This window comes from Macaca mulatta, chromosome 1 (genome assembly GCF_049350105.2).
Source record: "Macaca mulatta isolate MMU2019108-1 chromosome 1, T2T-MMU8v2.0, whole genome shotgun sequence".
NCBI lineage: Eukaryota > Metazoa > Chordata > Mammalia > Primates > Cercopithecidae > Macaca > Macaca mulatta.
Window position 1 is genome coordinate 231,493,273 of NC_133406.1, and position 64,515 is coordinate 231,557,787.

A 64,515-nucleotide genomic window follows, 5' to 3' on the forward strand; every position below is an offset into this window, starting at 1 on the left:
GTCAGGAGTGGGGGCCAGACCTTGCCCTACTTCTGAGTGGCCCTCCTATCCCATAGTGCCAACAAGAGTGGTGACCTGCCATGGCTGGACCACATCCATTGCACCCCTAGGCCCTGGCCCACTCTGGGCACAGGAGACCCATGTGCTCAGAACCTCCTTTCCCTAGAAAGGATGACACGTGCCAGGCTCACCGATAGCCCCACACCTGCTCAGGCCTCCACCCCTCCAGCCGCTCTGCTGACCACTCTCTTATGGAAGCCCTGAGCCCGACCCACCAGTTTTTCTTCTCCTCATCCACAGACACCGGGACTGGTGCTGTGCCACCTGCCTTGGGTCCCACTCGCAGATCCTGCCTGAGCCTTTCCTGGTGACTCACCCCTAGGTCGTGAGCACTGGCTGAGCAGCTGCTGGCACAGCTTCCCCAGGTGACCCAGGAAGCAGCCCCGCTCTGTCCTCCTTCAGAAGACGGCACAAGGTTTTGGCGTCCAGAGCATCAAACCCTACAAGTGTTTGCATGACCTGTGGACAATCACACCGGGACAATCCCAGACCTCTCCCAGCTGGAGATAACAGTTCTGGCCTTGCTTTCATTATTGCCATTCACTCACTCATTCACTCATACATTCACTGCAGGGTGGCATGTAAAGTATCAGAAACACGAAAATGAGAACATGTGGAGTCTCTGCCTTCGTGGTCCTCAGCCCGACAGGTGAGTGGGAAGATGGGGGTTACAGAGGGCACAGGTGGAATTGCATCCCCTCCCCTTCTGCTGGGAGCTGGCGGCGGGGAGGGCGGCTGGCTGACCCCACCCGGGCTCTGGCTGCCTCTAAAGAGCTTGTGAGACCCTGGAGAAGGTGGACTCAGGCCAGCAGCCCCTGAGCTTGTCTCCATCATGGCTTCTTTTATGATTTGCTCAACTCTTCCCCTCCTGCCCTTCCATCTGTCCCTGCATCTCCAAAACTATGGTCTCTCAGGAAAACTGTTCCAATTAAGCAAGAAGAAACCAAAGCTCCACAGCAGGGGCCACCCAACTGGTGTTGCCACACTGGCCTGATGAAACCCTGGCCCGAAACAGAAGGATCTGTCCTCTTGGTTCACGCGAATCACCTTCTTACTTAGGTCAGTGTAGGGTTTCTGCTGGGGTTCTGGAAATACGTAACAAAGCTCCTAGCTCCGGTATCTGTTAGGTTCTGCTGCTACAAGGTAGTTTAGGCACCCGGAAATGAGGTCTGCAGGCTGATTTCAGGAGACTGGAATCAGGTCCCAGAGATGGCCCCCGAAGTGGGATCCTGGGGCTCCCCTCTCCTCCATGCCGGCCTTGTCCTTAGGCCCCCGTGGTGCTGAGATGGCTGCTGCAGCTCACCAAGGCCTGAGTCCAGAGCAATGGTACCACTTCAGCCTGAGTCCTTGGGGTCACTCTGATTTGACCAGCTTGGGCCCTGAGTGCTCCCTGATCCCACTGCTGTGGCTGTGGGCATTGGATGTCCTGATCGGCCAGCACTGGGTCCCACGCCCCATGGCTGCCGTCAGAACTCCCCAGAACGCATGTGCAGGAGGGTCCCCAAACGGGGACTGGGCACCAGGTGATTCTCCAGTGTGCCCCTCACAGATGCTGGCTGGGACCCGCAGTCCTGCCCGCCATGCTTCTGTGAGGACTGCTGAACTAGTAGCCATCACCACACAGAAGCAGGGAGGGGCGCCCTGGGCTACCCCCAGGGAAGCAGCACATCCCCCACGCACTTCCCATCTGAGGGACAGGCGGGGACGGTCACTGCAGCTGTGGTTTCTGGCCTTCCTGACATCTTCCCTTGCAGGTTCTGGGCATGTTTCACCCCTGTCTCTGTCCCCTCTGCCGTGGGGTCCCTGCCCAGAGCTCACCTATTTCGAATGGGCGTGCTGCTCCTTTTGCCACCTTGTGCTGTCACCAAACCTGCGTGGCTCCTGCATGCCACTGGTGACAACCTGCAAACCTCTAACTCCTGTACCTCAAGTGGTCCTGAAATCCTATTTGACTTCCCCAAAACACTTAACATTCCTGGGAGTGTGACACAGCTTGGAGGGAGGACTCAGGCAGGGGACAGGAGAGAAGACAAATGAAGGCATCAGGCTCTGGTGTCCTCAAAGACCCTCCCCTCCTGATATCTCCCACGCAGGGGTGAGTTCCTTCCCCTCCAGTGGGCTGCGGGGAAGGTTGGGGGACTCTTCCCAGACTGCTTGGGAGTCTATGAAATGCGCTCATCCTGCCCACCGCCGTCTCTCCCATAAGGTCCGCAGACCCTCTTGCAAATGAAATGCATTGGCTTGCTCAGACACACTTATACTTGCAACAGGCATGCGGCTGTCCTCGGTTCAGGGCCCTCACTCACCCCAGCCCTCCCCTCCTCAAAGAAAACACACAGCACGATGCTGAGGCCCACAAACCCCTACACCCCATCCCCCAAATAAACAATTAAAGCATGGATTTTGGCAAATCAATTTTATTGTTTAAAAAAATAAATGTTACATTTGACATAGAAAAAGGCATTTTTAAAATGTTTTTAAAAGGTTTAAAAAGGCATTTGTTCTGGCCAGGCATGGTGGCTCACGCCTGTAATCCCAGCACTTTGGGAGGCTGAGGCAGGTGGATCACCTGAGGTCAGGAGGTCGAGACCAGCCTGGCCATGGTGAAACTCCATCTCTACTAAAAATATAAAAATCTGCTGGGCATGGTGGTGTAATCCCAGTTACTCAGGAGGCTGAGGTAGGAGAATCACTTGAACCTGGGAGGCAAAGGTTGCAGTGAGCCGAGATCACACCACTACACTGCAGCCTAGGCGTCAGAGAGAGACTCTGTCTCAAAAAAAAAAAGAAAAAAAAGCATTTGTTCTGAATGTGCCTCATCATCCCAGGCATCTGTAAGTTTCCATTGTTTCCATAAAAACCAGTGGGGTTCCCCTCTCTGAAAAAAAGCACCAACATTCTTCCTGCTTGGCAGTGGGTGGCTCTCATGCCCACGCCTCTCCACCCAAGGGAACAGTCTCTCTGCTCCTCACCTGGCAGGAGCCCAGACCCTGAGTCCCTAGCGCGGGGCAGAGCGCAGAAACATGATCCAGATGCGGCAGGCCCTGGCCCTGTCTAGTTCTCCTGCAACAGACTCTTAGCACTGCTCCAATCTGACCTGTCCGGCTGGAATCACAGTTCTCACTCGGGCACAGGTAAAGATGAGCTCCCAGGACCCAGCAGGGCCTCTGCCCCTAGGATCTGCTGCCAGCCGCCTCTTCCCAGTGGACAGAACTAGGAGGGGCAGGCTGTACCCAGCACATCTCAGAGAGATGGAGGCAAGCTGGGTTCCTGATGATTTCCAGCTAATACAGGTCCTTCCTCCTGCGTGTAGGCACCCCATTACGCTTTATAACAGACTCTCTAGACTTCTGTGGGGGTAAAGGACCCAAACTGACACAGGTAGTGTTTGTTCACACTTCCACTTTCAAAGCTAACTACTAGCTGTTCAAATATACTCCATACAGTTTTCAGCAAATCAAAGTGTTTACCTCTCCCACACCAAGGGAAGAAAAGATGCAGACTGCCTTAAAAGCACCTGACAGCAAGGCGAGGGTTTTAAAGATGAGCCTTGAGAATGAAAGCAGCAGCAGCAGTATAATTACCCCAGTGCTCCCCCTTCCCGCGCGTGGGTCACACAGACAGGCACGTCCCCAGTGCTTTGCAAACAGAAGCACTCCCAACAATTGGCTAGAGGGAACGCTTCAGCAAAGGGATCATTTTCTCCCTGGCTTGCTGGACTCTCGGAAATGCATCTGAAAGCCTTTGCCACCCTGTCTTGTGCTCATGACAGCATGAGCCCGGCTGCACCTGGCTCAGCAACAAGCTGCGAGATCCTCAGCTTCTCTCTCACACCCCACCTCGAGCTGCTGACGGCAGCCTGGAGAACTGTGTGTGTGGCTGTTCCTGGATGACATCTGCTGTCACTCGTCTTCCCAGAACATCCGCTGCCCAGGGTTCCTGCTGTCTTCCCCAGTGGACAGATTTTGCAGGGAAGACTGAGGAAATGGGAGGGGAGCTCTGCTCCAGAGCAGAAGGCACAGAAGGGAGGGTTTTTGTTTTATAGGTAGACTGCCCAGTGCATTGCAAAAGGAAAACCAAGAACAGGGAGTGTCCAACTCATCCCCTCTGCATGAGCAAATGAAGATGGACACTGGACTGGGCCAACTGACCCCGGGACTCACACTTGGTCAGTGGACAAGAGATAAAAGCAGGCCGAAGTATTACAGGAATCAATCTGCACTCCAGTGAGGCAGCTCCCATGACTGAGTTACAATGCTTGGAGCCCCTGAGGGCAGAGCGGCACCAGCTGGGAGGTTCGTACTGCATCATGGCTTCCCATGCCCTCGCAGGCTCTGATTCGCTGCTAGGTGCTGGTGAGGTTGGAAGAACTTCCTTCCTTCCTGTGTACAATGCAAACAGCGCCGCTTCAAGTGCCACCCACACGGGTGCAGCCTCATGGGAGAGCTGCACAGAGAGAGAATGCGTTCAGTTCAGCCAGCAGAAGTCCAGGGGTAAGTGGTCCCTAGTGGGTCACATGGCCTGTGACATCTGGAGGCTGCCAATCTTCGCCCTCTAGAGTCCCATTTGCAGGGTGGATGGGTGCTAGGGTGTCGTCTGGTCACTGTGGCCACCTAAGCCTCGTCACTACGGGCCTTTCCTGCACCGTGCTCACTCTCACACTGAGATGCTGCCAGGCAGCTTTTGTTTGTGTTTGTTTTTTTAAACCAGTGGAGTAAGTTCTAAGGGAGCCCCATGTGCTTAAGATAAAAATGTAGCTGGGGAAAGCGGGTGCAGAGGCTGCTTCTGTGAGGCTGCATATATCTTACAGGACAAAACGTTTTATACCTGAAAACCAAATTCTGGGAAACAGCCCTGCAGGTTTTTGGGAAGCTTCTCCCTCCCTGTCGTGAGTTCCACCTGGGCCCTCCGGGGGAACAGGGACAAGAGAAATGCAAGCAAAGCAGACAGGCCCAGAGTAGGGAGCCTGAGCCCTGCATATTTGAGAATCAAAACCCTCAAGGGAACAGTCGGCCAAATGGCAGGAAGCTTTGATGACTCTGCTAATTTGGGGGCCCAAGAGTAGGGTACGGCATTGTCTGCAGAGAAACAAACAACAGGGAAATTCAATCAGAAGGGCCTATCTTAACTTGCAGTTAGCAGAAAAATGTTCCCCCCGATTTTGACCTAGCAGAAATCTAGCTTAAAGTTCCGTGATTCCTTCCCCTTCCCCTCTACACACGGTAATCCTGCTTGCCCTAGAAATGCTGACTGACAAGGTCTCCAAAAGGAGGGGCCCTTCTGCCGTTTACGGGCCCCTGAGTGCACCCGTGGGCTTCCACGCGGATGGAATCACTGGTCCCCACCAGGGAACCTGGACTGTGGTAACTGCTGCCACCGTAGGACCCAAGGGCTCCCAGGCCAGGAAGAGGCAGGCGGCCGGCCTGGGAACACAGGCTGGAACCTGGAACCCTACAGACCTGGGTTCTGAGTGGGCTGCTCCCTGGGCTGTTGTCATCATTCTTTCTTCTCTTCTCTTTTTTTGAGACAGTGTCTCACTCTGTTTTCCAGGCTAGAGTGCAATAGTGTAATCACACCTTACTGCAGCCTCAGCCTCCTGGGCTCTGGTGATCCTCCCACCTCAGCCTCCCATAGTGCTGGGATTACACGCATGAACCACCACACCTAGCACAATTTGGTGAATTTTAAGAAGCATTTTTTAAAAATGAAAACTAAAAAATAGAGGATATCTGAAGTCCTAAGGGTTAAGAATTTCTTTATGAAACTTGCTTGGAACACGGTTGTAAACAAATGAACTGATTTATAATAGAAGGCACGTTTCTTGCTGCAGAGCATGGTCTGAAGTTCGAAAGCCACCAGCCTAGAGGGTTCTGAGAACTTCTTCCTAACACAGGGAAAGGGGTGGGCAGGGGCAGAGGCACACGGACATCCCCAGGTTTGGACTTTTCCAACATATCTGCGGAAGGCACTTGATTTTGGAAAGCAGACTTTTGGCATTTCGACCCTCACCCACGCTCCCACACCCACTCCGCACAGATCTGTGATGCATCCAAGGCAGGGCTGAGTTAGAACAGGATATCCTAGGCTCCATGGCAGTGACTATTATTCAGAAATGGTGACATCAAGGGCCGGCTTGCCCCTCATCCTTCAGGGATGAAGCAAAGCAGACAGGCCCGGAGTAGGGAGCCTGAGCCCTGCATATTTTGGAATGAAACCGCTCAAGGGAATAGTCTGGCATAGTAGGACAAATGGTAGGAAGCTTTGATTACTTTGCTAATTTGGGGGCCCAAGAGTAGGGCTACATCGTCAAGGAGGGACCCCACCTCCTTGGGCATGTGGAGGCCCCTTTCTCTCTGGTGTTGCAACCGGAGAGGAGTCGGTTCCTGAAGAACAGATGGGAGAGTGCTGGGGCCAGGCACCCGGGGAGAGAGGAAGGGAATGAAAAGAAATCCGGCCCAGGAGCTGCGCAGGCAGCGGCGCAGTCAGGCGGCGGCAGTACAGTGCAAGGGCTCCCCCACGCGGCCAGCTGTGGAACTTCCACCGCGACCCCCAGTTCTCTCCTGAGCCCGCCCATCACGGGTAGCAGCTCCGATGCTGGGCGCCAGGAGGATGGCTTCCCGGCTCTGGGCACTGTGGTTCTGTCCTAAGAGGGCGCTCTCTGGGTATAAAAATAGATGTTCTAGCTGGGTGTGGTGGCTCACGCCTGTAATCCCAGCACTTTGGGAGGCTGAGGTGGGTAGACTGCCTGAGTTCAGGAGTTCAAGACCAGCCTGGGCAACATGGTAAAACCCTGTCTCTACTAAAATACAAAAATTAGGCAGGCGTGGTGGCCGGCGCCTATAGTACCAGCTACTCGGGAGGCTGAGGCACGAGAATTGCTTGAACCCGGGAGGCGGAGGTTGTAGTGAGCCAAGATCTCGCCACTGTGCTCCAGCCTGGGCGACAGAGAGAGACCGTCTAAAAAAAAGAAAAAGAAAAAAAAAAGGCGAGATGCTCTGTCTGGCCTGGGTTGTTGGCGGCCAGAGTAAGTAGTCTGAACAAGAGCCCCAGCTTGGGAACCATGTCTCAGACTGGTATTGAAAATGAAAGCCAGGATTCCTTTAAATTCATAGCCTTGAAGTATAAACAGTCCAGAGCAGAGAAACTGACTTCGCCATGCTCCCTCACCCATGAAAGCCTTCTCTGAAAATGCGGTAGAAATTTTGTATCTGCCTGATCCAGAGAGCAAGTGTAAGGTGAGGGAGAAGCCAGACAGAAAAATCGACCTTAACCAAGAGTCCTATCTCCCAGCCTTGAGTTGTGGGATGTTGAACAAACAAAACTACATGTGTCCTGGGAATTTTGCTTTGTGTTGTTTTTTAAAAGAATGTCAGAGCCCTCCTTGGGGGTTTCAGAAAAGCACGTATGGCTGGCCCATGGCTTCTCAAGATCACAGTCCCCAACCTATGCTCACCGAGAAGATACCCAATCACTTCCCCAGTCTCAGGCTGAGAGTTAGTGGTGAAGTGAGAGGTGGCAGGAGAGACCGGCACACAGGAAGTCACGGGGGGGTCACCAAGGGGCAGGGAGAGAAGGCCTGGCTGTGGCCCTGTCACCCGCCAAGTGAGCCCCTGAAAAGGCTGTGGGCAGCCCCCTGCCAGAGAGACCTGGCTCCTGTCTGGTGGGAGCAGAGCCACCTGGATGGCCCAGTGTCACTTGATGCTGCATCTCTCTCCCCGCTAATGAGCTGTCACCTCAGTGGGTGATTTAACTGGATCTTTCCTGGTAAAACAAGAGGGGCTCCTGAGAGCAGAAACACCCACCTAGGAGTCCGCCGAGATTGAAATGACCCTCTTAAATAGGGGCTCCCCGGAATGGCCTGATTATCTGCACCCAGTGTGCTTCATGGAGGAAGGCCAGCAGGACAGAGGAGCCGCGGAGGGCAGGGGTCCTCCCTGAGGAAGCTGGGGGAATGAGACCCCACCTTCCCACGCAGAGCAGGTCATGGACTGAGAAAGGCAGCTCCGAACAGCACTGAGATTTCTGCGGCTGGGCGCAGCAGCTCACACCTGTAATCCCAGCACCCTGGGAGGCTCAGATGGGAGGATCGCTTGAGCCCAGGAGTTTGAGACCAGCTTGGGCAACAGAGCAAGAGCTCATCTCTGCAAATATTAAAAAAAAAAAAAAAAAAAAATTCTGGAACGCTTTTCACAGCCTAGTCTTTGCTGCTGTATTCCTGTTATCAGCCCTCATTCTCCATAAATGGCGTCTGAGAAACAGCAAAGACACAGGGAGGAGCCTGGCATTCCTACCGCACAGCCAGGATGGAGGAGAGAGGGATGGCAAGTGGGAGAGGTGGAGGCAGTGAAGAAGAGGGCCAGAGGCTAGATGTGCAGGGGTTCCAGAAGAACGGGCAGCTGGGGAAGGAGGGGCTTGACCCCCTCAGGGTCTCAAGACAGTCCCCAGTGCCCCTGCTTTGCACAGGGTAATGTACTCCCCTGGGCGCCTCTGCACCCTTCTGTCTACCAGTCATGCTCTGAATGTTCCCCAGGAGCCAGTTCAAGGATCACCTCCCCCAGGAAACCTTCCCTGATTAACCTCAGCCCACCACGTCTCCTCTTGTGAACACCGGAGTTTGGGCGCCATCCCGTGTTGTGCTGGTTGATGTGGATGTGTAACTGGCTAGAGGTCTTTTCTTAAGGCTTCTCTCCTGGCCCGGATTTGAAGCTTCTCATGAGCAGATTCCATGTCTTCCTTGTTTCTGCATCTACCCACCACTAGACAGAGCTGCCTGTCAAAGGCATCGGGACAAGGCCTTGTCCTGCCCTCTGGGGCCTGACTGTGGGGCAGCAGGTTCTGGAGAGCCAGGGCACGCTGGGCAGGTGGTGGAGCTGAGAAGGGAGGGAAGACACAGGTGAAGGAAAGCACAGGAGCAGAGTGGGCAAGGGGCACAGGCACCCTCATGCCAGGAAGGCGTCGTAGTCCATGTACCACACCAGTTGGCCAGAGTGCGGCAGGACACCCGAGATGGGCCACTTCTTGGGCTCATAGCCCACCCGGCTCACCAGCGCGGTGATCTCACGCTTCATCCTGCCCATGACTAGGACTGCCACCTTCTTGGCACGGTTGATGAGAGGCAGGCTAAGGCTCATGCGGCGGTGTGGCTGGGAGGGGCTCGTGGTCAGCACGACCAGCTGCTCGCCATCCAGGCCAGTGGGCGACTGTGGGAAAAGGGAGGCTGTGTGCCCGTCGGCACCCATGCCCAGCAGCACCAGGTCGAAGCTGCTATTGGCCACCAGGGCTGAGATCTCCCTGGCGTAGATCTGGGCGCCCTGGTCCTCCTCGGCGCAGAGCCGCTGCTGCAGGTGCACAGGCATGGGGTGGATGTTGTAGTAGGGGACCCGGACGTGCTGCAGCAGGTGGGCCTGCAGGCCCTGGAAGTTGGACTCCGGGTCCGAGAGCGGGACGCAGCGCTCGTCAACCAGCCACAGGTGCGTGTGGGCCCAGGGGAAGCCGTAGTGCGCCGTGGCCAGCTGCTGGAACAGGGCCACGGGGCTCGAGCCCCCTGACAGCGCCAGGTGGAACTGGCCAAAGCGCCGCACGGCCCGCACAGCAGTGGCCTCAATGTCGTTAGCCAGCTTAGAGATCAGCTCCTCGGACCAGGCGGAGACCAGCGGGCTCTCTCGGTACTTGGCCCTGAGGACCTGGAAGTCACTGGGCATTGGGGCCGGCCCTGGCCCTGGCACTAGCTGCTCCGGCTGCTGCTGGGAAAAGAACAACCGGCCGCTACTGAACTCAAAGTCCAACAGACGGCCGTTCTCAGCTCCTCCAGGATAGAGGCGTGGGGCCTTATGGGCCAGGCTCTCCAGCAGAGGGGTCCAGAAGCCCCAAGAGGCCAGCAAGTTCTCTGTGGTGATGAAGGAATCCTTCCGGCCATGGAAGATATGGGATAAGAGGACAGAGTGGGCGTCCCGCTCCTGCACGGGGCTGTAGGCATAGTAATCGGACAGAGGGCTGCCGAAAAGGCGGAGCCCAGGTGGGCCCTCCATTTCCTTCCAGCTGGAGGGCAGGGAGGGCCTGAACAGGTTCCTGCTGACCAGCACGGCGGGGCTGCCCAGGTCGCCGTGGCCGATGTGGAAGATGAGCTGCCGAGGCAGGCACTGGCTCTGTGCCGCAGCCCAGTGCTTTTCGCTCTGCACGCAGCAGGCCTGGTTCTTGAACAAGATCCGAGCGTAGCCCACTCTCTCGTCCAAGGCTTTGCCAGACATCAAGATGAAAGGCACGCCCTCCCAGCGAAGATTGTCGATGTGCACGAGAACGGCTGGGGCGAGGGAACAGCAGAGGGTGACTCTCTGGCACAGACCAGGACTCTCCGGCCAGCCCTCTCCTCTCCTCGCTGGGCCCTCTGGGCGTCCCCCTGCCTCAGGGAAGCCCCTCACCTTGCCATGCTCACCCCTCACCTGGCATCTCTTCCATGACCTTCTCTTCCCAGTCCATGCTTGAAAACCGGCCTCTGGAGCTATCTCTACGGCTTTGACACCTGCCTTCCTTGAGGCCCCTCTTAGAGTTATGGTCCGCCAGCAAAGGAGAACCGGGCTGAGAACATCCAACCTGGAGACTCTAAAGGACGCCCCACAGTGGGGGCAAGTGGGGTGGGGGACCCTGACTCTTAGGTGTGTGAGGGGGCAGGGGTCCTACAGAGAAACGTGCTCCCCTCCTGTTTGTGAAGCATTCAGGATGCACCCGACGCAGGGTCAGAGGTGCGGGGTGGGGAGACAGGCACCCCAGCAGAGGCCCGTGGGTGGAGTGTTGGCGAGGAGGGGCAAGGCCTGGTGGCAAGAGCCAGGGGCTGACAGTATTCCATGCCCAAGTTCCAAGCCTGGTTCATTTTGACGACTTCACCGAGCCTTACGTTTCCTCACCTATAAAACGGGGCTAATGGCCCTTGCCTCGTGGTTGGTGCGTGAGGCTTGTATGAGAGGCATCTATAAAGCACCTGGCACACGGCGCATGCTCAACAGGCAGCTGTGGCTCTCACTGCCTGGCTGCTACCTGGTGAGGAGCCAGCCCCTCCCAGAAAGCCCTGGGCCTCTGGAACCGCCCAGAGGACAGCCCTGGCATGGCACTTGGCCGCTGGAACTGTCTCTAGCTGCGGCCAGGCAAAAGGCATGCGGCCTCACTGGGGAGGCCCTATGAGGCAGGAACCAGGTCTGTCTGAGCCTCGCACGACAAACCCTTGGGAAGCATCTGGGACTGAACTGGGGCTGACGTGAGGCCGTGGCCATCAGGATGTCCTTTGCCCAGAGAGCACCACCAGCTGGCCTGCTGCTTCAGGCTGGTAGGAGGCCAGGGAGACAGGGGAATGCCATCCTTGCCTCTGAGCACCCTGGGGGAAATCCCACCTCAAGTCCCCTCCACCCCATCCAAGGGCATCTGCTTTGGAAAGCTGCCCCCGGCGAAGTGGGCAGCCCAGTGCCCCATGCCCGGCCCCAGGGCCCACCTGCGAAGGTCGGCGTCAGGCTGTGGAAGCTGTCTGGCTTCTGCAGCTCTCTGCGCACCTGCTCACTGTAAGACTGGTACTGGCCCACGACGGCACTGCCCCTCTGCAGGCCCCGCAGCGCCTGGAAGACCTGAAGCTTGTGCCGCAGCACAGCCTCCGCACTGCTGACATTGAGGGGCAGCTCCATGGCCACGAGGGTGAGGACCTCCGTCAGATGGTTCTGGAGGACGTCGCGAATGACACCATACTCCTCATAGAAGCTGGTGCGGCCTGGTGGAGGGAGGTGGAGAAGTGGGGAGGATGTAAAGAGAGGCCAGAGCATCCGATTTCCCCAAGGTGCACCAAAACCCCAGCCTGCACATTTGTCCTGCATCCTCTTCCCCCAGTCCACAGGGCCTATAAAAATGGTGCACACCGAAACCAACCTCACCACGAGAAGGGACGGAGGAAGTCTGGGAGCCACCTCTGTCAATGAGAACTATTGTAAGAGAAGGCGACAAATCGGTGAGCCTCTCCAGAAATCCACATGAAGAAAGCTCTATTCCCAGCAAAGGACAGATTGCCTCTGCAGATACTGGCCAGCCCCTCACCCTGCCCTGCCTGGCCACTGCCAGCAGCAGGCTCAGCACTGTGGGGGCTGCGGCACCACGGCGGGGGCTGAGGCACCATGGCAGGGGCTGGGGCCCCAGAGTTTGACTGCCGCTTACTAGCGTGTGATCTTGGGCAAGTTACTGGACTTTTGTTCCTGCGTCCTGCCCTTGGATGAGACTAACAAATGCCGCCTCACTACTGGGCGCACACCTGTGTCAGGCAATGTGCAGGGGAGTGGGAGGGAGGGAATGTGGGAAGAGAAAAGGAAGTAAACAAAATTACAGAGCAGTTGTGACAGAGGGTAATGAAAAGGCCCCTCCGAGACCTGAAGAGCCAGCCTCGCAAAAAGCCAGTGAGAAAGCATCTCAGATGCAGGGACCCTTAGGTGGCAAAACCCTGAGGCAGGAAGGAACTTGGTGTGCTGGGGGCCAGATGGAGGTGAGGAAAGAGTGGGGACAGCGGTGAGGCTGGAGAAGAGTTCAGGGGTCTTGCAGGACAAGGTGAAGAGGCTGGACTTTTTTCTAAGCTCAGTTGTAGGGAGGACACTGGAGGGTTTGAGGCAGGAGAAGATGAGACCTGACCTATCCTGGGGATCGACCCCTGGCCTTAGGGGGAGAATGGGTGCAGATGCAGGGAAGGCAAGGAAGAGGCTGCAGAGCTGCCCAGCAGAGACGACCGGGCCTGGACTAATGGGCAGTACAGGAGCTGGAGGGGAGGGAGAGGCACCTCAGAGTCAGGATTGACTGGACCTGCTGACAGATGGGGTGGGTGTGAGCAAAATGGAGGCCCCAAAGATGAGCCCTGGAAGTGGGGCCTGAGCGGAGGGATGGGCAGTGGAGGCACTCACAGACATGGGGAGGCGGGAGCAGAGGGGTTTGGTGGAGGGTTTAGGTGTGTTTTGGCTGAAGACTCCTAGGCGCAGATGTCCAGTTGTCAGGTGCACGGGGTAACTGTGAGGATAAAAGGGAAGGACACCTGGAGAACACGGAGCAGCACGCCCAGCGTAACAGCAGCAACATAACACCACCAGTGGAACAACATAACACCACCAGTGGAACAACATAACACCACCAGTGGAACAACATAACACCACCAGTGGAACAACATAACACCACCAGTGGAACAACATAACACCACCAGTGGAACAACATAACACCACCAGTGGAACAACATAACACCACCAGTGGAACAACATAACACCACCAGTGGAACAACATAACACCACCAGTGGAACAACGTAACACCAGCATAACAGCAGTGCAGCAACACCAGCGTAACAACAACATAACAACACCGACGTAACAACAGCAACGTAACACCACCAGTGTAACAAAACCAGCATAACAGCAGTGCAGCAACACCAGCGTAACAACAACAGAACACCGACGTAACAACAGCAATGTAACACCACCAGTATAACAGCAACACCAGCATAACAACATAACACCAACACAACAACAGTAACATAACACTGGCGTAACAACAACATAACACCACCAGACTAACAGCAGCAACGTAACACCGGTGTAACAACATAACACCAGCACAACAACAAAACAACAAAACAACACTGGCATAGCAACAACATACCACCGTAACAACAGCAGCATAACAACACTGCTGTAATAACAATGTAACACCAGTGTAACAACAGCAACATAACACCACCAGTAGAACAACATAACACCAGCATAACAGCAGTGCAGCAACACCACCATAACAACACCGACGTAACAACAGTAACGTACCACCACTAGTGTAACAACACCAGCATAACAGCAGTGCAGCAACACCAGCATAACAACAACATAACACCAACACAACAGTAACACAACACTGGCATAACAACAACATAACACCACCAGACTAACAGCAGCAACGTAACAACACCGGTGTAACAACATAACACCAGCACAACAACAAAACAACACCGGCATAGCTACAACATACCACCATAACATAACAACACTGGTGTAATAACAATGTAACACCAGTGTAACAATAGCAACATAACACCAGTGTAACAACAACATAACAACACCGGCCTAACAGCAGCAACATAACACCACTGGCATAACAGCAATGTAACACTGGCATAACAACATAACAACACTGGTATGACAATGATGTAACACCAGCGTAACAACAACATAACACCGGCATAACATTAGCAACACAACACTGGCGTAACAACAACATAACAACCCTGGCGTAACAATACCGGTATAACAACGTAACAACATGGGCATAACAGCAATGTAACAACACTGGCGTAACAACACCAACATAACAACACCGGTGTAACAACAGCAACGTCACACCAGCGTTAACAATACTGATGTAACACCACCACCATAACAACACTGGCATAACAACACTGGTGTAACAGCAGCAACATAACAACAGTGGTGTAACACCAACATAACACCACCACCATAACAACATTGGCACAACAACACTGGTGTAACAATAGCAACATAACAACAATGGTGTAACACCAACATAACACCACCACCATAACAACATCAATGCTGACAACAGCCCCAGCCCGCACTGGGCCCGTGCCGCTCCTCCCCATACTCACAAAGACCCTGCACACAGGCACCATGATCACTCCTGCTCCACGAGTGAGGAAGGAGACAGGTGACCAGGCTGGTGGGGCAGAAGCAGGCACTGCTTAACCACGAGCTCTACGCCACTCCCTCCTCCGAGGCTCAACCCCGGTGGGCACTGATTATCAGTGACTCAAATATACAGGACAGTCCCAGAGCTCAGGGTTCCAACGCATACCACCTCGCAGGAGAGTTCCAACACCCGAGTCTCCTCACAACCTCACCTCCAGAGAGAGCCTGGCCTCATGACACGAGCAGCCATCGTTTCTCAAAGGCTTCTGCATGCAGGACCCCTAACCTGGGATTCGTTTGTTCACCCAGCAAACTCCCACTCATCCTTAAGGGCTCGGCTTCTAGGAGCTTCGGCCTACCCCTTCTGAGGGGCCCTGTCTTTTCCTAGCCCAGCTGACTATAATTCAGGTCTGTTTCTCTTTCTTCCCCTCTACAAGGGAGGCTCCATCTGAGTTGCTTCCCGGCTATAAGGGAGGCTCCATCTGAGTGGTATCTCCCTCTGCTGCATCCCTAGCCCCTAACACAGCACTACGTTCAGAGAGTGGACAGCAGAGAAAATGAAGATCCACACATCACGGACAAACCTCCAAAACCTAATGTGGTGAGAAAGCAACATGATTACTTTGATAAAATAAAAATTAATTTGAAAATAGGATATAGGCCAGGCGGAGGGGCTCATGCTAGTAATCCCAGCACTTTGGGAGGCCAAGGCCAGAGGATCACTTGAGCCCAGAGTCCAGGAGTTTAAGACCATCTTGGGCAACAAAGTGAGACCCTGTTTCTACAAAAAATTAAAAAAAAAAAAGTTAACCAAGTGTGGTCCCAACTATTTGGGAGGCTGTGGTGGGAGGATTGCTTGAGCCCAGAAGGTCAAGGCTGCAGTGAGCTGTGATCGCGCCACTGCACTCCATCTGGACAACACAGAGTGAGACCCTGTCTCAAAAAAAAAAAAAAAGAAAGAAAAAGAAAACAGGATATAAAGTGACCAAAATAAACAGAACTTCAATCAATGAAAAACGTAATTGGAAATTAGAAATTCAGTAGATGGGCCTTACAGATGAGAAACAGCTGTACAGAGTCAGCTAGCAGAAGACAGAGCTGAAACAATTCTCCCAAACGGTGGACACAGAGACAAAAAGATCCATGCTTGGACACATACAGGATGACTCTTGTTCAAAATTAAACAACAGGTTGTTTAGGGAACGAGGTGTGCATGGAAACGTAAGGAGAAGTGAGGGGATAATCTATCTGCAACTCGGAAGCATAAGATGAGGAAATAGGTCAGAATGTGGGGAGGGACACACAGGAGAATCAAATTCTTTTTTTAAAAACGGTGGTAGGTGGATTGGTGTTTGTTATACCATAGTTCTGTATCTCTTCCATGCATTCTGTAAACTTCAGTTTTACCTAGGACCTAGTTAACATTTAATTCAAACAGACAAAAAGCAGCGGATTCTAAGTTCAGGCCTGCTGAGCCCAGCATGCTCCCTGCCAGCAGCCATTCTGGGTCCACGGCGCCAATCCTGAGCACCTGCCCTGACCGGGTTGTTGGTGTGCACTCTCGGGTCAACTAGACAGCAAGCATGCCCAGGTCACGGCTGGGGGAACAACCTGCCCTGAAGCCAGCCCGATACGCCATTTCTGACAGCAGCACCAGTGCTGGGGGCAAGAAATGAAGCCGGCAGCCACTCGTAGGAAGGCACCCTGTCCCCGGCCATAGCAACCGGAAGCTAGAGGGTGCAGCTCCGTCCAGGGATACCAAACCCTGAAATGAACAGGAAGTCCAGCCCAACTGTGCCAACCAAAATGCCAAGAGTGGTCCCCACTGGGAAAACAATGGCTGAAGTCCCCCAGCTCTGTAGTGTTATGGCCTTCAAAGTTCTTGTGCTATTGTTGAGAAGACATTCAGAAAAAGAGAATACTGATGACAGCAATGTCTGTGGATCAGTCCATTTATCCTCAGAATAACAACCTATAAGGAGGCCCTTCTATTTCCCCTATTTTAAAATATAAGGAACCTGAAGTTCAGAGAGGTTGATAACTTACTCAAGGTCACACACAGCTGGTGAAGAGGTAAAAATGAGATTCAAACCCAGGCAGTTGGCCCCAGAGCCTGCAAAAGATTTCCCTTTTAATTACCTACTACTCAACCCTACAACAGAATGGTGTGAAGTTAAGTGGCGTGGGCACCACTGGCCTTTAGAAACAGAGCACAATGAAGAAGCCGGCTGAGCTTCTGGAAGGAAGGGTCTAGGGCAAATGTCAGAGATTCCAATGCCTACCGGAGCCGGCAAAAGCAAAGAGGATGGAGTAAGGCTGGTGTCCCTCACAGGGACAGTTAAGTACCTCAGCTGCATTCAGGTGGTGCCTCACAGGAGTATGGGCCCAGGGTGACCAAACCTTCCAATTCTCCTTTTTGGGAGAATGTAAAAAGACAATTCTTCCCTTCCCCTGCAATAGTAGAACAGGAAAATTAGGAACATCTTATATTTGAAAGGGACCTAAGGCCTGGCACAGTGGCTTATGCCTGTAATCCCAGCATTTTGGGAGGCTGAGTCGGCCAGATCTCCTGAGTCCAGGAGTTCAAGACCAGCCTAGGCAACATGGCAAAACCCCATGTCTACAAAAAATACAAAAATTAGCCGGGCATGGTGGCATACATCTGTGGTCCCAGCTACTTGGGAGGCTGAGGTGTGAGGATCACTTAAGCCTAGGAGGTCGAGGCTGCAGTGAGCTATGATTGCACCACTGCACTCCAGCCAGGGCAACAGATCAAGACCCTGTCTCCAAAAATAATAAATAAATAAATAAATAAATAAATAAATAAATAAGAGTTCTTGGCCTCAAACAGTTAAACAGAGTCATGATCCAGCAACCCCACTCCTGGGTTTACACTCAAGGGAAATAAAAATGCAGGTCCACACAAAAGCTTGTACATGAATGCTCATTGCAGCATTATTCATAATTGCCAAAAAGTAGAGACAACCCAAATGTCCACCAACTGGTGACTGGATAAATTATAGTATACCTATACAATAAGATAATATTCAGCAGTAGAAAGGAATAAAGTGCTGGTACCTGCTAGAACATGGATGAACTCTGAACACAGGATGCTAAGTGACAGAAACCACACACCGTATGATCCTATATGTACGAGATATCCAGAATAGGCAACCCCACAGAGAATGCAGTTCCGTGGTTGCCAGGAGCTGGGGGGAGGGGGAAGTTAGTGGATGACAACTAAGGGGTACAGAGTTTCCTTTCCCGTGATGAACATGTTCCAAAATTGATTGCGGTACTGACACACAACTCTGTGAATACACTAAAGCCCACTGGCCTGTCCACCTTAACTGAGTAAAGTGTAGCAGGATTTGTGAGTTATGGCTCAATAAAACTTTTGTAAAAAGGTTTTAGAATAGGGAAGCAGAACCACGAAAGAGGTACTTAAGGCAGATGAAGCTGTCTGCGACCCGCAAGACGAACAGGATGGGACTGGTGGTAGTGAAATCAACGAGGCAGCCTTTGCTGCAATCAAAGGAAGTAACAAAGGTAGGAGGGAACAAAGTCACAGTGAACTGCAAAGAAGTTATTATAGACGAATACAAACTACTTGGTGGCTGGCTGGATCTGTGAATGGTGGTGCACAGCTGTGATCTGGAGTGTGGTCTCTGGAGTTAGGCTGCTCCAGTATTTTATTTTATTTTATTTTATTTTATTTTATTTTATTTTATTTTATTTGAGATGGAGCTTCCCTCTGTTACCCAGGTTGGAGTGCAGTGGCGCGATCTTGGCTCACTGCAACCTTCGCCTCCCGGGTTCCAGCAATTCTCCTGCCTCAGCCTCCCGAGTAGCTGGGATTATAGGCACATGCTACCACACGTGGCTAATTTTTGTATTTTTAGTGGAGATGGGGTTTCACCATGTTGGCCAGGCCGGTCTTGAACTCCTGACCTCAAGTGATCCACCTGTCTCGGCCTCCCAAAGTGCTGGGATTACAGGTGTGAGCCACCATGCCCAGTCGGTCCTGGTTTAAATACGGGCTCTACCATCTTTCAGGCCTGTGATCTCCAGTAACTGACATCACCTCACGTGGGAACAAGCAACAATCCCCGCGCCTCCCTTGCAGGGCTTCTGGGGGCCTTCAGGAGTGAATAACCACACAGGGCTTTGAACAGTGGGTAGCACATAGGAAACACTGATAAATATGGGTTGGAATTTTTCTTATGACAGATGCTATAAGAGAGGGGCTACCGGCCTGGTCACTCAGAGAGCACTGTTACCATCTGAAATAAAGAGGTTAGAAAAAGTAGTTGGTATTTCATGAGAAAAATGCAGTGGTGGTTTTCATTCTAAATCTGCTGCATCTGAAGTGATGGTGCAGCTCCCCATGGAGCTCTCTAAAAGGCGGCTGGAGGCATAAACTAGGGCCTGGGGAGACAACAGACACTGGAGAGAAACTGGATTTCATCAAACCCGAAATGCCATCAGTGGTGGAGGCATCGCTGTTTTATAACCCCTAAGAAAGAAAAGGGTTTCCAGTTCCACTTTGTCAACCCGTTAAGGATAAACCCAACTTCAGAGACATCCAAATATGAAAAATATGTGTCTTTTGATCAATGAATTACAGATTTATATGTCAACAACATAGTTAAAGTTTTAAAAACAGATGAATTTTTGATGAAGGGAACACAACAGAGTCCCTAAAAGCCCTGTTATCTGCTTGCTATTCATTAATGTAGCAAATCCCTAAGCGGCCCCTTTCCTATTTTTATCCTCTCTCAATTCTCAGAAAGAATGCATTCCACGGGTTTACTACCTGCTGGGTAAAAGAGAGCTTCCTTTATTCCTTAATTTCAAGCTTCAGGGGGTGCGCCTGTGTTTAACACGGCCTGTAGATTTATGGACTTTGCTCCTCTCCTGGTTGGCTCTGTCTTTTCAGAGTTTAATGCAGTGACCGGGACCGTGGCCTGGCACCTCCCCGGGAAGAGGCCATGCAGCTGAGTGCAAGGACAGGAGGTGAGGGGCTGGCCCTCCTGCTGATGCTGATCTTTTCTAGTTACCGCCAGTTATTGTGGACTGATTTCTCCTAAAAATGATCTATATTGGCTCCTAGTATCTTTTCCTGGGTTGAAAGTTGAGGGTTGAAACCCATCAGTATATGAAAAGGATAGAGAAAAGCACAACCAGGGTGGATATTGGGAAGAAAGACCCCCTGTAAACTTGGCTCCTGCCTGTGCACATCCAGAGCTCGTCCAAGGTCAGAGGATGACAAAGTAGGGGGGCCATGACTGCGCCCGCCGGCCCTGCTGCTCAGTCTCGTAACAGAGAGCAACAGCTGGAAAGCACTTCTTCCCCTTGGCCCAGTCGTTCCACTGCAGAAGCATATACTTACAGGGAAGATGTTTCTTTAAAATGCTCATAAATGTTCTCGAATTAGATAGTAGTTGCATAACTTTGTAAATATACTGAAAACCACTTAATTTTATATTTAAAAAACGTAAATTTTGTGGTATGTGCATTGTATCTCAATTTTTTTAAAAGCTCATAAAGTAATATCTAAGATAGAAGCCAGGGGAGGCGGGGCACTCCTGTAGTCTCAGCTACTTGGGAGGTTAAAGCAAGAGAGGATCACTTGAGACCAGGCATTCAAGAGCAGCCTGGGCAACATAACAAGACTCCATCTCTAAGATTATAATAATAAAATGGCAAAACACCAGAAACAACCAAAAAGCTTAATAAAAGAGTTTATAACACATGTTCTGTGGTATGAACAGAACTGAACAGAAATACAAGTATTAAAAGGTATATATTGTGCAGACTGCTAATACATAGAGATTTAAATACATATACAACTGTGTGTGTATATGTGAGAGAGAAATATGACATAAAGAATGGACATAAAAGAGTATGACAGATCAATTTACAGGATTTATATAATAATCCAATATAAGTCATGTGGAACTCAGACACACTGCCGCTGCCTCTCCTTGCAAACTTGGAAGAAGAACAACACTTCCATTTGTAACGTATTTCCGTGTGCATTATCTGATTTAATCCTTAAAACTACCCGAGAGAGAGAGGTACCGGGGCTATCAGCATTGTATAGAGGTGTGCTGAAGGTCACAGCCTTCAGAACCAGGACCAGAAACCCCCTCCTCATTGCTTCCACATTGTGGGAAATCCAGGTTTCCCCAACAAAAATAGATTAAAAAAAAAAAAAAAAAAGACAAACAACTAAGAGCCAGCTGCAATCCCTATCAACACCTTCTGGGATTACTAAAAATAAAAAGAGGTGAGGGCCAAGGAGAGCGCAGTGTGCTGGCTGGTGCTTTCTCTGGACAGGAGATCCAGCAGCTGCCCTGGACTCACCTCGCAGACAGCTCTGCAGATGGGGCGAGAAGGGGAACTGGCCCTGCTGAGCGAGCTCCTGGCCCCTTCTGGCACACCAGGATGGAAGGCGGGACAGCTGGTGTGTGCCTGGAAGGACCCTGGCTGCCCTGGTCCCTCAGTGAGAGGCACTGAACGGTCACTCCAGCCCTCAGAGGTGGGGCAAGCATCAGGCTCCTTTCCCCATGTCAGGACAGGGACCCTCCCAGCAGTGACATCCTCAGGAAGTCTCCCTCCTTCTTTCTAACAACAACAACAGGCCTTCTACACAGAGGGGAAACTAGGGCAGCAGTGAGACTGGCCCTGAGTGCGTTCCAGCAGGGAGGCCAACTGCTGAAGGCCTGGCCAGCTTGGGAGGCTGTGGAGCTCAGTGGCTAGAGGCTTGGGCTCTGAGGTGCCCGAGACCTCGGTTCCAATTCCAGCACTCCCGACAGAAAAGGCAGCCGGACCCAGACAGCTGAACACAGCCCATTAATCACATGGGCCCGCCTGTCTGCAGAGCCCTCCAGATGCCATGATGAGGGCCAACCAGGGTCATCTCTGGATGAAGGAGGCTCAGTGACTCTCCTTCTATGGCCCATGCTGCTTCAGAGACCCCAGCCAGGGTAACCTGGGTGGCTGTGCCTCTCAGGGGCTCACAGACTGGGACACACAGGAGAAGCACCCCAGGTCAGGCTGAGGGGAGCTGGGTACCAGATCCCTGCTTCCTTTCCTCCTCTCCACCCCCTCCGGCCTGTGCAGTAGCCTTGACTCTGCAGCAAACTCCTCTGGGCCAGAGGCTGCAGCAAGAAAAAAAAAAAACAGCACTCACCCAGCATGGAGGACGGCGGGGAGGGAGCCGGGGAAGCCGGCTTCCACCCACTTAGATGTGTGCGATACGGATGGGGGAAGACATCCAAACGACCTTGCAGCTCAGAAGTCCCTTTCCTGGGGCCTGCGGCAGCTCTGGACCAGGAATGCTCCATTTCCCAGGCCTGGCTTGCAGCCTCCTCCCTTCCCAGCACTCAGGGTGCTGGCTTGGGTTACGCAGGTGCCACTCCTGCCTAGGAGTCAGCTAGGGTTGCACCACTGCGGGGGTGGAGGGCAGCTGGGATCCACCGGAATCCTTGGCAGGGGCAGAGCACAGGGTGGGGAGTGGGGGAGAATGGCCTGTGGTGTGTGTGGGGTGGGGAGTTGGGGAGAATGGCCTGCTGTGCACTTTGCCCCTCTGCTTAGCAGTCAGACCACGGGGCTCTGAATCCTGCCTTGGAAACGTTCTGCCCACGCTGAGCCCCACTGCAGTGGCGCTCGCCTGCCAAGTCCACCAAACTCCAGTAGAAGGCAGCATTTCCTCCTGCCTGTTTCCTGTCCTCACCCAGGGCAGCAGTGGCAGCCTAGGCCCTGCTGTGCTGGGCACAGGGCTCCTGGCCATGCTGGGGTGTGCTGCAGGTCTGCGGTGCCTGTCCCCTCTCTCCAGCCTGAACTACAGATGGGGGCCCCCTGAGGGACTGGCTCCAAAGCAGGACCCAGAGAAGACAGCACAGAGCAGTGCTTGGGCCAGCAGGGCTGTACCAGGCCACCTTCTTGGGATGTAAAAAGAATGTGTCCTCTGGCACGCAGGCACACAAAACTGAGAGAGACAGCAAGCAAGCTCATTCTGTTGCCAAAGCACCCCGTGTCCAAGGCCCACTTGCTGGGGGGCTGGGCACAGCAGCAGGCAGTCCCTCCCTGCTATGAGTTAGGCAGGGCCTGCCAGTAAATGGCAGGTAAACAAGCCAATGAGTGAGGCCCAAACCCCAGGACGGCTGCAGTCCTGCTGGCCACTTCTGACAAGCATGGACTAAACGAGCCCCACTCTGGCCTCAGCACAACAGGCTGCAAGCCTCCAGGACTAGTGGATCCCCCACTGCCTGTCCTGCGCTGAGGCTCCCTTTGCCCCTGGGCTGAAGGTGCAGGGCCCAGTTGAACTAAAGGCCTTGGACTCTGAAGCTTAGGAGCAGCGGACCCTCCCCCAGAGCACCACATGGCAGGCAAGGCTGGACCTCCTTTAGTCCCCGTAGCTGTGACAACAGGGCTCCAAGTGGCTCTCCCTCCTGGACCTTGAGGACAGCCAGCCCAGGCTGTTGTCTTGCTGTTCAAAGTCAACATCCTCAGACTGTCTCGGCAAACAGACCCGCCCAGAGCTCCGCCTGTCTTTCTTTCATATCTTCCATGTTTCTTTCTCCAAAATCCAAAAGTACCTTTGCTAGGATAATCAGGCCTGCAAGCTGCCTGGTCTCTGGCTCCACGGGACCCACACAGAACCCACAAATGGACACTACATACCAAGAAGGAAACGGTGGGAGGGTTGGAAGAACTAAGAGGCAACAGCACCAACAGGTAACGCCAGACATCATGGCTCTTCCCCAGCCCAGGGCGGGTACAGGAAGGAGTTGCCAGAAAGGGGAGAGGAGAGGAATCCTGGTCTCCCAGCCTTGCTGGGGATGGGGCCAAGTCCAGGTAGAGAAGGGCAGGCTCCAGCCCACTGGCTGCAGCAGGGGCAGGGCCCCCTCCCATTCTGCTCCAGGCTTTCTGCACCAGGTGCAGCTCACTTCTCTGAAGATGAAGCAGGGATAGGCCCAGCACACGTGCCTGCTGGGATATCAGGCACAGACAGGCATGGGGGGAAACCCATGACGGGCGCCCTGTTGAGGACTGGGAGGGAAACTTGGAAGGGCTGGAGGACGATTCCCTGTGACCCACTGCAGGGGGCAGGGCCTCTTTTCTGTTGTGGGTTCTGGAGTAGAGAAAGCCAGTACCTTCTCGAGCCCAGCAATGTCCTTCAAGGCCTGGCTCGGGACGTCCTGCCTGGAATCCCACCCACCCCCCACATTGTCCCCCGACCACGCTACCTGCCTGCAACATCCGTCACCCATTTTGTTTCCTTTTTCAAAGACAGGGGCTCGCTATGCCGCCCAGGCTGGTGTCCAACACCTGAGCTCAAATGATCCTCCTGCCTCTGTCCCCGAGTTTCTGGGACTACGGGTGTGCCACGGCGCCCGGCTGCATTTTGGAGTTTGTCCCGCCAGCCGGTGTGATGAGATCACCACCCTCACAGCACCCGTGAATCTGGGCAGTATGAGGGAGCCACATCTGAGAGGCTGAGTTTTCACTGTGGCACCTCAGCCCCGTAGAGAGCTTCTGGCACTAAATACACATTCGGAGAGGAATGGAGAAACAGCTGAAGAGAGAAACCAAGGTGGGGGAAAGAAAAAGAGAAAAAGGCCCAGAGAAAGAGCAAGGTAGACAGAAAAAGAGGAGAAACCTCCTGGCCCATCCCTGGGTCCAGGGCTCGGGCCCTGCCCTGTGGCGGGCACGCACTGCGGGGGCTGGCGGGGGAGGGCAGTGGCCTCGGGTGCTCCCGCTGCAGCTGCAGAAAGCGGCTGTGGGGATGAGCTGGCCACTGACGCAGCGCTGGCAGCACAGGGCGGCGGCGCCAGGCCTGAGGGCTGGGGCCAGACTATTGCCCCCAGGATCAGGCTCCACCACCTTCTACTGTGGGGCTGTGGGCTCGCCACCATCTTCATCTGTAAGGAGGCTAATAACAGCGCGCACCTCACCCGGCGGCTGGGGGACTGGGGACACGGTCAACTTTAGCTGTTATCATTACTGGGCAAGAGCCAGTGCTTTCCATCTTCACGGTCAATGCTCCAAAACTTTGCTACCATCACAGAATGCCAGGTCCCAAAGGGACCTTAGCTGTCCTCATTGACAGGACATGCTCATCTCACAGCTGCAGGGAGTGACATGCTGAAGCCACCCAGCTGAAGGCAGAGGTGGGCCTGACGCAGGGCCCCCCACCTCCCGGGTGTTTACTCAGCGTGTCTGAGGTGTGTGGCGGGTGCCGGAGAGGCGGTGTCCTCCTGGAGCCTACAGGCTGGCAGGAGGGACAGGGTGGAAAAGGACGAGGCAAGGGTAACACCATGCAGGGCAGGGGAGGGAGGCGTGTGGCGCCGTGCAGGTGAGGGGAGTGGGTCTGCAGGGCTCAGAAAGGCTTCCTGGAGGGCCATGGAGCTGAGATCTAACAAGCGACAGAGGGGTCAGGAGGTGAGGGGGACACGACAGGGAGTACCCCAGGCAGGGGGTGCCACGGCTGCAAGCACCACAGTCGGAGAAGCCCTCACGCAGCTCCCATGGTCTCTACACACTCAAAAACTCAGGGGGATCTCAGGGGGACTCCAGCCTCTACCGCGTGCCAGTGGTTTCCTGCCTCTGTGCCACGTCTACTTCTCTGGACGATACACTCCCCATGGGCAGCAATGGCTACTTGGGCTTTGCCAGCTGGCACCCTGGGGTTTAGCCCGGTCCAGAGCTAGGCACATGGCAGGCTCGAAGGGAGACCACAGGCCCACAGAAAACCTCCCTCTGAGAAGCGCCCCACGCCTCACCGCAGACAGCGGGCAGGCAGAGGCTGGGGGACCGAGCGCGCCGGGCCAATCACACACCTTCGGCATCCACGGTCTCTTTCATGATGATCTCCACCCGCTCCACGTGGTGCCGGTTCCAGAGGCTGTCCAAAGCCTTGCGGTTCTGGTCTCGGAAAGGCAGGATCTGGGCCACGGCCTGTCAGGAGGAAGACTGGGCATGCTGCAGGTTCCTCTCGTGATGAAGGAGGAACCCTGACTCCTGGGAAGGGCTCCGACCTCTCTATTCCCTGCTCAGAGCAGAAGATGCCCTCCGAGCAGCAGTTCTGGACTTCAGGATCTCACCGGCCAGTAAAGGTTCCAAAAACTTGCAAGTGACCTCCAAAGGGTTACCAGATTTGTATTTTGCCAAGAAAAGAAATAGTTAAAATTACCTATCTTCTATTACAATTTTTAATAAAATAAAGACAGGTTTAACACCAAAAATGTAGCAAGAAAAGCTTCGAATTGAGCACATTCAGTATTTCTTCTCATCTTACTATAAACAAGTGAAAATCTCCCCAGGACTGGCCCAGTTCTGAGGACCACTACTTAGGAATCCTACTATGGGCAACTCCAGGCAGGGTGGGATGGAAAGCCATGTCCCTGTCCTCAGCAACTACCTGTGCCCACCAGCACCATGTGCCAGAACACAGGGCTGCTGCGCTCTCTGCTGGGGTTCCTGGGACAGGATGTGCCCAAGGGCCTCCAAGGCATTTTGAGTGAACTGGTCAACGCACATGTGTCACCCAGGAGGTTACCCCATGCCCCTGCCCAGGGCTTAGAGTCCTACTACTCCCTGGTTTAAGCTCTTGTTGCCAACCTTCTGGCTCAAAACACAACTTAGGAAGAAAAAGATTTTGAAAAAAGGTAGATGGGGCAGGGTGCCCTGTAATCACACCTGTAATCCTAGCACTTTGGGAGGCCGAAGCGAGCGGATCACTTGAGGTCAGGATTTCGAGACCAGCCTGGCCAATATGGTGAAACCCCATTTCTACTAAAAATGCAAAGAATTAGCCGGGCCTGGTGATGCGTGCCTGTAATCTGAGCTACTTGGGAGGCTGAGGCGGGAGAATTGCTGGAACCCAGGAGGCGGAGGTTGCAGTGAGCCGAGATCGTGCCACTGCACTCCAGCCTGGGGACAGAGCAGACTCTGTCTTAAAAAAAAAAAAAAAAAAGGTGGATGGGTGCAGAAGAAAGCTCGTTCTAATTCCCACAGCACACCCAACAGGAAGCCAGGTCCAGACACCAGAGTTGCTGGGCCGCCTCCACAGAGGATGCAGGGCAACCGTGAGAAGCCAGAGCCCAGACTGGGAAACAAAGAGAATGGGGGCTTTGCAGAGGACAAAAGAGGCCAGATACATGGACAAGGACCCAACAGTCCTGCCCTGCTGCTGTCTTTCTTTTACCCCCTCGCCTCCTGCCTACCCTCAAGGAGACCACGGGAGCTCTGAGTTCACAATGCCCTGGGGCCTAGCTCCACAATGAGTGAGTGGCCTTGTTGCTGGGGTCTACCAGCATCCAGCTCACCCTAGCCCTGGCAGGCTCCACGCTGATGCTCACCTGCTTGCCCAAGTAATGGTCCACCCGGTACATCTCCTCCTCCTGGAAAAAGCTCCCGAGTTCTGTGGCCAGCTGCTGAGCTGAGAAGTGGTCATGGCCAAAGGGTTTCTCAAGGACAACCCGCAGCCAGGCGCCCGGGCCTGGCCGGCAGCTGCTGTTGATGTTGCGGGCAATGTCTGCATAGGCGAAGGGTGGCACCGAGAAGTAGAAGATCCTGCCAGCCTCCCGGAGGCCTGCATGCTGGAGCTGTGCCTCGATGTCCTTGTTCAGGGCCTGATAGTCCTCGGCCGTCTTCAGTTGGCGGTACCGGCTCAGCTGCAGGAACTGATCCTTTTCCTCTGCACAGTGACTTGGTGCCATGTCCTTGGGGCAGGAGAGGGATTCCAGGGCCTTGGCCATGAGCTCTTGGCCCTGCTTGGGGGCTGTCAGAGCAGCTCCATGGAAGCTAAAACTGTGGCCCCTCCCCACTTCATCCAGGTACAGCTGGAACAGTCCCTGCCATAAGTACTTCTTAGCCAGGTCCCCAGTGGCTCCCAGCAGGATTATGGAGACATGTTCCTGGAGCTCCTGGGCCTGCAGGCAGCCCAGAAGGGCCACACACATCACCACTATGAGCATCTTCCACATGCCTGGGTGCCTGGGGTGCACAGAGAGACAGACGAGGAACAAGGAAGGATCAGACATGGTTCAGGTGGCTATGATGTGGAAACAAACATTTCCTGCCTGGCAAGAAACCACCACGTGTTTCTTGAGAAAATGTTATAGGCCCACAGCTTGTCCCTCCCTCGTGGCGGCCTGGTTTCTGTTCCAGGAAGCCAGTGGGTAGGGAGCCTGCCCTGCAGACAGGGACTCTGCCTGGGAAAGTTAGAGACCACTTGCTAGAGATGAACCACTTTGCTGCCGGGAGCATAGGAAAGTGGCAAAGGCCACCAGGAAGGGCAGCAGGCCTGGGAGTAGAGCTGTCCATTTTATGACCAAGGCCAGTCTCCTCCAGGAGCACAGGTCACCTGGACGAGCAGGGCAGCCCCAGCCTAGGTATACTGGCAGGTCCTCAGGCGACAGCTGGAACAGTGAGAGGGTAGGACCACCTCCTCTCGCCTCTCACCTGCCTCTTCTCCATGTCTACTGGGCTCCAACTACAAAATGATGACTAACAACTGGGATGGCATAGTGACAGGAAACATGGACTCCAGACCAACTGCCCGAGTCTGAATCCCAGCTCAACCCCTTAGTAACTGCACAATTATTTAACCTGGCTGCACCTCAGTTTTCTCACCTGAAATGGAGGTAATAGTGGTACCTACACCACAGAGTTGTGATAAGAATAAAAGGAGTTCATGCTTGGAATGAGCTTAGGCCAGTGCCTACCACCTATGAAGCACTGAGTGGTAGGTGTCATCCTGGAAGAGCGATACCAGCAAACGCTTAGTGCTGGCACTAAGTACTTATATGCATTAGAGCTCAATGAATCCAGACAAGAACCCTGGAAAGAACCACATGGGGTGGGTTCTGTTATAGCTCTCCCATTCTGCAAATGGTAAAGCTGAGGCTCAGGTCAATGAAGGTCCCAGGGTAAGAAAGCAGGGGAGCTGGGACTGACTGTGCAGTCACTGCATGACACACCCAATGACCTCTCCACCATCGCTATACAGATGGGACCAAATCTGCCTCCTGACCCTGACTTCGACCCCCTCCTCCCACCATCCCCTCTGCCTCTTCCTCATCGCTCTCGAGATCCATCTCCAAGAGGGTCCTAGTGAGTGACCAACCCAAGGTGAGGACCCAACAACAGTGTCTGAGCCAGAGTCTATAGGACACACGACGCGTCCATCACTGGAGCTTTAACTAGAGGATCGGGGCCACACGAGTGACTCCCCAGCCTTCCTCTCCCACTCTCCCTGTATCTGCCCTCACCCCTAAATACACACATGGACCACAGGACCATTCTGCTTTTTCCTCCTGCTTTCCCGTCCCTGTCCTTGGCCCTTCAAGCATTTTTCCCTCAACCGGCAATCGCCCGTCTGGAAAGAAGGAGAAGCTGCAAGGTCAGTGCAGGAGAGGGCCAGTGAGAAATCTGAACCCCAGAGAACAGCCTGGAGAAGGAGGAGCCGCCAGCTGGCAGGCTGTGCTTCAGAGCTGCTGATCGGATCCGGGTAGCCAGGGCTCTGGACGTGCCTGGTACAAAGGGAGGAGCTAAGCCCCCAGAGTGCTGGCATGGGCAGGTGGGGGAGCCCCAAGGGCCAGCACCTCTGTCCCCACCCCAGAAGACTGCAGACAGCTGTGATGGATGGCCACCTGGCCTGAACTGACTCCTGGCCCTCTATTTAATCCTGTTCTGACTCTGAGATTTGCCACAGTCCTCCCTAATGAGTCCTGTTCTGGGTCCCTGGTTCTCAGGTTGGCCTCCCTTATCTGTTATGTTCCCAGCACTTCTTTAAACAAATCCAAGATACTGGGTATTACAACATGATTGTTTACTCTGTGTTTGCAAAACAACTAGAGAACAACTCTCCTAAATGGGTGTGGGTGGTATGTGTGGATATTTGTTTTATTATATGTTTTTTAACCTTTACAGTGTTTCTCAAACTTTAATGAGCATTTGAATTTCCTGGGGATCTTTTTAAAAGCAGATTCTGATGCAGAAGGAAGAGGACCTGAAGTGCTGACAGCTGGTCCAAGAGCACACTTCGAGCAGCAAGACTCTGGAATACTGAGCAGTGAGTACCAGAGCAACGATTCTCATCAAAGGAGGGCATCAGAACAAACACGCGTGCCTCGCCTCCTGCTGCCTTTCTCAAGACAAAGACATTCTGATCCAGAAGGCGTAGGGTAGGTCCTAACACAGGTGTTTCGAAACAGTCTCAAATGGTTTCATGTGCCCATCCCCTTGTAAAAACTGGTTGTTCCTGAGTCCAATAATAATACCTGTGTTAACCAAGTAGTCAGCGTGTGCCAGGTGACTTAAAGGCACCGTTCCAATCGTTCCTCACAACAGTCTTGCGGAGGGGGTTCTGTGAGGAGTCATTCTACAGACAAGGAAACTGGAAGGTGAAGGAAACTGTCAAGCCACAAAGCCTGGGGCCTCAGTCACGATGCTAAACAGCTTCCTTAGTTAAGCAGAAGAACGAGGCATTTGGGTGCAAGGACCTGGGCTCAGGACCACTGCCTAGCTTCGTGGTCTAATTAAGTCAGCTAATTAGGCCAGGCACAGTGGCTCACGCCTATTATCCCAGCACTTTGGGAGGCCGAGGCAGGAGGATCACTTGAGCCCAGGACTTCCAGACCAGCCTGGGCAACACAGCGAGACCCCCACCTCTACAAAAAATATTTTAAAATTAGCTGGGTGTGGTGGCACATGTCTGTAGCCTCAGCTACTCAGGAGTCTGAGGACTGCTTGAGCCTGAGAGGTCCAGGCTGCAGTGAGCCACGATCGCACCACTGCACTCCAGCCTGGTGACAGAGAGAGACCCTGTCTCAAAAAAAAAAAAAATTAAATTAAATAAATAATTAAATAAATCGGCTAATTAAATCAGGGAGACGCCCTCCACCTTTCCATAAGGGCAGGTAGGTATTTAGAGCCTTAGCACACACATTTCCTCATCCATAAAACAGGGCAAATACCATCACCCAAGGCAGCGGGTAGGGGGTGGGGGCAGTGAAGACTGAGATGATACATGTGACAAAAATGCTATACAAATGTTAATTAATTAATTAAATGTAAAGTTCCTCCTGGCCCCCAAGGGTGGATTAATACCATTGCTCTCAGGAAAAAGATTGTGAACCTCCCTCCTCTCCTGGGGCTACAGAGCCAGGCCCTGCAGCCAGCACTGGAGATCAAACCCTGGTTCCTAACTCAACACTCCCGACTAGTCTGGAAGCAGCAGGAGGAAGGCTGGCTTGGTCATCCTCCCTGCTGTCCTGACAGGGATAGAAGCAGGCCCAGAGAAGTCCAGTTAAGTCAAAGTCAGGAACAGAGGGACCCCAGCCTCTGGAGCAGAGGCACCCACAGCTCTAACACATCTCCTGGGCTCCATGCCTCCTCCTTATGCTGCAAGGCCCTGCCTCAGAAGGTTTTCCTCTGAAGCACTTCTCCCCTCTGCCTCCTTGCCTGCTCTGAGAGGAATGGCCTATGAAATAAATCTTCTGAAATTACATACTTGAAGTTAGTCAAAGAGCATGGAAGTAGCCTTCCAAAGGCTTATCCAACTATGAATCCCTTCTTTTCAAAAAATGAACAAATCAGTGAGAAAATCTTTAGTGAGAAGTTTGAGCAGCTGTAAGAGGAGGGGGCATCAGACTGGGAACTGGACTGTGCGGTGGCTCTTGTCTAGGCCCTGCCTCTAAACAACCGCATAACCTTGAACAAGTCATTTAGCCTGGCTGGGCCTCAGTTTCCTCAACTAGGAAATGGGAGGGTGAGATAAAGGATCTGTGTGATCTTTTAGTGTCCCTAAGTCCTGTTTTCTGAGGAAAGGAGATCCGCACCCTATTATCTGGGAACTGCCCTCCACTTTTCTATAAGGCAAATGAGTGCTTCAAGCCTTGACCTCTGCAGCCAGGCAGGGAAACAGAACTAAAATATGAAGCCAAGAGCTGAGAACTGTGCGTCATTCAGCAGTTAAGACAAAAACTCTTGAAGCTGTGACTTATGTGTGTGGAGGATGCAATTTCATTTACAATTCTTATTTAAGATACTTGCCAGAAATACACTCACTACGAAACAAAGTGCTGTGGGGGCATCCTGTAGGGAGGTGGAAAAGACCTGCCTCTGACGGCTCATCTTAGAGCCAGGGCCGACTGTGGGCACATGAACCCAGTCCTGGGCATCCTTCACTGTCTCCAACTCTACTCCTGAGAGGCTCCTACCAGTCATCCTGGGAGAGACTTACCAGTAAAAAGGCTCTGCTAACATCCCAGAAGGTGGGAGCGCTGGCTTGGCCAGCCAGGGGGTTTGGATCAGAATCCAGGTTCCGGCCTTTGTTCTCACCCAAGCGGAAGAGGCATGCAGCTGTCCCCAGCCAGACCCAGCACAGACAGACCCAGCCTGTGCTGAAGCTCCAGCCGCAGAGCGTTTTCTGGTAAACCACAGGAGGAAGCAGTTCTAATCCTCTTATGCCCAGCCGACAAGGGGTGGGAGAGAGGAGCTGGGAGGTAAAGGTCAATGTCTGCTGCTGCCCTGTTCCCTTTCCCGGCTTTTGACGTTACCTTCTGTGCGCCAGGCAGGAGGAAGGGAAATTTTCTTCAAATCATGACCCATGAGTTTGGAATTTTTTAAAAAGAACATGTGGGAGTAAAACAAAAGTTCAAACTAAAGATCATTTGAAACTAAAGCACACGGCGATGTGCGTAGTCTTTTTACAATAGCCAACCCAAGGTTTTTGGGGATTTTTTGTTTGTTTGTTTTCTTTTTTGCATTCTTCCTGTTCTGGTCCATTTATGCTGAACCCATCAATGCAGATAAAAATCAAGCCTGCTATCAATGACCTCTGATCTGCATTCACTGCCCTCGTGGCCAGAATGGGGACAAAAGCTTCCAGATCGGGCTCTGGGGTCCTTGTTCCTCTCTCATCTCAGAGAATCCTCATTCCCATCTTTAGGTACCTCTCCTGTAATCCCAGCACTTTGGGAGACCGAGACGGGAGGATTACTTGAGCCCAGGAGATCGAGACCAGCCTGGGTAACATGGCGAAACCCCATTTCTACTAAAAATACAAAAGTTAGCAGGGTGTGGTGGCAGGTGCCTGTAATCTCAGCTACTTGGGAGGCTGAGGCAGGAAAACTGCTGGAGGTTGCAGTGAGCAGAGATCATACCACTGCACTCCAGCCTGGGTGACAGAGCAAGACTCCGTCGCAAAAAAAAAAAAAAAAAAAAAAAAAATTCATTACATAAATTAAAAAGGTAATAAATACTCAAAACTCATTACTTCCTAATCATCTGACTGCATTTCACTAATATCTATGCTCTTGATATTATTTATATCCACTGCATCTATGAGGTGAAGATATTCTATTATAGTGTATTTGAAGTTGGCCAATGTGGGAATATTTACACCACAGATATAGGCAAAGGCTATAAATCAGGGCAACCCCACCCCTCACAGAGTCAGTTGGTAAACATTACCAGCACACAACTGCCTATCTGCCCAAGTCATTATTTACAGCCCGAACTTCCCCTAAACTCCAGACTCATGCAGTCAATTGCTATTCTGAGAGCATGAGTGGGATGTTTGCCAGACTTAATATGTACAAAACTGAACTGATTTCTCTCCCAACCTGCTTCCAATGTAGCTTTCCCCATTCTCAGTAAATGGCAACTCTATCCTTCCAGGTGTTCAGACCCAGAAACCTTGAGGTCATCTGATCTGTCAGCAAATCCTGTAGTTTCTATCTTCAAAATTATGTAGAATACAACTGCTTCTCACCACCTTCCACCACTCCACTCCGGTGCCAGCCACCGTCATCTCTGTCTGGATTACTGCAGGAACTTCCTAATTGGTCTCCTCTATCTGGACCCTCTATGGTTGAGCCTCAACACGGCAGTCAGTGACCTTTTTATAGCTCCAGCTGGATCATGCCATTCCTCTGTGCAGACATCTGCAGAGTCTACACATTCTGGCCTCCCACCCATTACCTCTTTGAGCTCTTCTCTTACCATCCTGCCCATCTAGGCTCTGGCTGCCCAGCCTCCTGCCTCAGGGCCTTTGCACTTGTTCTCTCTGCCTGGCCAACCCCCCACCATGTCCACGTGGTTTATTCCCTCACTAACTTCAGTTCTTTGCTAAAATGTCATCTTCTCAGTGAGGCTTACTCAGACCACTCTAAAATTGTAAACCGCCCACCCCCATCCTCCTCTCCTGCTTTATTTCTCTCTGCAGTACATCGCTTTCTAATATACTGTATGATAATTACATTCATTTTGCCTATTGTCTGCCATTCCTTCCCCCGAGAGCGTGCGTGCCAATGAGGACAGGGACTTTTGTTTGTTTTGTTCTCCGCAGTACCTCCAGTATCCAAAACAAGGCCTGGCATACAGAAGGCGCTCTATAAATATCTGCTAAATGGACAAATAAATCCCATTTGCACAGGACCACTGTCATTTCTGCATTTGAAATATGGACAAAGGAATACATCTCTAATGGTGACTTCAAGCACTGTGACACAGCACACATTAGCAGCAGCTTACTACTTGGAACAATACTTTTAATAATAAAAGAGCTATTTATGGAGTATTTAACTATATGCCAAATGCTCGGCTATCAGTGTGACATGCATCATACCATTTAAATCTTGCCACAACCATATGAGGTAGGTCCCATGATTATCCCCATTTTAGCAGTGAGTAGAGAGGAAACTAAGGCAAAGAGAGGTCAAATAATGTGGCCAGGCGTGGTGGCTCATGCCTATAATCCCAGCACTTTGGGAGGCTGAGGCAGGAAGATCACTGGAGGTCAGGAGTTTAAAACCAGCCTGGTCAACATGGTGAAACCCCGTCTCTACTAAAAATACAAAAATTAGCCAGGCGTGGTGGCAGGTGCCTATAATCCCAGCTATTTGGGAGACTGAGGGAGGAGAATCACTTGAACCCAGGAGGTGAAGGTTGCAGTGAGCTGAGATCATGCCACTGCACTCCAGCCTGGGCAACAGAGCGAGACTCCATCTCAAAAAAAAAAAAAAAAAAAAAGAGAGAGAGAAGTCAAATAACTTACTGAAGGTTAAGCAACTAGAGGTGATAGGTTTTGAATACAGACAGTCTGGTCCCAGAGCTAACCTTCCTGTAAAATGTGACTACATCTCTGAATGGCAAAACGAACACTGTATTAGTGTAGATACTGAACAGTGGTTTAAACCAGACAGGCTATTTCTCTGCTCCATGAAGTCAATTTGTTCCGAACACTAACCGCGGTAACCAGCCTCGGCCTCCCAGGTTCGCTTTGCCTTTCACAGTTCTTCCTTCTGACATCAGGAAGACATCATGCATAAGCCTCAGTTGCTTTGTTGAAACCTGGAAGACCTTCAAGGGCTAGTTTTTGGAGAACTGGTTACATGAGAATATTCTGGATTCAAATCCCTGCCACTCAGTAACTATGTGCCCTCAGACAAGTTATTTAACCTCTCTGTACCTCAACCACAAAATGGGAAAACAAGTCAATGGGAAGCAAGGCACTTAGCACAATGCCTGGCACACAGTAAGCACCCAAGAAATCCTAGCTGCTTTTTTTCTTTGAGATGAAGTCTACCTTTGTCACCCAGGCTAGAGTGCAGTGGCACAATCTTGGTTCACTGCAACCTCCACCACCTGAGGCGGGGCAGTTCACGCGATTCTCCTGCCTCAGCCTCCCCAGTAGCTGGGATTACAGGCATCCACTGCCCCCAGGCCCAGCAAATTTTTGTATTTTTAGTAGAGACAGGGTTTCACCATGTTGGCCAGGCTGGTCTTGAACTCTTCAAGTGACCTGCCCGCCTTGGCCTCCCAAAGTGTTGGGATTACAGGAGTGAGCCACTGGGCCCGGCCAGAAATGTTAGTTTCTATCATTAAACCATTAGCATCACGAATGAAGGCCTTCTTGCTAGCTTCTTGAACTGCTGTTAAAACCAACCAGCTGGGTGCGGCCTGTAATCCCAGCACTTTCGGAGGCCGAGGCGGTGGATCACCCGAGGTCAGGAGTTCGAGACAAGTCTGGATAACACAGTGAAACCCCGTTTCTACTAAAAAATAAAATTAGCTGGGCGTGGTGCCACGCGCCTGTAATCCCAGCTACTCAGAAAGCTGAGGTGGGAGAATCGCTTGAACCCGGGATAAGGTTGCAGTGGGCCGAGATCGTGCCATTGCACTCCAGCTTGGGCAACAAGAGTGAAATTCCGTACCCACCAAAAAAAAACAACAAAAAACCAAACAACTAACCATCCACCACAGAAAAATGCCAAGGAAAAACTCAGACAGCTTATCATGACCTTCCAATCATAATGATGAAAAATTAAAGGGATATGATGCATAATTTAAAATATGCTATCTGGGTGTGGTGCTTCACACCTGTAATTCCAACACTTTGGAAGGCTTAAGCAGGAGGATCATTTGAGCCCAGGAGTTCGAGACCAGCCTGGGCAACATAGTGAGACCACTGTCTACAAAAAGCCAGGCGTGGTGGTGCGCGCCTGTGGTCCCAGCTACTTGGGAGGCTGAGGCAGGAGGATGGCCTGAACCCAAGAGGTGGAGGCTGCAGGGAGCCGTGTTTGTGCCACTGCACTCCAGCCTGGGCAACCGAACAATACCCCATCTTTTATAAAAAAGTTAAAAAAATAAAAAATAAAAAATATGCCCATTTGACACCAGTTTTCCCTCATCTGTTGCCTTTCATGATCTATGGGCCTGTTGGGTGTGCAGGGGGAGTGGGGAAGGACACTTCTTTCCAGAAGTTCTCTCTTCTGGCTAAGCATTCAAGGTTGGGTGAACTGATTTTCAGACATCCAGAGAGGTTTGCCTCTGGAAAACCGTTCACTGGATCCGGGTACGGGAAACGCTATGTGAAACCCGAGGGCCAATCAATGCCAAAGACTAAGCAGGTCCCGGGTAAAGCACGGAGCTCCCCCTCTCCTGTAACTCAGTTCCGGGAAGCCCAGGAAAGGACCGCTCGGCCGCTCGGAGCGACCCTGGAGGGACCCTGGCCGCCTCCTGAGCAGCCCTAAAGCCGCCAGCCAGGCTCCGCGGGGCGGGCAGCGCAGGCTCCGGGGTTCGGCGCGGCCTCGGGCCCGGCGGCAGCGCGGGTTGGAGGCGCCGGGGCGGAGGCGGGGGCGGCGGCGGGGGGCGCTTACTTCCTTTCGCGCGGCGGCGCGGGCCGCTCCTCCGGGACACGGCCGGGGCGGCGCTGAGGGCCCGGCCCGCTCCCGAAGGCTTCTCTGCGCCCCGGACCGCACCTCCTCTTCCGCAGGGCCCGTCGCCCCGACAGGTGCGCGTGTGACGCGGCCACGCGCCTCACAACACTCCGATACCGCCCGCGGAGGCTGCGGCGGCCACAGGGGAAGGCGCGAGGCCAAGGCCAGCCCGGCCGCCGCCCCTCCCCAGGCCTCAGGCCTCCGCGGCCTCGCGCGCAGCGAGACTAGGGCCCGGGCCCGGGGCGCGCGCGGCGGGGGCGGGGCGGGGGCGCCGGCGATGCCACGCCCCCCCGCTGGCGGCCGCCGGGGCGGGGCCTCGGAGCTTCCGGGGCGAGTTGGTAAGTCCGCTCCGAGCCTCCGCCCCTGCTCTTCCTTTCGGCCGCTGGGTTGCCGTGCGTCCTTCAGCTATCCTCCCGCGTCCCAGACGCGCTCAGGACCCAGAAGTGGCCGAGGGACGTGGTTGTGTCGTGGAGGGGACCAGGGGTGCTGGCAGCTCCCTACGATCTGGCACCCGCTCTGGGACTCCCCAGGCCTCGCTTTTCCCCATCTGTAGAATGAGCGGCTTGATCCTTGCCGTCTTCAATATCCAGAGTAGGGATTTAGGAGTTGGAGCGCACACGCTGGCCACGCCTCCGCGCACAGCTTCAGATCTCTGCCACCCCTTCTCACTTGTGTGACCTTGAGCTCAGTTTCTTCATCTGTACAGTAGGGACAATGGGAATACCTGCCTCCGGGGTTGTCTGGCACGTGGGTGCTTAGTAAGCGGAAGCTTGGACCCGTGTGACAAATGGAAGACGTTTGCTAAGACGTTGCTAAGAAAGACAGCAAATGGAATCAGGGCTTCTCTGTAGGGTGAGAGGTATTTAAGTGAGAAAACGGGACCAGCTGCCTCTCAGAGCCCTCAGTCCCCTTCCTGTCCCCCACCATTATCAGGTAGTATGTGGCCCTCCTCCTCCCCCCCAACCCGCTCCCCACTTTTTTTCTTTTTCTTTTTTTTTTTGAGACAGGGTCTCCTTCTGTCACCCAGGCTGGAGTGCAGTGGCGCTATCACAGCTCACTGCAGCCTCCACCTCCCCGGCTCGAGTGATCCTCCCGCCTCAGCCTCCCAAGTAACTGAGATCGCAGACGTTCGCCACCACGCCTAGGTTTCCAACATTTTGTAGAAACGGGGGTCTCACTTTGTTGCCCAGGCTGGTCTTGAACTCCTGGGCCCAAGTGTTTCTCCCACCTTGGCCTCCCAAAGTGCTGGGAGGAGATTCCGACCTGAGAGAGAAAATGTGCTGCAGCTTTTTATTTCCTGATGGTTCCATTAGAGGTGGGAGCATCTGGAACTAGCAGAGGGAACTTGGCAGTGGCCGGCAGGACTGAGTGGGGCCAACAGGCATGATTACCACACAGGATGTTAGGCAAGGGGTTCCGGGAAGGCTGGGAGCCGAGGGGGGCTGGGCCTCACTGTCACCAAGGCCAGGGGCCATCCGGGCGCCCGCAGAGGACTGCCAAGCCTTGGCAAGGATTTAGGTCACACTGAGTGGGCCTGACGGAGGGAGGAGTCAGGGAGCCAGGCACTCTCTGGGCTACCTCCACAGCTGGAAGTGAGCAGGAGGGCTTAGGGCAGGAGCCGGCCAGAGCTGACTCAAATGATGCCGGGACTCTTGGCCTAGAGCCCTTCCCATATTCTGTGGCCCTGAGTGTGTCAGGCACCCACATAGCTCTGAAAACGGGGGCCCAGGAAGGCACAGATAGGAGTAGGCAGGTATCCAGAGGCATGACCTGGGGGTTGTTTCTCAGATCTCCATGTGGCCATCAGAGGGTGATCTGCTACCTTGAGGGCTTCTTTAAAAATAGCCCCAGGCCAGGTGCGGTGGCTCATGCCTGTAATCCCAACACTTTGGGAAGCCGAGGCGGGTGGATCCCCTGAGGTCAGTATTTCAAGACCAGCCTGGCCAACATGATGAAACCCCATATCTACTACAAAAAAAAAGGCCGGGTGTGGTGGCGCGCCTGTAGTCCTAGCTGCTGGAGTGACTGAGGCACAAGAATCGCTTGAATCCAGGATGCAGAGGTTGCAGTGAGCCGAGATAACGCCATTGCACTCCAGCCTGGGCAACAGGGTGAAACTGTGTCAAAAAACAAAAAAGCCAGGTGCAGTGGCTCACGCCTATAATCCCAGCACTTTAGGAGGCCGAGGGGGGTGGATCACCTGAGGTCGGGAGTTCGAGACCAGACTGACCGATATGGTGAAACCCCGTCTCTACTAAAAATACAAAATTAACTGGGTGTGGTGGCGCATGCCTGTAATCCCAGCGACTTAGTAGGCTGAGGCAGGAGAATAGCTTGAACCCGGGAGGTGGAGGTTGCAGTGAGCATTCCAGCCTAGGCAACAAGAGTGAAACTCAGTCTCATAAAAAAAAAAAAAAAAGCCCCAAACCAAGTCAGTTGTAACCTGCTTACTAAGAAAACATTCATCTGATTAGGTAACGTTGGGGTGAGGTCTGAGGAGGGAACTAGCCTAGGGTGTCACAATGTCCTCCTAACACTATGTCCACTCCCACACCACCCTGAGATGTTTCATTTTTCTGCCTGTCTTTCCTCGCCTTACCTTCACCTCAGTCTCATCCCGCCTCCATATCTTCTAGTTTTCTCTGGGCAATCAATTGCTTTGCTTTCTTTCCATCATGAAGACGATTAAGTCGTGCTAAGCCCCAATCATCCTGGTGTGAGAGTACTGCCACCCAAAACACAAAAATCTAAAACCTTGTCCCTGTGGGCCCTGGCATTGGTTTCCGCACCTTTGCCTGTCTGAAGCTTTTCTCGTTTCTGTGCTAACAGCAGCTACAAGGGACAAGGTGTGCCCAAAACCCCGTGAAGGAAGCCAAGAGAATGAAGGAAGCAGGGAGAAAGGAATGATGCCCCATGGGTGGGGCTGGGGGTGTCCTGTGGCCAGAATTCTGTCTGTGGTTTATCTCTTGCTTTATAAGGAGCACCCTGGGGCTCTATTTATGAAGCAGATTTGGGGGGATTTTTTCTTCGTAGCCCTTTAACTGTGGGGTAGGCAGAAATCAGGGTGAATTCAGCCTGCTTTACAGACGTGGAAAGTGAGATCCAGAGAGATGAATGACTCACAGAGATGCCTGTGGAGTTAGAAATAAAATCCCGTTGCAGCTTCTATTTTCAGGTGTCACTCCCTAAGGCAGCTCTGCTGGCTTCCTCTTGCTTCTCGCAGGAGGTGGAGAGGGAGGGGAACAGGTAGAGATTTTTCAGCCACTGGTAGATCTTTTCATCCTCAGAGATGAGGAGCCTCTTTTTAAATTTTTTTATTTTATTTTTTAAGACAGAATCTCACTGTGTCACCCAGGCTGGAGTGTAGTGGCACGATCATAGCTCACTGCAGCTTCAACCTCCTGGCTCAAGTGATCCCCTTACCTTAGCCTCCTGGTACCTGAGACTACAGGTGTACGCCACCATCCCTGGCTAATTTTTTTCTTTCTTTCTTGTTGTTGTTTTTGTAGAGATAGGCTCTCACTATGTTGCCCAGACTGGCCTCTAACTCCTAGGCTCAAGGTATCCTCCCACCTCGACCTCCCAAAGTGCAAGGATTACAGGCACGAGCCATTGTGACAGGACTTTTTTATTTTTAAGATTAGCTTCCTAAAGTCCACATGAAGTAGTTATGCAATGGTTTCCATTGTTGCCATAACAATATACCACCATTTAGTGGCTTAAACAACGCAAATTTTTTATCTTACAATTCTGGAGGTCAGAACTTGGGTCTTACCAGGCTAAAATAATGGGTCAGCCTAAATTCCTATCCGGAGGAGCCATTTCTGATCAAGGCATAATTCAGTATTTGTGGTTTTAGGACGGAAATCCCCGTTTCTTTGCTGACTTCAGCTGAAGGCCATTCTCAGCTTCTAGAGGGTACCACGCTCCTTGGCTTGTGTCCCCTTTCTTCCACCTTCAAAGCCAGCAATGGGAGGTCCAGTGATTTCTCTCTCCCCTGTGCCTTTTTCAGGGTCATCTCTCTGACCCAGCTGGGGTAGTCTCTCTGCTTTCTTTTTCTTTTCTTTTTTTTTTTTTTTTTGAGGCAGAGTCTCGCTCTGTCGCCCAGGCTGGAGTGCAGTGGCGCAGTCTCAGCTCACTGCAACCTCCGCCTCCTGGGTTCCAGTAATTTTCCTGCCTCAGCCTCCCAAATAGCTGAGATTACAGGTGCCCTTCACCACACCCGCCTCATTTTTGTACGTTTTAGTAGAGACGGGTTTCACCATGTTGGCCAGGCTGGTCTCGAACTCCTGACCTCAGGTGATCTGCCCGCGTTGGCCTCCCAAAGTGCTGAGATTATAGGCATGAGCCACTGTGCTGGGCCCACAATTTTTCATAATAGCTGTATTGAGAGAAAACTCACCTACTATGCAACCTACTCATTGAAAGTGTGCAATTCAATGGTTTTTAATGTATTCACAGAGTTTTGCAACCATCACCACAATCAAGTTTACAATATTTTTGTCACCCTGACAAGAAACCCTATACCCATTAGCAGTCACTCCCCATTCTTCTCCCACCCTCTAGGCCCTAGGCAATCACTAATCTATTTCCTGTCTCTCTGGATTTGCCTATTGCCGACATTTCATCTAAATGAATCATACAATATATGGCCGTTTGTGGCTAAATATGTTATATACAGACACAGGCATATATGTGTGTCTATATAATGTTTTCAGAGCTGATGTTGTATCGTGTATCACTACTTCGTTCCTTTTTTTTTTGAGACAGTGTCGCTCTGTCGCTCAGGCTGGCATGCAGTGGCCTGATCTTGGCTCACTGCAACCTCTGCCTCCTGGGTCCAAGTGATTCTCAGCCATCAGCCTCCTCAGTAACTGGGATTACAGGCATATGCACCATGCCCAGTTAATTTTTGTATTTTTAGTAGAGACAGGGTCTTGTCATGCTTGCCAGGCTGGTCTTGAACTCCTGGCATCAAGTGATCTGCCCGCCTCAACCTCCCAAAGTGCTGGGATTATAGGCGTGAGCCACCTCACCCGGCTGCTTTGTTGGTTTTCATTGCTAAATCATATTTAATTATATGGATATACACCACATTTTGTTGATCCATTCATTGATTGATGAACATTTGGGTTGTTTCTGCTTTTTACTGTTATGAATAATGTAGTTATGAATATGTGTGTATATGTTTTTCTATAGATGTTTTCATTTTTCTTGGGTGTGTACCGTGAGTGGAAGAACTGGGTCAGCTGGTAATTCTTTTTTTTTTTTTGAGACAGTCTTGCTCTGTCACCCAGGCTGGAGTGCAGTGGCGAGATCTCGGCTCACTGCAACCTCTGCCTCCCGTGTTCAAGTAATTCTCCTGCTTCAGCCTCCCGAGTCGCTGGGATTACAGGCACCTGCCACTATGCCTAGATAATTTTTTTTTTTTTTTTTTTAGTAGAGGCACGGTTTTACCATATTGGCCAGGCCGCTCTCAAACTCCTGACCTCAGGTTATCCACCTGCCTCAGTCCCCCAAAGTACTGGGATTACAGGTGTGAGCCACTGCACCTGGCCCTTCAGCTGGTAATTCTATGTTTAGCCTTTTCAGGAACTGCCAGACTGTTTTCCAAAGTTACAGCACCATTCTCTGTTCTCAACAGCAGTGTACAGGGGTTCCAGTTTCCCCACATCCTCACCAACACTTACTATTGCCTGACTTTTTTTTTTTTTAGACAGTTTCGCTCCATCACCCAGGCAGGAGTGCAGTGGCACGATCTTGGCTCACTACAACCTCTGCCTCCCAGGTTCAAGTGATTCTCCTGCCACAGCCTCCCAAGTAGCTGGAATTAAAGGTGTGCACCACCACGCCTGGCTAGTTTTTTTGTATTTTTAGTACAGATGGGGTTTCACCATGTTGGCCAGGCTGGTTTTGAACTCCTGACCTCAAGTGATCTGCCCGCCTTGGCCTCCCAAAGTGCTAGGATTACAGGGTGAGCCATCATGCCTGGCCCCGACTTTTTTATTATAGCTATCCTAGTGGGTATGAAGTGGGAGTTAATTGTCATTTTGCTTTCATGTCCCTGATGGCCTGTGGTGTTGATCATCTTTTCATGTGTTTATTGGCCATTGAGTGTCTTCTTGGAGAAATATCTAGTCAAATTCTTTGCCCAGTTTTCTTTATTTCTTAAGAGAAGGAGTCTTTTTTTTTTTCTTTTTTTTTTTTGGAGACAGGGTCTGGCTCTGTCACCCAGGCTCGAGTGCAGTGGTGGACTCTCCGCTCACTGCAACAGCAGCCACCCAGGGGCTCAAGCCATCCTCCCACCTCAGCCTCCATGGTAGCTGGGACTTCAGGTGCACGCCACCACACCTGGCTGATTTTTGTATTTTTTGTAGAGATGGGATTTTGCCATGTTGCCCAGGCTGGTCTGGAGCACCTGAGCTCAAGTGATCCACCCACGTCGACTTCCCAGAGTGCTGGGATTACAGGCGTGAGCCACTGCACCTGCCCCCTTTTTCAGGATTTTTTTTTGTCTTTTTTAATTGAGTTGTTAGAGTTCTTTACACATTCTAGATACAAATCACTTACCAAATGTATGATTTGCAAAAATTTTCTCCCATTCTGTGGATTGTCTTTTCACTTTCTTGATGGTGTCCTTTAAAGCTTAAAAGTGTTTAACTCCCATGATGTTCAGCGTAGCTATTGATTTTTGTTTAATCCTGATGATGTTCAGTGTATCTATTTATTTATTTCTATTTTTTTGAGATGGAGTTTCACTCTTGTTGCCCAGGCTGGAATGTAATGGCGTGATCTTGGCTCCCTGCAACATCCACCTCCTGGGTTCAAGTGATTCTCCTGCCTCAACCTCCCAAGTAGCTGGGATTACAGGCATGTGCCACCATGCCCAGATAATTTTTGTATTTTTAGTAGAGATGGAATCTCACCATGTTAGTCAGGCTGGTCTGGAACTCCTGACCTCAAGTGATCCACCTGCCTCAACCTCCCAAAGTGCTGGGATTGCAGGAGTGAGCCACTTCGCCCAGCCATCTATTGATTTTTGTTGCTTGTGCTTTTGGTGTCATAGCTAGTAAAGGCTTTGCCCAATCCAACTCATGGAGATTTATGCTTGCATTTTCTTCTTCTAAGAGTTCAGTGGTTTTGGCACTTGCATTTAGGTTTTTGATCATCTTTAGTTAGTTTTTGTCAATGATGTGAGGTAGGGGGTCCAACTCCCTTCTTTTGCACATGGATGTCCCATTGTCCATGGGGACAGCCCAACGATGCAGGCTGTTCCATGGCATGCTCCAAGAGCCTTTGCTTGCATAGACATGCAACACGGTATGCCCAAAGTGCATCCCTGGTCCAGAAGGCAGACCCTGGAAGACCAATGCCTGGCAAATAACAGGCCCTCAAAAACTGTTTGTCAAATGAACGTGGTGTAAGCTGGGGAGCCAGAGCCACCGCATCCAGGTGCTGGAGTCTCGTTCGTCCTACAGAGGCTCTGAGGGGCTTCAGCTTGGCCACAGTCTGTTGGTGCCCCTGGGGAAAAGGGACAAACCATCAGTGCTACTACTGCCTGAGCAGGATCTCAGGAGAAGAAAAGCCCCACATTTTGTACTGAGGCTGCCTGGGGGAAGGAGAGTCAAGGGAAGAGAAGAGAGGAGATTGGGGAGCAGCCAGCCTGGGTATGAACCAGGACAGAGGACCTTGAGTAATGAAGAGGGAAGCTCCTGTACTCAAGGTCGATGTTTCTTGCCTTAAACTTCAAGAGGCAAAGGCAGGGAGAAGCTCTTGGCTGGCAGATAAAATGGGAAGATGAAAGTGCTGGCAGCCACCCCAGACATCTCTGTACCAGCAAAACCTGCATCGTATCCTTTGGGCCAAGTAGAGACGCAGCCTGGGGACAGCCAGGTGATGGATGAGCCTGGGGTCTGGGGGAAGGACAAGGCACCCTCGGAGGGGAAACGTGCCGGTCAGCAGGACCTCACCAGACAGCCGCTGGCTTCCCGTTGGCTTCTCCAGGAAGCAGGCGCTGTCTGCCTTTCCCCAGCCCTGACACTGCAGTGGCCTGGTCTGGGGCCAGAAGTTTGGAAGCCTCTGGTGAGGCAGCAGTTCCCAAGTGGCTGCAGGGTCACAGCAGGAGACAACCCTGCATTGGTCCAGCCCTGGCACCTCTCCGATGTCCAGTCCCGAACGAGGTAAGGCACCCCTCATTCATGCAACCAACAAACATGCACCAGGCATGTGCCAGGCTCAGGGGGCACAGCAGCAAACCAGGTCTCTGCTCTCAGGGAGCTCAGATTCTACTCCAAGTAGGCAGGCATGGTGGGGGGACAGACAATAAACAAGTGAGTCATGACAGAGAGTGGCAGATGCCACAAAGCACATAAAACCGAGTGATGGAAGAAAATGTCTGACTGGGTCCTTAAGGGTGGCCCCTCCAAAAGGTGACATTTGATTGACACTAGAGGGAAAGAGGCCAGTCGTGCAAGAGCTGCAGGAAGAGCATTCTGGGTGGACAGAACAGCAGGTACAAAGGCCCTGAGGCGGGAATGGGCTCGGCGTCGCTGAAGAACGGGAAGGAGGCCAGCAGGCGAAGCGCTGAGCTTAGGGCCCAGGAGCAGACTGCAGGGCTGAGACCTGCAGGGCCTTGTAGAGTGGGAACTGTGGGATTCACTCTGATTTGTAACAGAAGGTTCTAGGGAATTTTAAATGAGAGAGTGATGCGATCAGTTTTCGTTTCAGGATAGTCCTTCGGGCTCCTGGGTCATAGGCCTAGAGAAGAAGCACGCTGGTCAGGTGTGGAGGAGTCTCTGGGAGGGTTCAATGGGCTTGTTGCACAGTGCTGCAGTATTTTAAAGTGATGGCTTTATAGGCCAGACACGGTGGCTCACGCCTGTAATCCCAGCACCTTGGGAAGCTGAGGTGGGTAGATCACTTGAGGCCAGGAGTTCGAGACCAGCTTGATCAACATGGTGAAACCCCGTCTCTACTAAAAATACAAAAAATAGCTGAACATGGTGGTACACACCTGTAATCCCAGCTACTCGGGAGGCTGAGGCAAGAGAATTGCTTGAACCCAGGGGGCGGAGGTTGCAGTGAGCCGAGACTGCACCACTGCATTCCAGCCTGGGTGACAGAGTAAAACTCTGTCTCAAAATAAATAAATAAATAAATAAATAAAGGTTTTATTATTATTTAGGTTTGGCAAAGCCCAACAGATCAGGATACAAATGCCATTGAAGGATAATTGTTTAGACTCACAGACTCCAAGAAGAGGGAGCACGCTTGGCCGGGCGCGGTGGCCCACGTCTGTAATCCCAGCACTTTGGGAGGCTGAGGCGGGCATATCACGAGGTCAGGAGATCGAGACCATCCTGGCTAACACGGTGAAAACCCATCTCTACTGAAAATACAAAACATTAGCCTGGCGTGGTGGCATGCACCTGTAGTCCCAGCTACTCAGGAGGCTGAGGCAGGAGAATTGCTTGAACCCGGGGGGCAGAAGTTGCAGTGAGCTGAGATGACGCCACTGCACTCCAGCCTGGTGACAGAGCGAGACTCTGTCAGAAGAAGAAGAAGAAGAAGAAGAAGAAGGAGAAGGAGAAGGAGAAGGAGAAGGAGAAGGAGAAGGGAGGAAGAAGGAAGAAGGACGCCACACCTAGGGGGTCCATGCGGAAAAGCACCAGCGTGGGTCGTGGGGGTAGAGAAAGCAAAGGGTCGTGGGGGTAGAGAAAGCAAGGGGCAAATGTGGCAGAGCTCTGACTGTGGTTTCTGTGGAAAAGTGGGTGAAGCAGGGCAGGCTGGCCTAGGATTGGATAGCGTGGATTATTCCGGCGGGCTCTGGTTAGAGGGCTGTCCCCAGCCATCAGGTCCCTTGGCCTGGGGTGACTGGGGCAGGTGGATGGGGGCCATCCAGGGAGACCCTGATTGAGGAGGTGATGGGGTGTGGGCTCTGAGTGGGTTGGCATGAAAGGTAGGCTCGCAGGCAAGACCTTTACTATCTCTAGAAATTGGCCAGCCCTGGGAGGGGCAGTCCCTCAGGGACAGCAAGGCCCCAGAGGTCAAAGCATCAGAAACACAGGGTTAACACACAGAGGACGTCTGTGTTCTATGGAGAGAGCTTAGGGAGAGGAAATGGATGGGATTTGCTGATGGATTAGATGTAAGTGAGCAGGGAAGCGGAATAATCAAAGGTGATGCCTTGGCTGGACGTGGTGGGTCACACCTGTAATCCCAGCACTTTGGGAGGTTGAGGTGGGCAGATCACTTGAGGTCAGAAGTTCAAGACCAGCCTGGCCAAGCTGGCAAAACCCTGTGTCTACTAAAAATACAAAAATTAGGCCAGGTGTGGTGGCTCATGCCTGTAATCCCAGCACTTTGGGAAGCCGAGGCAGACGGATCACAAGGTCAAGGGATTGAGACCATCCTGGCCAACATGGTGAAACCCTGTCTCTACTAAAAATACAAAAATTAGCTGGGTGTGGTGGCACACACCTGTAATCCTAGCTACTCGGGAGGCTAAGGCATGAGAATCGCTTGAACCCAGGAGGCGGAGGTTGCAGTAAGCCGAGATCGTGCCACTGCATTCCAGCCTGGGTGACAGAGTGAGACCTTGTCTCAAAAAAAAAAAAAAAAAAAATATTAGCCAGGCATGGTGGTATACACCTGTAATCCCAGCTACTGGGGAGGGTGAGGCAGGAGAATTGCTTAAAACTGAGCTGAGATGGCGCCATGCTCTCCGGCCTGGGCGACAGAGCAAGACTCTGTCTCCAAAAAAAAAAAAAAAAAGAAAGAAAAAGATGCTGTCTGGGCTTTTGTTTCAAGGAGTTGAGTCCTCCCATTCTTTACTTTTTAGTTTTATTTTTCACTGTTGTTATTTATTTTGTGTCTTTTTGGCTCCTCCCAATTCTTGAAGCATGTCTCGGGGAGCCAGGAGACATGACTGTGGCCAGGGAGCTTCAACTCTCACACAGGAGCCCAGCTTCAAGTGGAGCAAGCAGGCCAGGTGAGGCAGCAGCGGTAAGCTCCGTGAAGCATGAGTGGACCTTGCCTTAAATAACAGAAATGTTGTTAAAAAGTAACGCAGAGTGCAGAAATTCATATTCACCATGTAGAAATACTGTTTCCCCCATGTACTTAAATTATCATTTCAGCAACCATGATTTCTGGTTAGCATTCCCTTATCCAAAGCCCAGGACGCTGCCATGATGGTCTCTGTTACTATAGCCCACGAATCAAATGCTTCAAGAAACAAATCTTATTTGTGTTAGAGGATCTCCTCATAGGAATTTAAGACAAGCCTTTTAAAAATATAGACTCTTTTGACCATGTAAATTATTACCTTCTAACATTTTTTGTTTTATTAGATCTTTTCTTCGGAGACAGAATCTTGCTCTGTCACCTGGACTGGACTGCAGTGGCGTAATCTCAGCTCACTATAACCTCCGCTTCCCAGGTTCAAGCGATTCTCGTGCCTCAGCCTCACCAGTAGCTGGGATTACAGGCATGTGCCACCACACCCGGCTAATTTTTGTATTTTTAGTAGAGACAGGGTTTCACCATGTTGGCCAGGCTGGTCTCGAACTCCTGACCTCAGGTGACCCACCCGCCTCAGCCTCCCAAAGTGCTGGGATTACAGCGTGCCCAGGCCTGTTTTGTTAGATTTCATTTTATTACATTCAATTTTATGTAACAGTAAATAACTGTTATTATTATTATTTTTTTCACAAGTCACTGCAGCCTTGGCCTCCCGGGCTCAAGTGATCCTTCCACCTCAGCCTCTTTAGTAGCTGGGAGTAAAGGCATGTGCCACCATGCCCAACTATAATTAAACAATATTTTTTGGTTTAGATAGGGTCTTACCATGTTGCCCAGGCTGGACTTGAACTCCTGGCCTCAAGCGATCCTCCCACCTTGGCTTCCCAAAGTGCTGGGATTATAGGCATGCACTACTGCACCCAGCCTATTATTGTTTTTAAAAATCAAGAATAAGAAAACAGAGCACCAATATAAAACACAAAGTAGGTGCTCAATAAAAAAATGTTTTTGTGATTTGTTCTGATGGCACAGCCTCCACAAAAGGCAGAACTGGTGATGTTTTTATTAAGTCTATTGCAAAGCCACAGAAGAGCTCCCTGCCTAGAACATAACGTTGACCTGGTGAGAGACTAAATGAACTGGGGATATTACAACACCTAAACGTAATGCTCTTGAATTCTTGCTAACTAAGAGGTCACGCAGCACCTATTGTATGGATGGAGCTGTTGATTGCTGGTGAGAAATTTGGTTGTGCGGTTTAGGGCAGGTGAGGAAGACCTTGTGGGGCTTTCTCTGACCAGCTTCCTTGGACATTGGAGCATTCCAACCCATCAACTGAAATTCACACACGTGAAATCATCATAGGGCACCTACAAACATCATTGTTACTGTTTTTCAGCCTTTCTTTTTTGTGGGGAGTGTCTCGTCAACTAGACTGTAAACACTTTGCAGCCAAGATGTCTGGGAGCTACTATCTTTTTTTTTTTTTTTAAGAGACAGGGTCTTGCTATGTTGTCCAGGTTGGTCCCGAACTCCTAGACTCAAGCGGTTCTCCCACCTCAGCCTCCCATAGTGCTGAGATTACAGATGTGAGCCACCACAGCAGGCCAGGCTACTGTATCTTATTCATAGAGCCCTCCCCAGCATCCAGCACCAGGCTCTCCTTCTACATGTTTGTGGGTTCAATGGGTGAATGGATTAATACAGCATAGTTGTCACCTAGCCGATCTTTGTCAGATCAGTGATTATTTTTTACATATGCATAAAGTCACATTTGGTTATGCGTCAAACGACACCATCAAGAAAGTGAAAAGACAACCTGCCGACCAGGAGGAAATATTTGAAAGTCATGCATCTCATAAATAATTAATATACAGAATATATAAAGAACTCCTACACCTGAACAGCAAAAAAACCAAACAACCCAATTCAAAAACTGGCAAAAGACTTGAGTAGACTTTTCCAAAGAAGATACACAAATGGTCAATAAGCACATGAAAAGATGCTTAATATCATTAGTCACTAGGGAAATGCAAATCAAAACCACTAGGAGACACTATTTCATACCCCTAAGATGGCTGTGATAAACAACAACAAAAAAGAAAATAACAACTGTTGGCAAGGACGTAGAGAAAACGGAAACCTCCCGCATTGCAGATGGGATAGTAAAGCAGTACAACTGCTGTGGAAACAGTTTAGCAGTTCCTTTAAAAGTTAAATATGCTGGGTGTGGTGGCTCAAGCCTGTAATCCTAGCACTTTGAGGGGCGAGATGGCGCGTGCCTGTAGTCCCAGCTACTCAGGAGGCTGAGGCAGGAGAATGGCGTAAACCCGGGAGGCGGAGCTTGCAGTGAGCTGAGATCCGGCCACTGCACTCCAGCCTGGGCGACAGAGAGAGACTTTGTCTCAAAAAAAAAAAAAAAAAAGTTAAATATAGGCCTGGCTCTGTGGCTCACCCCTGTAATCCCAGCACTTTGAGAGGCCAAGGTGGGTAAATTACCTGAGGTCAGGAGTTTGAGACCAGCCTGGCCAATATGGTGAAACCCCACCTCTACTAAAAATACAAAAATTAGCTAAGCGTGGTGGTGTGAGCCTATAATCCCAGCTACTTGGGAGGCTGAGGCAGGAGAATTGCTTGAACCCAGGAGGCAGAGATCGCACCACTACACTCCAGCCTGGGCGACAGAGCAAGACTCCATCTTAAAAAAAAAAAAAGGAAAAGAAAAGAAGGTTAAATATAGAATTGCTGTGTGATCTGGCAATTCCAACCCTAGGAAGAACTGAAAGCATGGACTCAGATACTTGTACATTAATGTTCATAGCAGCAATATTCACAAAAGAACAGCCTAAATGTAAATGGATGAGGATAAACAAAATATGATCTAGCCATACAATGGAATATTATTCAGCCATGAAAAGGAACGAAATTCTGACACGTGTTACAACATGGATGAAACTTGAAAACATGATGTTAAGTGAAAGAGGCCAGTCACAAAAAAGACAAATATTGTGAGATACCTAACAATATTTGATATTATGTGAGATATGTGAGATACAAATATGTGAGATACCTAAAATGGGCAAATTCATAGAGACAGACAGAAGAGTGGCTGCCAGGGGACTAGGGGACAGGAAATGGGAGTTAGTGTTTAATGGGGACAAAATTTCTATTTAGGAACATGAAAAGTTCTGGAGATAGATGGTGGTGATGGTCATTTACCATTGTAAAAATCCACCACTGGCCAGGCATGGTGGCTCACACCTGTAATCCCAGCACTTTGGGAGGTTGTGGTGGGTGGATCACTTGAGCTCAGGAGTTGGAGACCAGCCTGGGCAACAAGGTGAAACCATGTCTCTCTCCAAAATATGAAAATTAGCCAGATGTGGTAGCACATGCCTGTGGTCCCAGCTACTCTGGAGGCTAACGGGGAGGATTGCTGGAGCCCAGGAAGTTGAGGCTACAGTGAGCCGTGACAGCACCACTGGACTCCAGCCTGGGCAACAGAGGGAGACCCTGTCTGAAAATAAAATAAATACATAAATAAGATAAAAAAATAAAAAATAAAACAGTGCCACTGAATTGTACACTTAAAAATGATCAAAATCGTAAATTTTATATTTGCATGTTTTACTATAATGGAAAAATTACTAAAAAGGAAAGACGAGTCGCAGTTGGGGCCACATCCCATCAATGAGAAGCTACGTGCCACTTGGCTGGTGCAGTGTCATTTAACCCAGGATCCTGTCTGGCTCTCCCGCCTGCTGGGAGTAGGAGGAGCCCAGCCGCCAGCCAGCCATCCGTCTGCATTTGTATGGGAAGGGTTAGACACATGGAGGTTTTAATCACCGAGGCTGACACCTATCAGAGCTGGGACCGCAGCCAAGTCCACACGGTGAAAACAGGAGCCTCTTCAAGGGCCCAGGTCTCGTCTCCATTTCTGTATCAACAGCTCAACAACGCCGGTCCCATCTGCAATTTATTGTAAAGGGTAATTGTGTGTCAGCTTAAGTCAGACACCTGGCCTTCGTCACAAGTCCAATATGGGAGAAGGTTAAGAATATTTAGGCCGGGCACATCTGTGGCTCACGCCTGTAATCCCAGCACTTTGGGAGGGTGAGGCAGGTGGATCGCTTGAGCCCAGGAGTTCAAGACCAGCCTGGGCAACATGGCGAAACCCTATAAAAAATGCAAAAATTAGCCAGGTGTGGTGGTGCATGCCTGTAGTCCCAGCTACTCAAGAGGCTGAGTGAGAGGATCATTGAGACTAGGAAGTCGTGGCTACAGTGAGCTGAGATTGTGCCACTGCACAGAGCAAGACCCTGTCTCAAAAACAAACAAACAAAACCAAACACTTAAAAGGCATACGGCCGGGCGCAGTGGCTCATGCCTGTAATCCCAGCACTTTGGGAGGCCGAGGCGGGCAGGTCACATGAGGTCAGGAGTTTGAGACCAGCCTGGCCAACATGGTGAAATCCCATCTCTACCAAAAATACAAAAATTAGTTAGGTGTGGTGGCACACGCCTTGGAAGTCTGAGGCAGGAGAATCACTTGAACCTGGGAGGTGTAGGTTGCAGTGAGCCTAGATGGTGCCATTGCACTCCAGCCCAGGCAACAGAGTCAAAATAATAATAATAATAAAAATAAAAGGCGGAAGGCCGAGGCGGGTGGATCACGAGGTCAGGAGATCGAGACCATCATGGCTAACACGGTGAAAACCCGTCTCTACTAAAAATAGAAAAAAAAAAAATTAGCTGGGCGTGGTGGCAAGTGCCTGTAGTCCCAGCTACTTGGGAGGCTGAGGCAGGAGAATGTCGTGAACCTGGGAGGTGGAGCTTGCAGTGAGCTGAGATTGTGCCACTGCGCTCCAGCCTGGGCGACTGAGCGAGACTCCGTCTAAAGAAAAAAAAAAGGCATATGAAAAATTCAAATGTATGCCGAGGTCTGTTCCCAGAACCCACGCAATTGGGTAGCATGCCAGTGATGTTCTCCTAACTCTTCTAGAATTAAGCACCCCACGGATGAGGCCCCAAATGGGCACATCTGTACTAAGTTCCAGGACACTGGGTAATGTCAGTGTGAGGTTCCCAGACACCTGAAACCCACATCACAAATAGAACATTAATGAGTGCTGCTACAGTTAGAACTGGCTGCACACATGCAGGTATTTAGAAGTGAGACAGGAAGTGTAAATGAAGCCCTAATTAATTGATGTGCTAATTGTGCTTCCCTGAAATTGGGAGATTAACCCTGGCATATTTTTAAAGCTTTTTTGTGTAACTGGTACATTGAACAAGTAGGACTCATTGGGTGCAGAAGAAAACACTTCATCTTCCCCCCACTGCCTGGCTCAAACCTGTTCAAATGCTCTTATTCATGCCTTGCATGAGATCTAAGGCAGGCCCTTGACTCTGCTGGCCCCTCCTTCTAATCAGGATCTACAATATGCAGTCCCAGGCGAGGCACGATGGCTCACATGTGTAATCCCAGCACTTTGGGAGGCCGAGGTGAGTGGATCACCTGAGGTCAGGAGTTGAAGACCAGCCTGGCAAACATGGTGAAACCTTGTCTCTACTAAAAATACAAAAATTAGCCAGGCATGGTGGTGGGCACCTGTAATCCCAGCTACCTGGGAAGCTGAGGCACGAGAATCGCTTGAACCCGGAGGTGGAGGTTGCAGTGAGCTGAGATCATGCCATTGTACTCCAACCTGGGTGGCAGAGCAAGACTCCATCTCAAATAAATACATAAATAAAATAAAATAACATGTGCAGTGCCATGTAAGTGTCAAACCCCACAAATGACAGCTTCTCCCCACCCCCAGCTCCTGGTGGGGAGGCGGCTGGGTGTGGGATACCGTTTTCCCTGTGGGGCATCCCTTTGCTTGCTAGCTGCACTTTCTGGCGGTTTCTTAGGCTTACAGTGGAGAAGGAGGAAGACACAGGGAGAGAACAGGCGCGGTGTAACTTGACGGGTAGGTCACAGGCTGGCCTCGCTATCCCCTGGGTTTGATAGGAATTTAAACTTGTCACATGGGAGCTCTTTCAGGGTTTTTGTTTTTTGTTTTTGTTTTGTTTTGTTTTGTTTTGTTTTAGATGAAGTCTTGCTCTGTCGCCCAGGCTGGAGTGCAGTGGTGCGACCTTCACCTCCCGGGTTCAAGCAATTCTCCTGCCTTAGCCTCCGCTAGTAGCTGGGATTACCAGTGTGCGCCACCACTGCGCCTGGCTAATTTTTGTATTTTTAGTAGAGACGGGGTTTTACCATGTTGGCCAGGCTGGTCTCAAACTCCTGACCTCAGGTGATCCACCCGCCTTGCCCTCCCAAAGTACTAGGATTACAGGCGTGAGCCACCGTGCCCAGCCTCTTTCTATTTTTTTTATTGAGATAGAGTTTCATGCTGTCGCCCAGGCTGCCGTGCAGTGGCGTGATCACTGCAACCTCCGCCTCCCAGGTTCAAGCAATTCTCCTGCCTCAGTCTCCGAAGTAGCTGGGACTACAAGCACGCACTACCATGCCTGGCTAATTTTTGTATTTTTAGTAGAGACAGGGTTTCACCACTTTGGCCAGGCTGGTCTGGAACTCCTGGCCTCAAGCCATCTGCCCACTTCAGGCAGTATCCCAATCCCGAAGTATTGGGATTACAGGCGTGAGCCACCCCACCTGGCCCTCAGGGTCTTTCAAGACTCCTTTAACACAAGGATCTCACAACTGCTGTTCTTTTGATTCCAGTGAAAACACCTCCTGGGGCTGGTCTTTTATTCGTAATTCCGCCTCCAGCTCCTGGAGATGAGGTGTTAGAGTACAGAATTCTGCATCTAAATTCTCCTTTCACTCCAGGTGGTCTGGTTGGGAGGATCTCAGACTCCCATCTGGTCCACAAAATCTCCCACCTTGGACGGGCTGTTGGGGAAGGAATGTGACCACACGGCTGCTTTAGCCAGGCGCCCCCTCTTCACCTTCAGGTCTTTAGCCAGGCGCCCCCTCTTCACCTTCAGGTCTTTAGCCAGGCGCCTCCTCTTCACCTTCAGGTCTTTAGCCAGGCGCCCCCTCTTCACCTTCAGGTCTTTAGCCAGGCGCCCCCTCTTCACCTTCAGGTCTTTAGCCAGGCGCCCCCTCTTCACCTTCAGGTCTTTAGCCAGGCGCCCCCTCTTCACCTTCAGGTCTTTAGCCAGGCGCCTCCTCTTCACCTTCAGGTCTTTAGCCAGGCGCCCCCTCTTCACCTTCAGGTCTTTAGCCAGGCGCCTCCTCTTCACCTTCAGGTGGGAGATGCACGCTGGCCATTTTGTTCTGGGCCCCGGGATGTGTGCCTTCTCTCCATGGGGGTCCTCAGTCAGCTAAGCATACAGAGGAAGCAACGCATCCCTGCCCGACTCTGCTCCTCCAAGGTTGGGGGAGGCATACTTGCAAGACACTAACCACTTTCTCTAAAACCACTTTCCCTAGTCACAGACTTTCTGGATCTTTTTTCTTTTTTCTTTTTTTTTTGAGACGGAGTCTCGCTCTGCCACCCAGGCTGGAGTGCAGTGGCCAGATCTCGGCTCACTACAAGCTCTGCCTCCCGGGTTCACGCCATTCTCCTGCCTCAGCCTCCTGGGTAGCTGGGACTACAGGCGCCCGCCACCTCGCCCGGCTAGTTTTTTTTTTTTTTTGTATTTTTTAGTAGAGACGGGGTTTCACCGTGTCAGCCAGGATGGTCTCGATCTCCTGACCTCGTGATCCGCCCGTCTCGGCCTCCCAAAGTGCTGGGGATTACAGGCTTGAGCCACCGCGCCCGGCCTGGATCTTTTTTCTTTATCTTTTCTTTTTTTTGAGACAGAGTCTCACTGTCACCTAGGCTGGAGTGCAATGGCACGATCTCGGCTCACCACAACCTCTGGCTCCCAGGTTAAAGCGATTCTCGTGCCTCAGTCTCCTGAGTAGCTGGGATTACAGGTGTGCACCACCATGCCTGGCTAGTTTTTGTACTTTTAGTAGAGACAGGATTTCACCATGTTGGCTGGGCTAGTCTTGAACCCCTGACCTCGTGATCTGCCCATCTTGGCCTCCCAAAGTGTTGGGATTACAAGCATGAGCCACCGTGCCTGGCATCTTTTTTTCTTTTTTCTTTTTTTTGAGACAGGGTCTCACTCTGTCGCCCAGGCTGGAGTGCAGTGGTGCAATCATGGCTCATCATAGCCTTGACCTCCCAGGCTCAATCAATCCTCCCACCTCAGCCTCTTAAGTAGCTGGGGACCACAGGCTCACGCCACCGCGCCCAGCTAATTTTTGAATTTTCTTGTAGAGACAGGGTTTTGCCATGTTGCCCGGGCTGGTCTTGAACTCCTGAGCTCAAGCAATCCTCTTGCCTCAGCCTCCCAAAGTGCTAGGATTACAGGCTTGAGTTACCACGCCCAGCCATCTGGATCTTTTTTCTTTAAAGTGGTTGTTGAGCTAAAGGATACAAAACTGTCCTTTGACCCTTCCTTTGCACATTTGCCTGGTTGACCACACCTCACTCTGATACTGCTGGGAATAGTTGGTGTCTAAAGTCTGGGCCCTCAACTGAAATGAAGCCCAAGACCCCTGTTAACGCCCCATCACACACGCTTTTCATGACCCAGGGATTGAGTTGCAAAGCAAGGATTTCTTTTTTTCATATTTTCACAGTTTGTTTGGCCTAATACTAAATCTAAAAGGTGAAATATTCTCAGCAGAACTCAAGGGAACCAGATGAGTCACTAAGCAACTTCAGGAGGCCCAGAAAATTGCTCAAAAACACGAGTCACTGTTAAGACTCCAGCAGTGAATAAAGGTCCTTATGGGCCCCATGGTGAATCGACAAACTGGAATCCTCCTCTGTTGGATGAGTTTTGTCAGCAATATTCACCATCTCAGGGGTGCCCCTGCTTCCAGGCACTGCAGCACAGGTGGGTCTCTTTCCTCGCCTAAACGAATTACGAAGGACCTGGGCACCTTCTCAGAGCATCTCAGCACATATTCATTACCTCGGCAAGCAAGCATGACAGGTACCCCTCACCCATCACGTCATCCTCATGCCCGAGCATGGTGCCTGGCCCATGGTAGGATCTAGACAAAGCCCGACTTGAATTACAACCTAAGGATGAAATGGGGAGATCCTCAGAGACCAGGAATTTATTCTTCAAAGATTTTACTCTTCTCCTTAAAAACATTCTTCTTAATTAGATTTTAGATATAAAAAAATCAATCTGCTGCTTTATTTTATTACTCTTCTGTTATATTAGATTGTGCCCTTGGTGGCTTAGAACTATAATGAGTGAAGTCCATAAAACAAAATAGCAAGCACATTAAAATTGCCTATGTTTTTTAAAGAGTGGGCCCCTAACATTCTCCATTAGAAAGGGCCAGGCTTCAGGCCGGGTGTGGTAGCTCACACTTGTAACCTCTGAGAGGCTAAGGTAGGCCGATTGCTGGAGCCCAGGAGTTCAAGACCAGCCTCAGTAACATGGTGAAACTCCTTCTCTACCAAAAATAGAAAAATTAGCTGGGTGTGGTGGTGCATACCTGTAGTCCTAGCTACTCCTGGGGCTGAGATGGGAGGATCACTCGAGCAGGGGAGGTGGAGGGTGCAGTGAGCCGTGATCAGGCCACTGCACTGTAGCCTGCGTAACAGAGTGAGACTCTGTCTCAAAAAAAAAAAAAAAAAGCCAGGTTTTCTCATCTATAAGGTAAGAGGACATTGCGTTTTATTGAGGCTACTTGCCTGGCCAATATCCATTCTCCTGTTCTTCGTGAGTAACAGACCCTTGATTTTATTCAAAGTGGCAATGTACATTGTTATAATCCTACATTTCCAAGCTTCTCTTGCAGCTGAGTGGGGCCATGTGACTAAGTTCTGGCCAGTAAATATAAGCAGAAGTTGTAAGATAGAATTTACCAAAAAGGGGACAGATGGCTGACACGTGCTTTTTTTTTTTTATAGTCTTCTTCCCCCTACCACTTGCTTTTTGCTTGGGATGCTGATGTGACAGTTGGAGCGCCAGCAATTGCATTGGCTCATGAGGCAACTGTTAAGGTTAAGAATAGTAGAAGAGAAAGGTAGGAGGAGTCGGAGTCTCTGATGACGCTGCAGAGCCACCATAGCAGCCAGGGACCTCTGACCTTCTGGAATATTTTTATGTGAAAGAGAAATAAACTTCAATTTTGTTTAAGACTTTGTTTGTGGCATCTGTAATTTACAGTTTTGATTGGTTATGTCTGTTATAAAGGATCATTTAGGCATGACCCATTTTATTTTACCCATTTTGGAAGGATGTCTCTCTAAATCCTTAAACCAGATGTAAAGTGAGCATTGGGTTTAAGGAAGCAAGAGAGCATGGCATGCATTTTAGAGAGACATCCTTCCAAAATGGCTAAAATAAAATGTGCCATGCCTAAATAATCCTTTAACATACAAGATACCCAGTTAATTTTTTTGTTTGTTTTTGTTTTTGTTTTGTTTTGTTTTTTGAGAGAAAGTCTCGTTCTGTCACCCAGGCTGGAGTGCAGTGATGCGATTTTGGCTCACTGCAACCACCGCCTCCCAGGTTCAAGCGATTCTGTTGCCTCAGCCTCCCGAGTAGCTGGGATTAGCCCAGCTAATTTTTATATTTTTAGTCGAGATAGGGTTTCACCATGTTGGCCAGGCTGGTCTCGAACCCCTGACTTCAAGTGATCCACCCGCCTCGGCCTCCCAAAGTGCTAGGATTACAGGCGTGAGCGGCTGTGCCCAGCCTAAATTGAATTTTAGATAAACAACAAATAAATTCTTAGTAAAAGCATGTCCCGAATATTTCATACTTGTACTAAAAATAAAAAAATCAGTGTTTATGAAATTTGAATTTAATTGGGAGTTCTATAATAATATTCGCTAAATCGGCCAGCCCTAACTGAACAGACTCTTTCTGCAGTGTCCTACAGTCCTGTGGCTGTGATGCATACGGAGCCTATTAAGGCACATACAATGCTTAGTTCTTATATGAAAAGGACCCAGATTGTCATGTTCTTCATTCTTATATTTGTATTCTGCTCTTTGCTATGTTCCTGTCTCTTCCTTGGTCATTAGTTTACCAATTGCCTCATGTGCTGAGGCTCAAAGCATGCCAGCCTGCCTGTTGTCCCCTCCCCATTTGTGACATGCCCTGGAAATCTGTGGGTGAGCAGTGCTCAGAGCTCGTGACTGGAGCTGAAGCCCGGGTGGACTCTAGGTCCCCTGCTTTCCGCTCTGTGACCTCGGGTGAGTCATTTGACCTGTCTGAGCTTAGATTCCCTCCCATGTAACAGGAGAGAGAGTCAGAGCTGCCTCGTGGGTTACGTGAGGGTTAAATAGGTTTAATGCTGAGAATATGGCCAGGCAGCGCTTGGCCCTTAGTAAGCGCTGAACCAATGGGAGCAATTGACCTGTGGTGGGCTTAGCAACCGGATACCAGGCTGCATAAACAGGATCTAAGGAGAGGTCTCGATGAGTACAACATGAGCAACAGGGAGTTTGAGGTCCCTGGGAGGAAGGGGTGGGAGGGAGGCTGAGAGCTGGGCCCTGAAATCCGAGGCCAGCGGAAGAGTACAGGCCCAGCCAGCCCAAGATGGGGAGGCGGTAGGGGCTTCCTTCCTTCCTGCCCAAGTGGACTGCACGGGGCTTGTTAGGGGCTGAATTGTGTCCCCCCAAATTCATATACTGAAGCCCCGAATTCATATATTGTGTCACCCCAAAATTCATATATTGGAGCCATAATTCAATATTGAAGCCCTAACCCCCAGTACCTCCAAATGACTCTACTTGGAGATAGAGTCTTTAAAGAGGTCACTGAGTGAAAATAAGGTCGTCAGGGCAAGCCCCAATCCAGTCGGACTGCTGTCCTCATAAGAAGAGGCGACTGGGACACAGACACATGCAGAGGGAAGGCCCTGTGAGGACATAGGGAGAAGGTGGTATCTACAAGCTACAGAGAAGCCTCAGGAGAAACCAGCCCTGCCCACACCTTATCTTGGCTTTCCAGCCTCTAGAGCTGTGAGGAGATGAGTTTCTGGTGCTTCAGCCCCCCGGTCTGTGGAACTTTGTTACAGTGGTCCTGGTAGACGCACACAGAAGGAGGTGCAAAGACAACCACAGGCCAAGTGCCTGGAGCGGTCATTCATCCCCGTATCCAGCAGATATTACTGTTTTTATTGATGCCAGGTGCCCTCTTGGGCACAGGTTGTTTATTGATGAGGGAAGCCGAGAAGCCCTGCCCTCAGAGTGCCGTGTTTTTATTTGTGTTTTTTTCTTTTTCTTTTCTCTTTTTTTTTTTTAGACAGGGTCTTCTTGCTCTGTCACCCAGGCTGGAGTGTAGTGGCACAATCATGGCTCACTGCAGTCTCCACCTCCTGGGCTCAAGCAATTCTCCCACCTCAGGCTCCCGAGTAGCTGGGACCATAGGCACACACCACCATGCCCGGATGATTTTTAAATTTTTTTTCTTTCTTTTTTTTTGAGACTGAGTTTCGCTCTTGTCGCCCAGGCTGGAGTGCAATGGCGTGATCTTGACTCACCACAACCTCTGCCACCCCGGTTCAAGCGATTCTCCTGTCTCAGCCTCCCGAGTAGCTGGGATTACAGGCGTGTGCCACCATGCCTGGCTAATTTTTTTGTATTTTAGTAGAGACAGAGTTTCTCCATGTTGGTCAGGCTGGTCTCGAACTTCAGACCTCAGGTGATCTGCCCGCCTCGGCCTCCCAAAGTGCAGGGATTACAGGCGTGAATCACCGCACCTGGCCTTTTAAATTTATTTTATTTTTTTATAGAGACGGAGTCTCACTATGTTGCCCAGGCTGGTTTTGAACTCCTGAGCTCAAGCAACCCTCCCAGCTCAGCCTTCCAAAGTGCTGGGATTACTGGCGTGAGCCAATGCGCCCGGCCTACAGAGCTGTGGCTGACAGAGGCACACGTGCATTGTTAGAGAAGCCAGAGACACACACATAGCAGATGCTACGGACAGGGACTGGCTGGGAATTGGGGTGGGGAGCAGAGATGGCTTCTAGAGAAGACATCAGATGATGCCTGTCTGAGGAAGGAGCGCTGGGCTGACACCTGGAGGGGACAAGGGGCCAGGTGGACCTTGTGAAGGACCCAAAGGAAGATGGACTTGCTGGAGCTGAGCAAGTGAAGGAGAAAGGGGGCCCAGAGGAGGCTGTGGGCAGAGGACAGCGGGCAGCAGTTGGACCTCTTAGCCCCATGGCCTTGGGAAGGGGTCTGTGCTTTATTCTAGAACAAGGGGCAGCTCTGAAGGGGGTAGAATTGCAGAGGGGTGAGCTGCCCAAGTCAGCCCATCCACCCAGCCTGCACGTCAGGAATGGCAGGGGCAACTTCTGTGGGCCATGGTTGGGGGAGCTGTCATGCAGGCTGTGGGAGGCCAACTGTCACTTAAGGGGGGAATTTGAAGTCCCCCAGTAGGCCAGGCACAGTGGCTCACACTGGTAATCCCAGCACTTTGGGAGGCCAAAACAGGCAGATCACTTGAGGCCAGGCATTTGAGACCAGCCTGGCCAACATGGCAAAATCCTTTCTCTACTGAAAATACAAAAATTAGCCGGGTGTGGTGGCAGGTGCCTGTAATTCCAGCTACTCGGGAGGCCAAGGCACATGTATCACTTGAGCCCAGGAGGCAGAGGTTGCAGTGAGCCGAGATTGCGCCCCCGCCCTCTAGCCTGGGCCACAGAGCGAGGCTCTGTTTCAAAAAAAAAAAAAAAAAAAAGGAATTCCCCCAGTGGTGCAGACCATAGAGTTGCCTGGAATTGGTGAACAATTACACCAGGCCCAGATGGAGAAGAAAGGGAACGTATGCCTGCCTCATTTCATTTACAAATCTTTATGGAGCCCGACTGCACTCTGGGCACTGTCCTAGTGCTGGGACAACGCAGGGAAGAGAGAGCTGACTTCTCTGCCTGGGGGACCATTGTGTTCTCATGCAGGGAGGCAAATAATAATAAACTCCTTAAACAATCATAACTAAATATTTAAACAATAATAACTAACTAATAAAATAATTACTGTTTTTTTTGTTTTGTTTTGTTTTGCTTTGCTTTTTTTTGAGATCGAGTTTCGCTCTTGTTGCCCAGGCTGGAGTGCAATGGCACAATCTTGGCTCACTGCAACCTCCACCTTCGGGTTCAAGCAATTCTCCTGCTTCAGTCTCCTGAGTAGCTGGGATTACAGGCATGCCCCACCATGCCCAGCTAATTTTGAATTTTTAGTAGAGACAGAGTTTCTCCATGTTGGTCAGGCTGGTGTCAAACTCCCAACCTCAGGTGATCCGCCCCCCTCGGCCTCCCAAAGTGCTGGGATTACAGGCACGAGCCACCACGCGGGGCAATAATTACTGTTATTTTAACAATAATAAGCAATAAAGAATAAACAGGCTGGGCATGGTGGCTCATGCCTGTAATCCCAGCACTTTTGGAGTCTGAGGGGGGGGTGAATCATTTGAGGTCAGGAGTTCAAGACCAGCCTGGCCAACATGGTGAAACCCTATCTTTACTAAAAATACAAAAATTTAGCCAAGGATGGTGGCACACGCCTGTAATCCCAGCTACTCGGGAGGCTGAGGCAGGAGAATCACTTGAACCCGGAAGGTGGAGGTTGCAGTGAGCCGAGATCGTGCCGCCTCACTTCAGCCTGGACGACAGAGCGAGACTCTGTCTCAAAAAAAAAAAAAAAAAAAAAAAGAAGAATAAACAAATAAGTACAATGTCATTTGCTGACACACATGCTTAGAAGAGAAAAAAGGCTAAGCAAGGGATGGGGTGAGAAGGAGCTGGGGTGCTGTCTTGAAGGAAGGACTCTGATAAGGGGATGTTTGGGGCTAGGCCAAGGGATGTGCGCTCCATGTGCAGAGATCCTCATAGCTCATGTCATGACATGACATCCTATGCATGTTGGGGATCCCAGGAAGTCTTCCATGCAATGGAAATATTTTTCATTTGGCTGCCAGGATCTGAAAATTCACCCTTCATTCCTTTATAGTTAGCGTCTTCATTCTTCTGTTAAACAAGACTCCCTTGAGAAGAATCTCCACAGAAGTCAGTTACCCCCCAGCATCTTAGCAAAGACACAGGAACAATCTATGCAGGGCAAGCAAAACTTTAGTTTGGTTCAGAGAAAAGAAGAAGCCAGCAAAGACTTCAATCAGCGTGGACTGAATCTCTCCCCTTCTCTGCACATAGTAGGCACTCAACAAACACGTATGAAATGAACAAGTGAGAAAACCCAAAGTGTGCAGATATAAGCGGCCCATCTGATATTTGAACATTTATGGGTTTGCTAAATATACCAAGAGCCAGATTCGGTGGATGGGAGGTTGCCATCCCATGGCTGAGGATGCAGAAGCAAGAGGAAGAAAGAACGTGACTGCTTTGGGTGGAAGGGATTTTACGAATCATGAACTACGTTTGACTTTGTGACCTTCGTAGCCTCACATGGCATTGCTTGGAGCAGAACGAACTCCACTCAGTGTAGTTATCAACATGAGCTATATAAGACATTCAAGGCAGGGAAAGCCTTCATCTTCATCTTCTATTGGTAATGAAAGCCGCCATCTTGTTCCCCTCTTTGTGAACTGTGGTTTTGTGTTGGTGGAGAAGGGGCCAAGCACATGGAGGTCATCAGAGAAGGCTTTACTCATCCGGAAAGAAGAGTCACTATGATGCATGCAACTTTCTCCAGTCCAGATGTTTTACCATCCAGAGGTCAGGGGACTTTTTATGATTTAAGACACGGGGACTCTCCTGAATAGAATGGCAGTCTTGAGTTTATCTCGGCCAGCCCTCTTCTCCAGGCAGCACCATTTCCGGCCATTCAGGGCTTCTGCCTCACCCTTAAAAGGGAAAGACGGCCGTGCAGTGGCTTATGCCTGGAATCCCAGCACTTTGGGAGGCCGAGGCAGGCGGATCACCTGAGGTTGGGAGTTTGAGACCAGCCTGACCAACATGGAGAAACCCCGTCTCTACTAAAAATATAAAACTAGCCGGGCATGGTGGTGCATGCCTGTAATCCCAGCTACTCAGGAGGCTGAGGCAGGAGAATCGCTTGAACCTGGGAACAGGAGGTTGCAGTGAGCTGAGATCGCACCATTGCACTCCAACCTGGGCAACAAGAGCAAAACTCCATCTCAAAAAAAAAAAAAAAAAAATAGGGAAAGACTGTGCAATTAACTCTAGAGGTAATATTTTAGAACAACTTCCAGACAGAACACTTTCCCTAGATTTAACCTAGTTTTCTCCTGCTGTTACTGAAAATAAAAGAGACAGTGGGATTGTTGCATATTAACCCCACAAAAGGGAGCCAAGGAAAATAATGTAGCTGTATCTACCTTCCACCCCATGTGTGCAAACTTCTCATTGCCACGATTGGAGGTGCAAACAGGAATTAGACTGCATACATTTAAAAAATCAAGACCTAAGTTGACAGGGATATTTGCACGCCAAAGCTGTGAGGATTTAGGGGCTAAGAAGAAATCAAACATAAGTTAG

General features: G+C 51.1%; 2 protein-coding genes and 3 long non-coding RNA genes across 13 annotated transcripts; 2 read left to right on the forward strand and 3 right to left on the reverse strand.

Annotated features, from left to right (window-relative positions):
• Positions 1 to 2,461: 2,461 nt before the first annotated feature.
• On the reverse strand, positions 2,462 to 37,221 carry H6PD (hexose-6-phosphate dehydrogenase/glucose 1-dehydrogenase). Of its 9 annotated transcripts, none has more exons than XM_077975416.1 (6): positions 36,936 to 37,221; positions 27,126 to 27,762; positions 25,605 to 25,722; positions 11,540 to 11,809; positions 8,638 to 10,360; positions 2,462 to 2,829 (listed from the first exon to the last, which is right to left on the reverse strand). In XM_077975416.1, the coding sequence occupies exons 2-5, from the start codon at positions 27,750 to 27,752 to the stop codon at positions 9,000 to 9,002; spliced, it is 2,376 nt and encodes a 791-aa protein (XP_077831542.1). In that variant the 5' UTR covers positions 27,753 to 27,762; positions 36,936 to 37,221; the 3' UTR covers positions 2,462 to 2,829; positions 8,638 to 8,999. The 9 variants fall into 9 exon arrangements, with proteins under 9 accessions (XP_077831542.1, XP_077831563.1, XP_077831554.1 ...); XM_077975437.1 differs by having other exon boundaries at positions 2,462 to 4,506; XM_077975428.1 differs by having other exon boundaries at positions 2,462 to 5,138.
• On the reverse strand, positions 13,958 to 15,725 carry LOC144336579 (uncharacterized). The gene is made up of 2 exons (XR_013408474.1): positions 15,451 to 15,725; positions 13,958 to 15,282 (listed from the first exon to the last, which is right to left on the reverse strand). It is a non-coding gene; the product is annotated as an uncharacterized LOC144336579 (long non-coding RNA).
• Positions 22,974 to 30,361, forward strand: LOC144336574 (uncharacterized). The gene is made up of 2 exons (XR_013408465.1): positions 22,974 to 23,499; positions 29,756 to 30,361. It is a non-coding gene; the product is annotated as an uncharacterized LOC144336574 (long non-coding RNA).
• On the reverse strand, positions 32,510 to 38,702 carry LOC144337599 (uncharacterized). Its single transcript, XM_077983461.1, has 3 exons — positions 38,574 to 38,702; positions 36,277 to 37,400; positions 32,510 to 34,660 (listed from the first exon to the last, which is right to left on the reverse strand). The coding sequence occupies exons 1-2, from the start codon at positions 38,700 to 38,702 to the stop codon at positions 36,666 to 36,668; spliced, it is 864 nt and encodes a 287-aa protein (XP_077839587.1). The 3' UTR covers positions 32,510 to 34,660; positions 36,277 to 36,665.
• A 2,341-nt stretch (positions 38,703 to 41,043) lies between these two features.
• LOC144336582 (uncharacterized) lies at positions 41,044 to 45,423 on the forward strand. The gene is made up of 3 exons (XR_013408475.1): positions 41,044 to 41,153; positions 42,784 to 42,926; positions 43,425 to 45,423. It is a non-coding gene; the product is annotated as an uncharacterized LOC144336582 (long non-coding RNA).
• The last annotated feature ends 19,092 nt before the right edge of the window (positions 45,424 to 64,515 follow it).

Excerpts from the sequence above, each read along its gene's own strand:
- H6PD (XM_077975408.1), bottom strand. The coding sequence starts at position 32,037 with ATGTTAGCAGAGCCTTTTTACTG. Across the intron at positions 25,723-27,125 it reads ACCATTACTTGGGCAAGCAG|GCCGTGGCCCAGATCCTGCC; the intron begins GTGAGCATCAGC and ends TCCTCCTGACAG. Across the intron at positions 11,810-25,604 it reads AGAGACCGTGGATGCCGAAG|GCCGCACCAGCTTCTATGAG; the intron begins GTGTGTGATTGG and ends TCCCTCCACCAG.
- LOC144337599 (XM_077983461.1), bottom strand. The coding sequence starts at position 38,702 with ATGTGGGTGCCTGACACACTCAGGGCCACAGAATATGGGAAGGGCTCT. Across the intron at positions 37,401-38,573 it reads GCTCACTTCCAGCTGTGGAG|CTGAAGGACGCACGGCAACC; the intron begins GTAGCCCAGAGA and ends GCGGGAGGATAG.